This window comes from Zingiber officinale, chromosome 11B (genome assembly GCF_018446385.1).
Source record: "Zingiber officinale cultivar Zhangliang chromosome 11B, Zo_v1.1, whole genome shotgun sequence".
Lineage (NCBI taxonomy): Eukaryota > Viridiplantae > Streptophyta > Magnoliopsida > Zingiberales > Zingiberaceae > Zingiber > Zingiber officinale.
In genome coordinates, this window is record NC_056007.1 from 52,305,056 (window position 1) to 52,377,144 (window position 72,089).

A 72,089-nucleotide genomic window follows, 5' to 3' on the forward strand; every position below is an offset into this window, starting at 1 on the left:
ACTGCACGTGCCCTGGTGGCTAGCGGAACAGTGTTAGATGCAGATCAGATTGAAGCAGTGGAGGCAGCAAATGAAGAGCTAAAAGAGATGCTAAAATCTGTGAATCTTGAGGTGGTGGGTTTGGGCAAGTCGAAATCACCAATAGCACCACCAGGCTTAGAAGAGGAGTTGACGGTGGTTGACAAGTTGGTGAGGAAGGAAATAGAGGCAGCAGTAGAGAAAGCTGGTCTAAGAAGCAAGATAGACGAACTGAAGGCAGAGATCGCAAGTGGTTCTAATGGAGAAAAAATAGAACAATTGGAGAGGGAGATAAAGGAAGAAATTTCTGCCGTGATTGATCTGACTGATTTGAAGAATAAAGTTGCTTCTTCGCTGGGATTGTCTGCCCAAGAACCAGCATACGCTGGTAATGCTTAAATCTTGAGGTTGTTACAAGTTGAACATAATTTGATTTTTCTTTGTAGAACTTATTTCAAGTGACTCCAGAGTTTCTATATTTTCTCTGCACTTGTGGTCCTGGATATCCACATTTGAACTGGTTGGAAATGCTTGAGGAGATGACATGATATATTTTTTTACATAAGGAAAAAATAAAGTAATAAAAAAGATTGGAAAATTGCATCTTGCTTATATAATACTTTTGATTGTTTTTATTTCTGAATATCATGCAATACGAATGCATGAGGATTTCCAAACTGCATTTCACAACATACAGATTGTTGAGGATAGAATAAAATATCTACTAATTTTAGCACTTAATACTGTCACCAAAGTCGATAACTTATGATGAGCTTTGTCTATGAATTGAGATAAAGCCCAATGATAAATTATGATTAGCCCTGCAATGATATTCTTGTTTATAGATTTCAATGCTTGGTCAGTATGCATAAAGTTTTGCGGTCTAGAAGGAAATTAGAGAACATTTTAATATGAAATTGTATCCGGCAAGAACAGTGGTGGCTCAACAATCAAGCTTTTGGTGATTTTAGTATCCTCCATGGTTAGCACTCATAGAACTCTCAAGTATTTCTGTCATTATTCTTGCTCCTGTGGTGAGGCAACTTGAATTGTCCTCCAAACCTTTTATGCTCTGGGTCGAGTAAATTAAGAGTTGCATTCCCGAAAGGAGAATCCCGCTTTCCATTCAGATACTACGAGGATTTCTTTTTTTTTTAATTGATATTGGTATTCAGTATTGACGATAGAATTCATATATTTTATTAATGATAATATGTGGTATATAAATATCATTATAAGTGAAAAATAGAAAAACATATAAAATAAAAAAACAAATAAGTATTTCTTAATAATAATTATTCTCTAATAACTAGTAAACAAATAAGTATTTAATAGTAATAATTATTTTCTAATACACCCCCTCAAGATGGTGTCCTAGAAATGACATCAATTTTGCTGCAAATAGCAAACAACTGAGGTTGAGAAAGTGACTTGGTAAGTACATCAACTAACTGATCCTCAGCAGGAATATGAGTAACTCGTAGTTCGGAGGTTTGCACCAGATCACGAACAAAGTGATAGTCAATAGCCAGATACTTCATCCAAGAGTGAAAAACAGGATTAGCTGAAAAATAGGTGACATCCAAATTATCAGTAAAAAGCACAACAGGCGTCGTAACCGGAAGAAGCAGATCTGTCAAAAGTGATTTAATCCATTGGATCTCAGATGCGGTAGAGGCAATGACACGATATTCAGTCTCAGTTGAAGAATGTGACATTGTGCGTTGTTTGGTAGATTTGTAGGAACCGGATTAGCACCCAGAAAAATAATAAATGCACCCGTAGAACACCGATCATCTGGATCTCCTGCCCGGTCCACATTAGAGAAACTATGAAGAGTAAAAGGTGTATACGTAAGAAGACGAATGCTAAGATCCCTAGTACTATCGAGATACCGAAGTAGACACTTTATAGCACCCCAATGCTTCTCTGAAGGAGTATGCATAAACTATGAGAGCTTGTTGACGACAAAGGAAATATCAGGACGAGTCATACGGAAATGTTGTAAGCTCCCAACCACTTGTCGGAACTTAGTCGCATAAAAAAACGAAGACTTATTATGTAAAATAAGATGAGAGGCGACAACAATAGAAATGGAGACTGGCTTAGAGTCAAGCATGATGTGTTTGGAGAGAAGATCAATGACATACTTTTGTTGAGACAAGAGAAGGCCATTTGAGGTTGGGCAAACCTCAACACCGCAGAAGAGGGAAAGAGCCCCAAAATCCTTAATCGCAAATTTTGCATAAAGTTTACATACTATGACGTCAACAGAAAAAGCATGACTCCCTGTAATGATTAGATCATCAACATATACAAGGAAATAGATAAGAGTGTCATCCCGAAAATAAACAAATAAGGAGGTATCAGCCCGAGATGCGACAAAGCCAAGAGAGACCAAGAAAGTGTGAAACTCCAAATACCAGGCGCGTGGAGCCTGCTTCAGGCCATAAAGCGCCTTATGTAAACGACACACATGATCTGGAAACTTAGCACTGCGCATACCCGTAGATTTTGACATATAAACCTCCTCTTCAAAGTGACCATTAAGAAACATATTTTTGACATCAAGTTGGTGAAGACGCCACCCCCGATTCATAGCTAGACTAAGAACTTTTGGAGCAATCTAGGTGCCCTAAGTTTTGATGTTTGGGCAAAGGTTTAAGTTAGGTTTATTGTTGTACTTGATATGCATTGTGAGTGTGCAGGATACAGGTACAACAAGGAAAGTCCAAGTGTGATCTTGGCAAAGGAGGAAAGTCCAAGGATGAGTCTTGGGGGTGTAAGTCCAAGTATGTAGTCTTGGCAACGTAAATCCAAGTGTGACTTGGCAATGGATGAAGTCCCGGAGGTGAGGAGCCTCTTGGCAAAGGAAGACCCGACAATAATGACAAGGCTGATGGAAGTTCCAGAAGGCAAGACGTGAAGGATGGGGAGGCATCCGAGGGACACAAGACTGATGAAGGAGGCTAGAAGGCTAGGTCTAGGTTGGTCGGGTGAGAACGAGTGCTGAGTGAATGTACGGGAGGTAAAATCTTAGAATTAGGGTTTACTGTAGCAGTACTGCAGCGTACTGTAGCAGTAATGTAGTGTTACTGTAGCAGTACTGTATCAGTCGACTGGTGACTGTAGCAGTCGACTGGTGCACTGTAGAGAGCCGTTGGGCTGACACCAGTCGACTGGTGCAAGGACCAGTCGACTGGTAACGGGCAAATCAGCTTACTGATTTGTTCCAAGCTCTATAAGAAGGAGCTTGGGATGGCCGGCCAAGGTGACGAAATTAGACTTGGTTAAAGCGTAATTAGTAGTCACCAAAGTGCTCAAGGATCTCTTGTGTCCAAGTGTTCTTGGTTGAAGTTGTGGTGAGGTTTCTCCACCCACAAGGAGCGGTTTGAGATAGCCGGAGTTTCCGGGGACTAATCCACCGACGGATTGAGGGATCGTCCACCTTACGGATAGCCGTGGAGTAGGAGCATCATCTCCGAACCACGTTACATCGACGTGCATTGGTTTGCTTTTTCTTTTCTTTATCTTTCGTATTCATAATTTGTATTGTATTATTCTACTTGCGCACTAACGAATACGTAGGAAGCCATCGATTTGGGTGAGACGCTATTCCCCCCCTCTAGCGGCCACCGATCTTTCAACAATTGGTATCAGAGCGAGGTCACTCTTCTACGGACTAACCGCCAAGAGAGCAAGAAGCTAGAGGAAGAAGAAGATGGAGTCCGAAGGACCGCTCGGATGGGATATCCGAATTCCACCTCCGTATGACAAAGAAGACTTCAATTATTGGAGGAAGCGGTTGGAGACATGGTTCCAAATGGATTGGAATCAATGGGTTGTCTTGAGTGACCCATTTGAAGCTCCTACGGACAAGAAGGGTAAACGCCTCTGATCTCGGCATTGAACCGAAGAGCAACGAGAGCAATCGGAGGCGGACAAGGAGGTAACGAGAATTTTGCATAATTTACTACCTTCTAATATTATTGTGAGTGTAGGTGAATGCACAAGTGCATGTGATCTTTGGAAAAAGATCATTGTCTATCATGAAGACCCGTCACAATTCCAAGGAGTAGAGGAGTCCAAGGAGAAGGGCTCATTGGTCCAAGAAGAGAAAGACCAATCCGATGTTGACATAAGATCAACATCCGAGGAGGAGAAGGAAGATGAGGAGGTATCATCCACATCTTCAAGGGAGGAAGAAGTGGAATCATCGACATCTTCAAGTGAAGAGGAAGAAGAGCAATCCAAGGAAGAGGAGATCTTGGAAGCTCAACCCTCCACCTCAACTACCAAGAAGAGCACAAAGGACCACATCAAATGCTTTGAATGTGGTAAGATGGGGCACTACAAGAGTATGTGTCCTTCACTCAAGAAGGTAAAGGAGGTAAACCCTAAACTCACTAAAGTTAATTTAGAAACTAATGTGAGTTGTAGGAAGAAGAAGAAGGAGAAGAAGAAGCACATTAGGTGCTTTACATGTGGTGAGTGGGGTCACTACCACACAAAGTGCCCAAGGAGAGGAGAGCTCAAGAAATTGGTGCACTTGAAGAAGTGGGAGAAGAAGAGAGCTTCAAGGGTAAGGGAGGTAAACCCTAACTTGAATGCTAGTTCAAATTTAAATCGTTATAATGCTATTTATCATGAAAATAGAATGCATGATAAATCTAAGGATAAATATATCCCTCCTCATGCTAGATTTATCACACCTAAGGCTAGGAAGGTAAATAACAATTTAGGCAATAACTCTAAGGATTATATATATATGCCTAGATATAGAAATGCTCATAGGGGTCAAGAAAAATCTAAGTCTATGGATTCAATGACGGAAAACCAAGTCTTGAGGTCAAGACTTGATAATTTAGAAAGAACCCTAGCAAGAATGGAAAATATTCTTAGGGGTCAAAATGAGCATAACCTAGGAAAAGTTAGACAAGAGCCATCCAATGGCTATATAGGTTTGGGATACAAACCTAAAGCCAAGAAGGATGTGACTTCCTTTCATAGGGTTCCATATAGTTATGGGACCAACCCTAGGTTTAGTGGTCAAGCTAAAAGTACAAGGGAAGTTGTCCCTAAGAGTACTTTTGCAAAGACCAATGTGACTAAGACTTCTAAGAAGTCTAATAATGTCACAAAGAAGGTCACAAGGGAGGTCATCCCTAGAGTTGACTTAGTAAAGGTGACTAAGGCTCCAAAAAGGCCAAACAAAGTCACAAATAAGGTTACAAGGGGAGTTAGCCCTAGAAGTGACCTAGTGGAAGTGACCAAGGCTTCTAAGAAGCTTAGAAAGGTCCTTAGGAAGGTATCTATGGAAGTCATCCCTAGTGAGTACCTAGAGCATCCAAGGAGCACCAATAGGTTTTGGGTTCCTAGGAGCATATTCTCTACACCCTAGATAGGTTAGAGAGTGTCAACTCCAATTGGAAAGGTAGTTAACCCAACCTTTGTAAAGTTGACACTTGAGAGCATTTTCAAGGTTATTGTTAACCTTTGAAAAAGAAAAAGGTTATTGGGTTACTCTTTGAGAGAGTAATATATGTGCCAAAATTTGAAGAGTTGAACGTAATCTAACTTGGCACACTTAAGAAAAGTATAAGAAAAATCAAGTTAGAATTTTGATACTTTCTTAAGGAATTAAGAGAAAACCCATGCTTTAATCAAATGTGCTTAAAGCCTTGAAGAGCAAAAATGTGTCAAAATTTGAGGAGTTAAATCTAATTTAAATTGACACATTTGGAAAAGGATAAGAAATGCCAAGTTGGGGGTTTTGGCATTTTCTTAGAAGGTTAAAGGTGAATCTAAGCCTTAATTTGATTTCATATACTCTTTGAAAGAATAAAATGTGTCATACTTTGAGGAATTTGTTTAATTTAAAAATGACACAAATTTAGAAAGGAAAAAAGAAATGTCAAAATTGGGTTTGGCACTTTCTTGATGAAATTGGGCAATCTAGGATTTAATTTTAAGGTATAGCTAAGAATTAAGGATACTTAGATAGATTATCTAGGTACATTTTATTTATGCTAACTTGTCATGATTGTTTGCCCATCATATGCCATGACATCATATTTAGCATTCACATTTTATTATGAAAAATATAAAAATACCATGTCATGTCATGCATATATCATGTAGTTATAGCATGCTTTTCTTATTTTGATGTATGTCATTAATCATCATGCAGTATGTCAATTCCTTGTAATTAAGGACAAAAGACATTTATTATGTATGGAAGTGTTCCAACAAGAGGGATCATATCAAGTGACATCCTAGATGGATGATCATGATTTTTACAATGCCTAGATAGAGATGCATGATCCCTTAGTTTAGGGCAAGACCAAATATACATCTCACAAAGAACTATAAGGTGACTTGTATGTATTTTAATACACGTTAGATACAAGTGAGATGTTAAGATGGTGAATAAAACTCAAGATGCTGATCTAGTGCATCTTGTTGAGTTTTAGGTTCATCAAAACACATAGTTATGTGTCTTCCAATCATTGGGAAAACTAATGTACAAGTCATGTGCATTGAGCCCAAAGAACGTGGTTGGATATTAGTTTTGAAAATGATTTCAAAATACTTTTGAAAAATCTTGGTGAAGACTATCTTTTGATAGTAATCATCATTGAAAAGTTAGATACAAATTAGGAGAAAACATTGAAGTTTTCAAGAGTTTTCAAATTTGTGTCAATCTTTGAAAGTAGGAAGTATTTTCATAAAAAACTATTTTTCCCTGATAAAGTATACCCTAAATAATGTTTACATGAGTTTTCATGATGAAAACAAGTATGGATTGGTTAAGAAAAACCAAAGTGAAGTTTCGGTTGAGGTTTAGTTTCATTATTGAATTTTAAACCTCAAAACTTTGAGTTTTGGTTTTCCTAATTATTTAGGAACCCCAAGTCATTGTTGGTGCAATGATGGAAGTTTACCATATTTTTAGGGGGAGTTACGCTTTGGAAACATAAAAATCTTTTCCAAGACCAAAAGGAGGTCAAGTGTTAAGGTAGCACATGGCATTGGTATGAGAGGTGTTACCAAGGACAAGGGAGAGTCATCCAAAGCCAATAAGAAGGAATATGCTAGGGTAGCATATAATTATAGCAAGGATGAGGTGTCCAAGATTAAGGACAAGAAGAAATTAATCAAAGACAAGGTGTCTAAGGTTAAGAAGGTGAGTTTAGTAGGCAAAGTGTCACCCGAGGTGCATCGAAGTGACCTACCCATAGTGGATGAGTCACCAAGAGAGGTGACTAAGGTTAAGATTTCTAAGGATAGGAAGAGCTTTTTAGGACCCATGATAGATGGATTATCAAATGTGCCAAGTGGTTAAGAGACAGACTTAAGTCTCTAACCTAGTGGGTTGGCACAATTGGGATGTGTTTCATCCATGAAAATATGACATTGGGGGGTCATATTGCATAAAAATTAGTTTTTGATGTATAGATGTCATATAAACCTATGCTAGGGAAGTATTGTGATTTAGTATGGGCAGATACATCAAGAGGAAGTCAAAACTAGGACTTTAGGTCATTGTTCAATTGAACTATTTAGCTAGTTTTGAATTTTATGTAAATCTTGGGATCTGTGATAAATATATTTTTATATATATTTTTCCCAAGTATACAAGGGTACAATAGACCTCTCCACAAAATTTGAGGATTTTTGGAGGTCTAGGGAATTTCTGGTGCATTTCTGAAGTTGGCCTGAAAAGACTGATTTTTGCAGAAATAGGGTGCCAGTCGACTGGTGCAGATACCAGTCGACTGGTAACAGTGTTTTTGAGCACAGAATGTTTCTGTAAGATCATTTTGTCGATACCAGTCGACTGGTGCCGATACCAGTCGACTGGTAACAGTAGATTTCGACCACATAATAGTTTTGTAAGGTACTGTCGAAGGGGGCAGTCGACTGGTACCTAGTTCAATCGACTGATACCAGCCTAAAAGTGTTTTTCAACGTTGTTCTTGACCGTGTCAACTCGTTTAAATGTATGAGATCCATGGGGGATAAATACATGAGTTTAGGGTCAATTTGGATGACATGTTTTCAACAATTGGGATATTGTTGGAGCTCTTTTTGATGTATGGCAAAGGGGGAGAAGTCTAGGTTTAAGTGGGAAACCTATACACCTTTGCAAGAAATCCTAACTCGAGGGAGAGCTTAGGTGAAGGGGGAGCGATTGTTTAGGCAAAGGGGGAGAAGTTTACCTTTGCGGGAAATCCTAGCTCAAGGGGGAGCTTAGGTGAAGGGGGAGCCTAGGGATTTAGGTTCCATTATTTATGCATGAGTTGATTTGCATATTTATTTGCATATGTATTGAATTTATGTTTCCCTAACTTAAACAGGTTGTCAAACATCAAAAAGGGGGAGATTGTTGGAGCAATCTAGGTGCCCTAAGTTTTGATGTTTGGGCAAAGGTTTAAGTTAGGTTTATTGTTGTACTTGATATGCATTGTGAGTGTGCAGGATACAGGTACAACAAGGAAAGTCCAAGTGTGATCTTGGCAAAGGAGGAAAGTCCAAGGATGAGTCTTGGCGGTGTAAGTCCAAGTATGTAGTCTTGGCAACGTAAATCCAAGTGTGACTTGGCAATGGATGAAGTCCCGGAGGTGAGGAGCCTCTTGGCAAAGGAAGACCCGACAATAATGACAAGGCTGATGGAAGTTCCAGAAGGCAAGACGTGAAGGATGGGGAGGTATCCGAGGGACACAAGACTGATGAAGGAGGCTAGAAGGCTAGGTCTAGGTTGGTCGGGTGAAAACGAGTGCTGAGTGAATGTACGCGAGGTAAAATCCTAGAATTAGGGTTTACTGTAGCATTACTGCAGCGTACTGTAGCAGTACTGCAGCGTACTGTAGCAGTATTGTATCAGTCGACTGGTGACTATAGCAGTCGACTGGTGCACTGTAGAGAGCCGTTGAGAGAGCCGTTGGACTGGTGCAAGGACCAGGCGACTGGTAACGGGCAAATTAGCTTACTGATTTGTTCCAAGCTCTATAAGAAGGAGCTTGGGATGGCCGGCCAAGGTGACGAAATTAGACTTGGTTAAAGCGTAATTAGTAGTCACCAAAGTGCTCAAGGATCTCTTGTGTCCAAGTGTTCTTGGTTGAAGTTGTGGTGAGGTTTCTCCACCCACAAGGAGCGGTTTGAGCTATCCGGAGTTTCCGGGGACTAATCCACCGACGGATTGAGGGATCGTCCACCTTACGGACAGCCGTGGAGTAGGAGCATGATCTCCGAACCACGTTACATCGACGTGCATTTGTTTGCTTGTTCTTTTCTTTATCTTTAGCTTTCGTATTCGTAATTTGTATTGTATTATTCCGCTTGCGCACTAACGAATACGTAGGAAGCCATCAATTTGGGTGAGACACTATTCACCCCCCCCTCTAGCGGCCATCGATCCTCCAACAAGAACAATACGTGTTGTTGTTGGATTAATAACAGGGTTAAATGTATCATGAAATCAATACCAGGATGCTGATGAAAACCCTTGGTTACAAAGCGAGTCTTATACCGATCAATTGAGTCATTAGAATTACGCTTAATGTGAAACATCCACTTGTTACACACAAGATTTTGGTCTAGCGAAGGTGGGACAAGAATCTAATTCTGATTACGGAGAAGAGCATCATATTTTTCGTGTATGACTTGTACCTAATTCGGATCTTTGAGCGCCTGCGTGATAGAGGAGGGTTCACAGGATTGTGGAACGCTAGTATGAAGAAGATACTTTGGATTGGGTTTGTAGATGACATTTTTGGAGCAAGTTTACATGGGATGTTGGTTTTGAGAAGCGAGAGGGGAATAGAGAGGCGGTGGGCTAGAGGGTCGGTCGCCACCAGGTAGAGTTGATGGCCCGACAACAAGAGGCGGTGATGGTGGCGACGATGATAGCGGTGAAGAAGTCGGTTGTGGGCGGCTACGGCTAGTGGCAGGTTGCGACACCGGTGCTGGAGGGTCCCACGAGAGGATTGGTGCGGTAGAGAGTTCAGAATCAATGTCTATTACTATAGAATCTAAGAGGGGGTCATGGCAAATGAAAAAACATGCTCGACAAACTTAACATGACTAGATACAAAGACTCTTTGATAGTGATATCATAGCACAGGAAGATACTCTAGGTGAGAGAATAGCTAAGGAAAACACAAGAGGTTGACTTGAAATCAAGCTTGTGGTGAGAGTAGGGGTGCAACCACGAAAAGCATAAACACCTAAAAACTTGAAGCTTAGAAAGTTCAGGAACGGTGGTGAACAATTTTTCAAAAGAGGACATGTGGGAAAAACTGACCTTATGCATGCGGTTAATCAAATAGACTATCGTAGCAAAGGCATGCATAAGGCCAGAAAGTAAGTGGAATAGACGCTTTGTGCAATAAGGTGAGACCAATTTTGATAATATGACGATGACGATGTTCAGGAGTGTATGGAGGAGTAGTAAGGTGACTGATACCATAAGTAGTAAGAAAGGAACGAAGGGCTAAGAATTCACCTCTATTATCAGTGAAGAGTGTTTTGATAGTTATTGAGAATCAATTTTCAACAAGAGTTTTGAATGTAATAAAGTTAGAGTATACCTCCGATTTTTTGCATAAGGGATAAACCCATATATATTTTGTAAAATTATCATCAAAGATAACATAATACTTGAGTCCATCAAATGATGATATAGGAGATGTCCAAACATCAGAAAAGATAATATCCAAAGGATCAAGAGATAAAATATTAGATTTATAAAAGGGCAATTTATGACTCTTATTAATATTGCACGAAGTGCACGAAAAATTAGATAAAGTATCCGTAGGAAATGAAAGACCCAAAGATAACAAAAAAATGTTGCAAAACACCTAATGATGGATGATGCAATATACCATAAGGAAAAGGAGGACCTGGTAAAAGGAGGGGGATTAGATGTAAACACAAATTTTGGCCAGTAATAGGCAAGTAGGTCAAGGTTGACCGGATACTTGACTGGGAAGTCCTAACAGTGAAGCTAGGCAGATGGGAAGTCCTAGTGAGTGAAGCTAGGCAGATGGGAAGTCCTAGTTAGTGAAGCTAGGCAGATGGAAAGTCCTAGTGAGTGAAGCTAGGCAGATGGAAGTCCTAGTGAGTGAAGCTAGGCAGATGGAAAGTCCTAGTGAGTGAAGCTAGGCAGATGGAAAGTCCTAGTGAGTGAAGCTAGGCAGATGGAAGTCCTAGTGAGTGAAGCTAGGCAGATGGAAAGTCCTAGTGAGTGAAGCTAGGCAGATGGAAGTCCTAGTGAGTGAAGCTAGGCAGATTGAAAATCCTGGTGAGTGAAGCCAGGTGAAAGTCCTAGTGAGTGAAGCTAGGCAGATGGAAAACCCTAGTGAGTGAAGCTAGGTGAAAGTCCTGGTGAGTGAAGCCAGGCAAGGGAAATCCAGATGGATCAAGGATGATCGGACATCTGGTGTTGGGAAGTCCAAGTAGGTCAAAGGATTGACTGGATACTTGGCAAGGAAGGAAATCCAGATGGATCAAGGATGATCGGACATCTGGTGTTGGGAAGTCCAAGTAGGTCAAAGGATTGACTGGATACTTGGCAAGGAAGGAAATCCAGATGGATCAAGGATGATCGGACATCTGGTGTTGGGAAGTCCAAGTAGGTCAAAGGATTGACTGGATACTTGGCAAGGAAGGAAATCCAGATGGATCAAGGATGATCGGACATCTGGTGTTGGGAAGTCCAAGTAGGTCAAAGGATTGACTGGATACTTGGCAAGGAAGGAAGTCCAGATGGGTCAAGGTTGACCGGACATCTGGTGGAAGTCCAAGTAGGTCAATGGAGTGACCGGATACTTGGCACGACGAGTAAAAGTCCAAGTGGGTCAAAGGGATTGACCGGACACTTGGTGGGGAGTCCTAGCAGGTCAAGGGAGTGACCAGATGCGAGGCATGATGTACCAACAGGTCAAGGTTGACCGGATGTTGGTTAGGGAGGTTTGGGACTTGGTTTTGGGCAAAATCGTTCGGATCGATCCGTGGATCGATCAGTCGTGGATCGATCGGTGGATCGATCCGATTCTCCAGTGAGAAGCTCGGATCGATCCGTGGATCGATCAGAGGTCCCGATCAGCCGATCGATCGGGACGCGACTGCTTCGCGCGATAAGCGCTGGATCGATCCGTGGATCGATCCAGGCGCGTTTCCTGAGCACAGAGGCGCTCTGGATCGATCCGTGGATCGATCCAAAGCCTCCCCGATCGATTCGGAGCATTCGAATCGATCGGGATCCGACCGTTGCGTCGGGTTTAAAGCCGCAGGCGAGCGTGGTCTTCGGCATCTCTTCACGAGCTCTTCTCAGATTCATTCCAGCTCCTCCACAGCTCTCTACAAGCACGTGATCGCCAGTTCTTGAAGGTTCTTGGAGGCTTTCCAAGTCAAGAGGCGGATCTATTGCAAGAGGAAGAAGTTAGGGTTAGGGTTTTTACTGCACATCTTGTAAGCTTTTGCTTAACTTGTATTTCCCTTTCTTCTTCTTGTATTGAGAGTGTTGTAGGGCTTCTCCGCCTTTGGTAGTTACCATAAAGGAGTGTTATTCATAGTGGAGGGTGTGTGCGTTGGTGTGGATCCTTGGATTAGTCACCTCTTGTGAGGTGGATACCAAGTAAAATCCTAGTGTTAGCGTGCTTGTGTTTGTTTCTGTATTTTCCGCTGCACATCCAAGAAGAAACAAGCAACGCCCAGCAACGAAGCGCACCGAGCGAACGCGACGAGCTATTCACCCCCCCTCTAGCTACTTTTGGTCCTAACAAGTGGTATCAGAGCAAGGCCGCTCTTCACCGGAATCATCGCCGGAAGGGTCAAGCATATCAAGAAAAGCTAGAGGGTGAAGAAGTTGGAGCAAATTCTTCAAGTTCAAGATTTTATCAAACTCAACTTCAAGATGCAATTCCAAGATGGACTTGGATTTGACACAAGGGTGGCTCCACCATACACTTCTACAAGTTTTGATTCTTGGAGATCAAGAATCGAAAACTTTCTTATGATGGAGATAGAGCAATGGTTTGCTCTAATGGAAGGCTTCAAAGCTCCAACGAACTCCAAGGGCAAGCTTCTAAAGAAAAGCAGATGGAGCTCGGAGAAAATTCAAAGGGGCGAGGCAAATGACAAAGTGACCAAGCTTTTGGTCAACTTATTGCCTAGCCACATCTTGGCTCAAGTTGGAGAATTCGAAGATGCCAAGGAGCTTTGGAGCAAATTGGCCAAGCTTCATGAAGAGATCCCCTCCACTGTACGAGATCAAGAAGAATCCAGAGAGGGAGACTCTGTGGAGCAAGACCAAGAGGAGGATTCCGAGGTTGAGAGATGCTCAACCTCCGAAGAAGAGGAAATCCAAGAAGCTTCATCCTCAAGGGAATGCAACGAAGGGAACAAGGAGGGAGCATACTTCTTGTTTCATATTCAAGATGATGAAGCCTCCACCTCTAGGATTGAGGGGGAGCAATTCTTGGTGACACCGGATCAAGAAGAAGGAGAAGCTTCTACATCCGGGTCAAGAGAAGAAGAGGAGGAAGAAGCTTATACCTCCACAAGTCAAGAAAAATCAAATGGAGGAGAATCAAGGTCCGATCAAGAGGAAGCTTCTACCTCCGGATCCAAAGAAAAAGATGCCACCCCTATAAGCAAAGGTATAAATATTTCAATTAATAATAAAAATCATATTATATGCTTTGAATGTAGGGAACATGGGCACTACAAGAGCAAGTGCCCTAAATTAGCCAAGAAGAAGGGCCAAGTGGTACAAAAGGGCAAGGTGAAGCCCAAGGAGACCATCCCCAACACAAAGAAGAGCAAGGAGCATATTATATGCTTCTCTTGCAATCAAAAGGGGCATTACCGGAGTCAATGCCTCAAGGGGAAGAAGATGGTCAAGGCTCAAGGAGGCATTAGTCAAGGGGGAGCCTCCAAGGTAAAGAAGAAGGTAACTTTTATTGAGCCTACTCCTTTAAATTATGGTAAAAAGCATGATAGTTCTAATTTTTATCATTTTAATGCGATTTACCATAAGAATAGGAAGCATGAGGGCTTTAAGGAAAAGCATGTGGCCCTACATGCCAAAACTACTACACCTAAGGCTAGGAATGTAGGTAAAAGTCTAGGCAAGAACTCTAAGGATTGTAGATACAAGCCTAGAAACAAAAATGCTCATGGACTTAATGAAAAACCAAATTCTAAGGATTTAATGATAGAAAATCAAGTCTTGAGATCAAGACTTGATAAAATGGAAAAGACCCTAAAAAGGATGGAAAATATCCTAAAAGGACAAAATGAGCAAAACCTAGGGCTAGGAAAGTCAAAGCCATCAAATAGCCATAGAGGTTTGGGATACAAACCAAAGGCTAAGAAGGATGTGCCTAGTTATCATAGGGTTCCATATAGTTATGGAACAAACCCTAGGTTTAGTGGTCAAGTCAAGAATACTAGGGAAGTCATCCCTAAGAGTATTTTTGCAACCAAAGTGACTAAGACTTCTAAGAAGTCTAAGAAAGTCACTAACAAGGTCACAAGGGAGGCTATCCCTAAGGTTGACCTAGAAAATGTGACCAAGGCTTCTAAGAAGCCCAACAAAGTCACTAGGAAGGTATCTAGGGAAGTTATCCCTAGTGAGTACCTAGAGCATCCAAGGAGCACCAATAGGTGTTGGGTTCCTAGGAGCATCTTCTCTACCCCATAGATGTGTTAGAGAGTGTCAACTCCAATTAGAAGGGTAGTTAACCCAACTTTGAGGAAATTGACACTCAAGGAGCATTTTCAAGGTTTTTGTTAACCTTTGAAAATGAAATGGAACTATTATTTACTCCTTGAAAGAGTAAAATGTGCCTAGTGGTGAAAATTTGATTTTAATCTTAAAAGGCACATATTGGGAAATTCATAAGAGCTACCAAGTTGGGATTTTGGTATGTTCTTAGGAAATTTAAGGCAATCCGGGCCTTAACTTTGAAGTGCTACTCTTGTGGAAAAATGAAATATGCCAACATTTGAGGATATGCTTAATTTCGACTGGCATAAATTAATCAAGGGAATTAGAAATGTCAATTTAGGCTTTGACATTTTCTTGAAGCACTTTAGGGCAATCTAGGTTTAAGTTGTAAGTTTAGCTAAGGTTTTAAGGATACTTAGATAGTTAATCTAGGTATATTTTATTTATGCTAAATCTTGCCATGATTGTTTGCCCATCATATGTCATGACATCATGTCTATTTTTGCGTTCATGTTTTATTATGAAAAATCCAAAAATACCATGTCATGACATTCATACATCATGTAGTTATAGGATATTTTTTTTGAAAATTATTTCTTTTTGATGTATGTCATAACATTATCATGCATTAAGTTTAATTCCTTGTAATTAAGGACAAAAGGCATTTAACAACACTTATTAACAAGTGACATCCTAGGTGGGTGTCTAATATCTCCAAAATGCCTAGATAGATATGCATGATCCCTAGATTAGGGCAAAACCAAAATCTACATCTCACAAAGACCTATAAGATGACTTGTATGTGTTTTAGTGCACATTAGATACAAGTGAGATGTTAGGATGATGAACAAAACTCAAGATGCTGATTTAGTGCATTCTTTTGAGTTTTAGTTTCATCAAAACACATAGATATGTGTTTTCCCATCATTGGGAAAGCTAATGTACAAGTCATGTGCATTAAGCCCAAGGAATATGGTGGGATATTGGTTTGAAAAAGTTTTCAAAATGATTTTGGAAAACCTTGGTGAAGGCTATCTTTTGATAGTAATCACCATTGAATAGTTAGACACAAACTTAAAGAAAACACTAAAGTTTTGCAAGTTTTCAAGTTTGTGTCAATCTTTGAAAATATGATGTATTTTCATAGAAAACTATTTTTCTTGATAATATGCCCTAAACAATGTCTACACGAAATTTCATAATTTTGGATTTTGTAGAATTTTCTAGGGGTTTCTGTGACTGAAATGGAATTTCAGCAACTATCAGAGTTCGATCGATCCATGGATCGATTGAGTGCTGAATCGATCCATGGATCGATTCGGGAACTCCAATCGATCGGTCATGGATCGATCAGCCGATCGATCAGTGTCTGAATCGATCGCTGGATCGATTCGAAAGGTTCAATCGATTGGAACCCAACTCAATCGATCCAAGTTGCTGATTTTGGCCGGGAAAGCCATTTCAGACTTTGAACCTATTTTTAGTCTAGGTACTCATTCCAAACCCTTAAAATACATTTGTATACATAAAAGGGTGTTTTCGTGTTGAAAACAAGGATGGAATGGTAAAGGAAGGCTAAGTTGAAGTTTAGGTTGAGGTTTGTTTCAAATTTTGAACATTTGAACCTCAAAACTTCTAAATCTGGGTTTCCTAAAGGTTTAGGGATTCCAAGTCATTGTTGGTGCAATGACAGAAGTTTCCACCATGTCTTTAGGGGGAGGGACTCTTTAAAGACATGAAAATTATTTTTCATGAACCTTGGAAGGTGGTTAACCTTCTGTTGTAAACTTGCTCAAGGTTGAGCATTTAAACTTGAAATGGGGATAAATGGGGAGTGGATATCCTCATCATTTCAAGTGGCAACTCAAGTGGTTGAAAATGCTCAAGGTTGGGTATTTGTCAACATTGAGGGAGAAGTTAAGGATAATGAAGGGTATGGGACCTTCGATATTAAGTTGATCACAATGAGTGAAATTGTGATCACGATGAGCAACTCTTCAGGGGGAGAGTCTTCAACAAATGGAGTTGTTGAAGTGTGCCCAAAATTGGAGCATAGGTTGATGTGTGTCCAAAGACGGGTTGATGTGTTTTATTAGTAGGAGGTTGATGTGTGCCAATAGGGGGAGAATGAAAGGAAGTAAGTTAGGTTTTCATTACCTAGAGGGAGTCCGCCTTAGGGGAGAATGAAAAGCTTAATTTATGGGTTCATTACCTAGTGGCATGAAGAAGGAGGCTATAGGATTAGCCTAACTTACATGTGGGATTGTAAGTGTTATTGTGGTATTGTCAAACATCAAAAAGGGGGAGATTGTTGGTGCAACATCCCTCAGGTCAAGGTTGACCTGGTTAACCAAGCTGAGTCTTGGTTTGGGTTTAGATGTTTGACAATAAGATATTGATCGAAGAAGAGTCAAGTAGGTCAAGGTTGACCGGATACTTGACTGGGAAGTCCTAACAGTGAAGCTAGGCAGATGGGAAGTCCTAGTGAGTGAAGCTAGGCAGATGGGAAGTCCTAGTGAGTGAAGCTAGGCAGATGGAAGTCCTAGTGAGTGAAGCTAGGCAGATGGAAAGTCCTAGTGAGTGAAGCTAGGCAGATGGAAAGTCCTAGTGAGTGAAGCTAGGTGAAAATCCTGGTGAGTGAAGCCAGGTGAAAGTCCTAGTGAGTGAAGCTAGGCAGATGGAAAATCCTGGTGAGTGAAGCCAGGTGAAAGTCCTAGTGAGTGAAGCTAGGCAGATGGAAAACCCTAGTGAGTGAAGCTAGGTGAAAGTCCTGGTGAGTGAAGCCAGGCAAGGAAGGAAATCCAGATGGATCAAGGATGATCGGACATCTGGTGTTGGGAAGTCCAAGTAGGTCAAAGGATTGACTGGATACTTGGCAAGGAAGGAAATCCAGATGGATCAAGGATGATCGGACATCTGGTGTTGGGAAGTCCAAGTAGGTCAAAGGATTGACTGGATACTTGGCAAGGAAGGAAGTCCAGATGGGTCAAGGTTGACCAGACATCTGGTGGAAGTCCAAGTAGGTCAATGGAGTGACCGGATACTTGGCACGACGAGTAAAAGTCCAAGTGGGTCAAAGGGATTGACCGGACACTTGGTGGGGAGTCCTAGCAGGTCAAGGGAGTGACCAGATGCGAGGCATGATGTACCAACAGGTCAAGGTTGACCGGATGTTGGTTAGGGAGGTTTGGGACTTGGTTTTGGGCAAAAACCAAGTTCTGGATCGATCCGTGGATCGATCCAGGCTGTGGATCGATCAGTGGATCGATCCAGATTCTTCCCAGCGAACAGAAAGCTTCTGGATCGATCCGTGGATCGATCCAGAGGTCCCGATCGATCAGCCGATCGATCGGGACGATGCTGCTTCGCGCGATAAGCGCTGGATCGATCCGTGGATCGATCCAGGCGCGTTTCCAGAGCCTGGATCGATCCGTGGATCGATCCAAAGCCTCCCCGATCGATTCGGAGCATTCGAATCGATCGGGATCCGACCGTTGCGTCGGGTTTAAAGCCGCAGGCGAGCGTGGTCTTCGGCATCTCTTCACGAGCTCTTCTCAGATTCATTCCAGCTCCTCCACAGCTCTCTACAAGCACGTGATCGCCAGTTCTTGAAGGTTCTTGGAGGCTTTCCAAGTCAAGAGGCGGATCTATTGCAAGAGGAAGAAATTAGGGTTAGGGTTTTTACTGCACATCTTGTAAGCTTTTGCTTAACTTGTATTTCCCTTTCTTCTTCTTGTATTGAGAGTGTTGTAGGGCTTCTCCGCCTTTGGTAGTTACCATAAAGGAGTGTTATTCATAGTGGAGGGTGTGTGCGTTGGTGTGGATCCTTGGATTAGTCACCTCTTGTGAGGTGGATACCAAGTAAAATCCTAGTGTTAGCGTGCTTGTGTTTGTTTCTGTATTTTCCGCTGCACATCCAAGAAGAAACAAGCAACGCCCAGCAACGAAGCGCACCGAGCGAACGCGACGAGCTATTCCCCCCCCCCTCTAGCTACTTTTGGTCCTAACAAGGATGACCTACTTGTAGGATCGAAAAGAATTTAGATATCTCCACAATTGCATGATATTGTCCACTTTGGGCCTAAGCCCTCATGGCTTTGCTCTTGGGCTCTCCCCAAAAGGCCTCATGCCAATGGAGATATCTTTTCTCTTATAAACCCATGATCTTTCCCATGTGTTTCCAATATGGGACTATGTTTGCAACATTGCAACCCCAACAATCCCCCCCTCAAACAAAGGACCATAGGCTTCCCACGTCCGATCCTCGACCCACCAGGTCTTCTTGCCCCTCGGTCTACCCGACCTACTAGGACTTCCTTGCCTAGCCGCAACTAGGACTTCCTGCCCCTCGGTCCACCCGACCTACTAGGACTTTCCTTGCCTAGCCGCAACTAGGACTTCCTGCCTGGTGTCTGGTCCTCTTGATCCGAACATAGGAGCCCCCACTTTCTTTGTTCGAGGTCAATATTGTACTCACATGGTTCAATCAGACCATAGCTCTTGTGCACAGTCGGTGGTTAAACCTTCTGGCAGTCCGGGCTCTGATACCACTTGTAGGATCGAAAAGAATTTAGATATCTCCACAATTGCATGATATTGTCCACTTTGGGCCTAAGCCCTCATGGTTTTGCTCTTGGGCTCTCCCCAAAAGGCCTCATGCCAATGGAGATATCTTTTCTCTTATAAACCCATGATCTTTCCCATGTGTTTCCAATATGGGACTATGTTTGCAACATTGCAACCCCAACAATAGGCACCATCTCTATGGACACCGCTGACCAGTGTCGCTCCCGTACGACGATCCAATACCTAAAAATAAGAATCAAAGAAAAGAAATGTAATAGAATTAGTAACACAAAGTGCATCAATAGAAATCAAATTTTTTGACATAGATGACACAAATAAAGCATTAGAGAAAACTAAAGGGAAAGATGGAGTGGAGAAAGAGAAAGAACTAGTGTGTGTAATGGGTAGCCCAGAACCATCACTAATGATGACGCTATCATTCCTAAAGTAAGGCTCATGCAACGAGAGAGTAGTGAGATTAGTGGTGACATGATGAGAGACACCAAAGTCAACCACCTATTCCCGAGAATCAGACGGAGGTGTAAAATAAACAGTAGTGTGCACAAATGGTGCACTATACACTGGACGCAGAGCACGCGGAGGAGCCGACGGAAGCAGAGCAAGCGTCGAGGCAGTCATATGACCGCACTAGCGAGCAGAGTAACCTTGGACACCACAGATTTGACATCATCCAAGATAACGATTGGGACTAGACAGAGCTGGATGTGCAAGAGGATGTGCAGACACCCCAGGAGTGGATAGGCACGGCTGATAGGACATCGATGGAACTTGCTGAAGACCACTATGATAGTTTGAATACCGATTACAAGAATTCTCTGCTGGAGCCACAAGAGCTGTCATTGGAGTCAAAGATGGAGATGGTGTCGAGACTTTCAACTGGGCTTCATAACTGATGAGCTGCTCGAATAGCTCATTAAAGGTAATAGGGGTGTCACGAACTTGCAGAGTATGTGAGATATTGCAGTAATCTTAGCTAAGATCATTCAGGACACGACATCAAAGTCAATTTTGACATTCATAAGCGTAAGAGCATCAATATTTCTTTTGATGTCCTGCATATAATCAGTGATAGATCTGTTACCCTGTTAAGGGTTGGCAAGATTTTGATGATGAGTCATAATCCTGCCACGTGAAGGAGCAGCATAGGTTCTCTCCAGCATCTACCATGCGTCTCTAGATGAAGTTGATGAAGAAATAAACTGCACAAGAGTAGGAGACATCAAACCTATAATAGCATTGAGGAGAAGTTGATCCTGACGGAGCCAAAGAATATGATCAGGATTAGCATGAGGGAGCGTGGCGTCTGTAGGCGTTATCTATGCAAGGGGGCAGAGACGTGAGCCATCAACAAAATCTAGTAAGTCATATTCGAATAGAAGAGATGTGAACTGTAAGCGCCAGGTATAGTAATTGAAGGTGGTGAGTTTCAACGATGCCTGAGGATTGACGTTGAGAACCACAAGGGCGGAAGGTGAATCAGGAGTATTTGTATGAGATAGTCGGCGAGTGATGTCGTTGGCGACAACCATTGTAGAAGGCGACCGGTGGGTATTGTGGAGAAAAGAAAAAAGGATTGTTGTTAAGCTTAGCACTCTGATATTATGTTGACGATAGAATTCGTATATTTTATTAATGATAATATATGATATATAAATATCATTATGAGTGAAAAATGGGAAAACACATAAAATAGAAAAAGATATAAAATACTAGAAAACAAATAAGTATTTCCTAATAATAATTATTTTCTAATAACTAGGAAATAAATAAGTATTTACTAATAATAATTATTTCCTAATATTTAACTTATGTCGACTAATCCTTGGGTGATCAATTCGATTCCACAAAAAATTTTCACCGACCAATGGTGTAAATCGGAAAGCACTCACAACGGGCAACCTATCAGCCTAATTCTCTTACGTCAACTATCCACTAAGAGAAATTTATCCGTTAATTTGCCGAAACTAAGACTCGATACTTAGATGCTTAAGAAACTAAGAAGGTGTTTGTCGCTGCACCTTGTTATCTTCAGGCTAGCTCGAGTGATGTCACTGTTTCATGGCATGTGGTATGATTTGACTATTGAATGTGCAAATTGATGGTCTCACACTCCGCAACGAATCCCTCTCCCTTGGGCAAAGAAAACATCAAATAAGTTCCAACTCACCATGATCCATTGTTGGGGTCTTGATAGAGGTGTAGACGAATTAAACATGTTCATGAGCTTTTCAAGCCGGTTTGAAAAATATTTGATTCGTGTTTGAAATTATCAAATTTGAGCCAAATTTGAACATGTTCGATAATCTTTTCAAGCCAATTTGAATTGATAGTATTTTGTTCAATTGTTCGTGAGCTCTTGTGAGCTGAACTCAAATTGGCTATTTTAATTTAAATATGTTTAAATTAAAGTTCGAATAATTTGAACTCGAATTTAAGTCATTTCTAACTATAGTTCGATTCTATTCGAATCAAAGTTCGAACAATCGAATCGAACTCTAGTTCAAATTTTATTTCGAATTGAGTTCGAGCCAAAATTATTTGTATTTTTGAGTTTTATATCGAATTTGAATATCATATATATTTTTTAAAACTTGAATTCAAATATTAATATTTTTCTATTATTTAATTTGATTTAACTGATTTGCATGCATAGGTCTAGATGGTGATTTCTTGTCTATAGTTGTGGCAAGCTGCACGCATTCTAACTGTCATGCCCATCAATGTTAATAATTGTGACCTCCTACCTGACCTAAAGATCATCCATTGAGTGTACTTGTGTGAATGATTTTGACAAATTCTCATAGGACGGGCAGATAATCATTACATGAGGCATTGCTATCAAAAGATGTAGAGGTCACCTGATAGTAAAATACTTGTCAGGTTTCTATCTCCCAAGTAATGGTCACTATTTAAAAAGACAAAAGAAGGAAAAAAAAAAGCTATCCATAATTTACTTCTCCATTAATGACCGGTGTTAATGATCTTGACAAGGAACTCACTACCAAATCTTGAGATGTGGGCGAGGAATACAAGTAACTTCAAAATATCATATTAAGTTAGACTTCTGCGTCGGCTGACACATGTCAAAAATGGTTGAGGAAGTAGTATAACTTTCGCAGAGACAAGTGTTAGGTTTGTCTGAACCTTATTAACCCAAAATTACTTATCAAACTCAGTTTGAATGCTACATGAAAAACATAAGTCAGATAAAAAAACGGGGATACCTAGGATGTAGAAGCCCATAACATGAATGATTCAGTAGATTGGGAGCAGCCAAGGAAAGCAGCCTAGGAGATGCCTTCCGAGCTAACATTTGGAAGGAAAGGAAGGAGGGAAATGAGGAATGGGACCTTGAGTCAGTGCTTTATGATTTGAGAGTGGATTCTGTTTCGATGGCTTTAGTTCCTCCAGTTGATTCAGCCGTGAATAGAAGATATGAACTTAACTGCATCAAACACTCTTTTCCCTTATATGTGAGTATCCCCAACTCCTTTCAAAAGTCAAAGTACCTTCATGAACTCAGTCTAGGCCTGGGAAGAGGAGCAAGTCAAGGGCTGCAAAAGAACGGTTAGAATATTCACATTAGTTTCCCTATCTCTATATCTAAAATTTAGGGTAAATAATTCACTTTATTAAATTTAGACAATCACTTTTCACTGCACACTACATTAACTACCCTAAAATTTTCATTATCTTTAATTTTTTTTTATTATTTTCTTCTCTTTCTTCTTTTTTTATTATTATATTTATGGAATGAGTGAAAGGAGAGAGATTGAAAAGAATAAGTGGAAGAAGAGAGAATTTTTAGGGTAAAGATTTCATTCCCTAAATTTAGAGAATCACTATTAATCAAATCTAAATTTAGGGAATAGATAGGGTAACTTATGCAAAGATTTTTTAGCTACCTTATCCAAAATTTAGAGTAAACTCTTTGAATAGGGTAGTTGATGTGGATACTTACATTAACAACAGAGGTAATAGTCATGATTATAAATTAACTCTCTTATCATCATCAATTAAAGTTGTTCTAGGTATATCTTGAATGTAATTTTAGTGCTGGTTACATGTATTAAACATAAAATTGGAACATATATTATTGGTTAAGTAAACAAATCTATAAAGTGGAAAAAACTTATATTATGAAAGGAGGAGGAGAAGAATAAGAGAGAAGGAAGACAATTGGAGAAGGAAATGGAAGGAGGGGTCATTGAAGGAAAGGTCACTAGAGAAAGCAAACCAAGAGAAGTACCTAGCTAATAAAATGACGATTAATTAATGCACTTAAGGGATTTAGGGTCAATACGGGTGTACTTTGAGTGAAATATAAGGCTCTTTTTATTCTAAAGCACGGATAAGAAAACAAAAAGAATCTATTGTGAAAAATTATCCTCGGAGGAAGAGAAGAGAAATAGTAAAGAAATCACTTCCTTTATATGCTTGTTTATTGATAGAGGAAGGTGGATATAAGTTACATAATTTTATAAATAAAAAAAGGTATATACATTATTTTTTTGTATATAATATAATTTTGTGATTAAAAAGTGTACATGTGTCATTTTTTTGGTATATGGAGTAATTTTGTGAATGAAAAAGGTATATGCGTCATTTTATTTCATCCACTGCTTTCCATTCGATGTTGAGGTGATTGATTTTGGCTCGAAAAATATCTGTTGATGGATTGTGTTTCTCTTCCATCTAAAAATTTTAATAAAGTAAACATGAAAATATTTCCACTATTAAAACTTTTCCTTAATTTTACTTTTCATTCTTCCAAGTAAATTGACCCTAAAGGCCAAAAGAGAAGGGAGCAAGTTTAGAGAGTTTGGTGAATCGAAGTTACCAAGGTCTACCGTAAGGTGTCACTAGAGTAGCTTGAAGCAAGTTAAAAAAAAATAAATCCAGTTAGGCTCATTGACTAATTCTAGGGTGATTGGTTCGGTCCTAAGTAATTTTTCCACCGACCACTAGGGTAAATCAAGAAACGCGTGCGATGGACAACCCAGAAATCCAACATTCTTTGGTTACACTCCTCATTTGGAGAAAAAAATTATTATAAATACGTCATAGTTAGGGATCGAATCGCGAGTGTCTACGTGACAACCTGAATATTCTACCGTAGCATCATAGCTTCGGCGACATAGCTTCAAGCAAGTTAGACTCATAGGCAAGTGGTGAAGGATGACATGCATGTTGTAGTAAACATGAAAGACTTGATGCATTTGAGGGTTTGACACGCCATGAACTTGAGGGCAACAAAGAGCATCAATATGGTCAAAAACCAAGAGACATGAAAATTGTGAAAGATTGCGAGTGATGTATAATCTTGAACTTTGACCTTTAGGCATCAGCATGAGAGATGATGTGTGTACTTAAGTGTAAATCGGATCTTTTTTGTGTCCCTGTGTCTCTTTGTCGATCGAATGATATGATATCCTCGTGATGTGCACTGCATCCTTGAGATATGATCTAATCTGTATGATCGGCAAGAGGATCGATACGGGGACACACGAAACTCTTGGACAGAAGATTTGATCTCACTTAAGTGGGGAGTAGGCTATATATATCAACTCGATTTAATCAACTAGAGGGTCGATCTCTTTCAATTGAACTATTCAGTTGACTCCATAGTCAACTAAATTAAGGTTTCAGCGTAGGTAATATTTTTATTTGAGTAACAACCGATTAAAGGTTCAATCCAATCGAAGACTGATCAATGTTTATCTAGTCAACTAGAGATGCACATAATAGAGTTGTTGTAGCTGTTTCTATATATATATAAAAGCTCTTTAGGAGCTTTAAGCTTGCACGGTTCCATGGAATTACATTTCTCAAAGATGTTCAAGGGCTGACACAAGGTTGAAAGCTTCAATTGAAGCTGCTATACATTGTCTCTTTTACTTGTATTTGAGAGGAAAGATGGATATATTATAAACATCTCAAGGTTAGGACTACGGAAAATTTGCTCCAACACTTGTGTTGTGAAGGTAAAACTTTTGTTAGGGTGACTCATCATACAAGTCATGGTGGTAGAGTAAGAGTGGAATCTCTAAACCACATTAAATCGTACCGTGTTGTTAGTATTGTCTTATTGTTGCGTGAATAATCGAACATACATGAGCGTACCTCATGTGAATTTTGTATTTTTATTTTTAGGATTCGATTATATTGAGCAGCTCAACTCTAATAGAATTTGTCAACATTCAATCAAAGCCTTTGGCTTGTTCTTTAATTTTTAAGAAAATAAAAAATAGGGTTTACTATTTTTATAAAATTTATTTTAAAAAAAAACACTATAAATATTTAGAATGAAAACTTGACTATTTTATTATCTATTCTTGATTAGAGAGGAGTAAAAATGGGAAAAATAAAAAATAAAAGAACGAAGAAGCTAAGGGCATCACATTAAAACAAGATACGAAGGAAGCCGCAGCAGCAGGTCCACCAGTTCAGATTGATTGCAGGTCCTTTTTGGCACGCCATCCTTGGCAGGACGCGTGTAGGTCACCGCCACCATATGCGACCGGTGGATCCCGTGGACTTTCCTAACGCATGAATAACCAGAGGACGGCAAAGAATCCCAATCCCCACGCCACTTCCTTTTTGTTCCGCCTCCGATCCTCTTCCCGGCGATCCTGTTCCGCCGCTGCCTGATCGCCTCCGGAGCTCCCTGCTTCCTTCTCTTCTTTCCAGGTAATCGTCTCCTCACCTTGGATCTCTCTCTCTCTCTCTCTCGTTTCTCCTCGTCTCTCGATGCGTAAAAAAGAACCTTGCGGGGCGAATTGCTAGGGTTGGTTTCCGCCGTTCGTTTTCATGTTTTCTTTTGATTTATGTTTTTTCCAGTTCTTTTTTCTAGTTTGTTTTTTGATTTAGTCCATGTGTTGGAGGTAGATTGAGCCTGGTGATTTGATAATTCATTGATTTGGGCCGTAAGCAAGATTGGAAATTTGCAGCGTGATTTGGTTTGATAGGATTTGCTTCCTAAAAAGAAGGAAGCGTTACTGTATTGGGAAATCTGTTCCTTTTTCGTTTGATTAATTACTGAAGTTAGCATTTGAAGTGTAAAGTAACTGATTGGCTGGTTGGATTAGGGTTTGTTTCGGCCGCCAACGTCGCTTGGGTTTCTGGATTATTTGCAAGTAAAAAGCTCCTGTTTTTGGAATCTAAATCTACAATGGCTGATACCCTTGGTGCGAGCACATCCCTTGTCGGTCACCACCTGTTTTACCAAAGGCCCTTATCCAATGATATCAACTTTAAACGCCGGGTCAGCTTCTGCCAGCTGCCTGTATCTGAGTTTATGGGATTGCATTTGTCGGTTGGTCCTGCGAATTCCATTCTGACCACCAGGCAGAAATGCACACGGTTTGGGGATTCAGCCATCAAGTCGCAGGCGATGGAGCTGACAAAGCAAAAGAAACCTTCAAAAGAAAACAAATGGAGGATAGCTCAAGATCTGCCTTACACGAGCAATACAGCAGGCACGAGTAGATTGTGGCCTCCTGCAAACAAGACCGACAACCCTATGATTCACAATCCATTGCTCCGTCAAGAAAGGATGGGATGTGGCTGGTTCGCTGTTATCTTTGAATGGGAAGGGGTGATTGTCGAAGATGACCCTGAGTTGGAGAAGCAGGCCTGGCTGGTTCTGTCAGAAGAAGAAGGAAGGTCACCTCCACTGGCCTTCATTTTGAAGAGAATTGAGGGAATGAAGAATGAGCAGGCAATCTCTGAGGTTCTTTGCTGGTCACGAGACCCGACCGAGCTTAGACGGTTGGCCTTCCGGAAGGAGGAAATATATCAAAACCTTAAAAATGGCGGATTCTATCAGCTTCGATCTGGGTCTCAAGAGTTCATGACTACACTCCTAACCCACAAAATTCCACTTGCCTTGGCATCCACAAGGCCACGGAATGTCCTCCGAGAAGGAATTGAGGCTGTCGGCGTGCAGAGCTTCTTCAATGTGATTGTCGCAGCTGAGGACGTGTACAGAGGAAAACCTGATCCAGAGATGTTCCTATATACCGCACAGCTACTCGGTTTCATACCAGAAAGATGCATTGTTTTTGGGAATTCAAATTCGACTGTGGAGGCAGCACATGATGCGCGGATGAAGTGTGTGGCAGTTGCAAGTAAACACCCAGTCTATGAACTCCGTGCGGCTAACCGTGTAGTGAATCATCTGAGCGAATTATCTGTTGTCGACTTAAAGAAGCTCGCTGACATCGATTGGTATGAAGCAGAAGAACCAGAGGTCGAGATGGAAAGGGAATAGCATGGCGCATCTCCATTATCTCCATGATGATTTCTTCGAAATAGAAGAATTTTTAGTTGTACAGCTTATACTGCTTATTGTTTCCCTATTCCTGCAGTCAATCCATAATTCTTGATTCAAGTGGGAAATAGGACCTTAGCTCTTAGAATCATACACCATTCTCATGTGGATCCCTCCTTAAGACACTGTACATATTAAACCTGAATAAGGAGGGCAAATCATCTGCTGGTGCTCTTCATTGATCTTTACAATGTGGTGAAAATATATACTATCTCAATACTTGCAATGCTGGATTCTTCTAAAGTGATGTATCATTTTGTGTCATGAGAATTCCGTTCATGAGCAAGTTTGGTAAGAGTTTAGTTATATTATTCAATACATATAAAGTCAATTAAATGAATAAGTATGAATAATTCATTAAATTAAATAGATAAACCTGAATACATATATCAATTTTCATAAATATGGATTGTGAACCCCAATAGGTAGGTTCAGTGTGTTAGCTAATTCATCATTTTATGGATTGTGGACTTTTATGAATAAAGGGTTTGTGAATTGTTAGTGGGGAATAATATTTATGAATTATATTCATCAAACAAAAAATTTAAAAATAAATAAATAAGTTTAAAACTATAAAATTTTAAAGAAATCAGATAAATTTAAATTGAAAAGTTTAAATTGAGAGTTAGATAATATTTAAATGAATTAAATTTAAGTTTGTAAAAAAAAAAATCAAATTAAATTTAAATAATTATTTCAACAATTTAGTTTATTTTAAATTTGACTTAACTCGTTTATTTTATCAAATAAATCTAAACATCATAAAATTTAAGTTCTTGTAGCTGGTTCACCGGCCTAGTAGCATAGTGTACGTCTTAAAGGCAATTAACTATAGAATGAGTAAAATCTCGGTTAAAGTGGAATAATTGGCTGAATCAAGAAGTTGGGTGGTTCTGTGAATTCAAAAATTTGTTTATTTTTAAATCTAGATTATTTCTATTTATTTGATTTGATCTCGATTTTAAAATTTTGAATTTGGTTAAATTAATTAATTTTATATGGATTTGGTTTGTTAGCAAAGTTCTATCGATATGTCTTTTAAAAAAAACAAGTTAATTCGGTACTTTTCCTTGCAGCATGCAGTAGCAGTCCATATTTCTTCAATAATATTGTTTTTTTAAAAAAAAAAATTATAGTAAGGTTAAACTGTATTCTGGAGGATCGATGGAAGGTAGAATTCTCAGCAACTCTTTGGTGGGAACTTGGAAGAAGCCGGTCAACTTTGTAAATTTTTCATTCCACTGAAACCTAATTAGGAAAAACTTAGAAATTAACGGCTAATTTTACCGACATCATCCAAATGTAACAGTTAGAGAAGTTCAAGATCATGCAAATTTTAAAGCAGGTAACAATACACCTTCGAACCATGGATGCTAAAGAGTACGCTGAACCATCATGTATCTCTATATTTACCTTTGGACCTACGCTGAATGCTGATTAGAAATTAATAGCTAATTTCACCGACATCATCAAAATGTAACTGTAGGAAAGGTCAAGATCATGCAAATTTTGAAGCGTGTATATACTTTTGTTAGATGTGAGTTGTGTATAGATCATGCAAATTGAAATTAAATCTACAACTACCAGTGAATTGTAATAATGAAAGAATTACTTTCCATGGATCATAAACATCTTCCAATCTAATTGCTAAACAAGATATCATTTAAGCCATCCTAATTAATTTATGCAAGAAGAAAGCATTGCTGATATATTAAAATTTCTTAAATAGATCTCAGGTTAAGCATTTCATATGTGTTGCTTTAAAACGAAATTACAAAAGTTTGAAGATATAATAAAGACCTAATTGAAAGGATTTAGGGTTCCATCGAGTGGGATTTCTCATTTGAGACTGAGCAAGCTCCATCCCACAGCTCCCACAATTCATACCTTCTCCAAGAAAGGAAAATAACAGGTCCTAAGGTGGATGGCACCTACAATGATGCAACTTGTGAGAAGAGAATGTGTAAGACCTTGTATAATCTTGTTAGAAAGGGCGTATTTGGCTTGTAATGGAAACCGATGAAGATGAAGATTGAAATACAATAATTCTATCTTGTGAAATTACCAGGTAAAGAAGAGCAGGTTGAGGCGATTGGGTCAGTATTCCAGCAGACAAGGCGATAACCAATCCAATTGCATATCCGGAGAGTGCCCACCAAAAATATGTGCTTTTTGTGGATGTTTTTTCTAATGGAATAGGGATGTCTCTACTCTTTCTATGATCAAAACAGAGAACCAACGCAAGAAGCATACCAGGAATAGCCTATCAAAACAAACACATGATTCACCAGATCAGTTTTAAAATGTCACGAAATGACACAATATCATGTGAACATGCCAATTTAACTTTTCTTCTAACTTCCAAATCATAGAAAAATTCAATGAAAAAAGTACAGTATATTGAAAAATAAGGCCGGGATATAGCTTTTGCTTCTCATGCAAAAGCATAAATTCAGATTCCAGCTTACATTGTATTAAATCAGGCTTAATTTTTTTTTAAGAAAAACAACTACAGAAATTGTACATGTATGTTGTTAAGAAAATGTAAAACGAATTCATTTTTTTTTCTTGAAAATAACATTACTGTTAAGCAAGGGGTGATCACTTCACAAATGCATAGCATCTCTATCCAGCAAAAAGAATTACTTTAAGCCAAGGGGGGTCATGACACAGCATGTATATTACTAAAATATAATTTACAAGGGGAAAAGAAATGGGTGATTTTGCTGGTTCATAAACTTGAAATTAGGCATTACAAATCTTTCTTAGAATTAAGAAAAAACCATCATTAACTAAATCTAGCCATACATGCCAAGATCAAAGATGGAAAGCAATAGTTAATTTCATGCACAGATGGACAAGGACTGAGTTAGTTTACATCTGTTCTGCCAGGTACCATAATGACAACTAAAGAATCTACTGAGCTATGCAATTTTAGTTTACTTTGTTTGGAAGTTCTAAAAGCCAACTGAATCAAAATTAATTAGCACAAAAAAAAACAATTTAAATTTGATTTGGTTCGATTTTCAGTTTGAACAAAATAAGACACCTCAATCAGTTGCCATTGAGATCATATGGATAGTTATTTCAACAGAATGCTTCCTGAACAACGTAATAGCCTGGAACAAATATGTTGATAATGGCATGAATTATCTATAAGATACATCATAGTGACAATGAACGTTTAAAATCTTCCAAGTCAGGGTTTCAACCCTTGGCTGAAATGAGACAGTCGTGTGTCATTTCGACTATGCCAAAATATGGTGTCGGTCACATTGATATGGAAAAGATGGAAAAAAAGAGATGGTGTCAGTCGCACCGTGAAGGGTAGAAATTCTCATAATGCAGGTGGCACTAGCACCAATGAGGAAGATGAAAATGAAGATGAAGAAATGGTGTGAGTTGCACTATGGAGGGAAGTTCTCGTGACATTGATGAAGCCTTGGCATCTCCTATAGTGTCATCTCACATCATGTTTCATGTATTGTGACTTGCAGTCTCAAGTAGAGGAAATATCATGAGGAAGAATCACACTGATGAAGAAATGACATTGATGAAGCCTTGGAATCTCCTATAGTGTCATCTCACATCATGTTTCATGTATTGTGAGCAATCTCGAGTAGAGGAATATCATGAGGAAGAATCACACTGATGAAGAAGAGTGTTAAGGAAGGCTTGCAAAGAAGAATCTCATTGTGCCGATGTAGTTCTACATCAAAATACAAGAGCAGGATGGTAAGTCTTAACAGTGCAAGTTGGCACAGTTTGAAGATTTTAATGCACTATGACAATATAAACAAACATCCACTACCACAATTTTGTGATTTTTCCCCAAATCTCAAATCTTCCACAAAGTCAAGGACAATTATTATTACAGAAATCTAAGGCTAAAATTGACTAGTAAATATGCATACAAACTTAAATATCTATTATCTCTAATTCTATTTATCAACCAAGACCTCAATTACACTTTGTTACTGAAACCAAAATCAGAACCATTCATCATTAATATCTGAATGTTCATCATTATAGAAAGTGCAATTGACTCTGCTTTGTCAAAAATATCTTAGCAGATATTTGAAACGTGTAATGATGGTTTAAAATTTCAAGCCGTGATGAGGATTCAAAACCAGACCGGAATGATACAATTTCGGTATTGTATCGTATCGTGTTGATTTAGTTTCGATATTTTTAAAATATAAAATATTTAAATTAATGAGATAATTTTATTAGGCTTTAATTAAGCCTATTTAAATTATCTTAATCATATGTAGGAATTGATTAAAATTTTTAACCTATGTTATTTATTAAAGCCTAAGAATTCAATTCTAGATTGGAACGATACAATTTCAGTACTGTATCGCGTTGTGCCAATATAGTTTCGATATTTTTTAAATATGAAATATATTAACTAAAAATAAAAAAAATAATTTAAATATTTTAAAATAAAAAATATAAATAAATATATATATATATACATTAAATTAATAAGATAATTTAATTAGACTTTAGTTAAGTCTATTTAAATTATCTTAATCATAGGTAAGAGTTGATTAAAATTTTTAACCTAAGTTATCCTCCTACCTCTGTTCCACTATTCTGTGAAAACCGCGGCATGCGCAGCACATGCGACGCATCTGGACTCGTCACCAATTCCGAGCGACGTGTACAGACGCATTGTCGAGCTCGCACGTAGTTTCAAAATTTTTTAAATATAAAATATATTAACTAAAAAAAATTAAACTAAATATTTTAAAATATAATATATATATATATATATAATTAGTGATAATTTTATTAGGCTTTAATTTAACTTATTTAAATTATCTCAATCATAATTAGGAGTTGATTAAAATTATTAACTTAAGTTTTTATTAAACCCCTAAGTTAAAAATAACCTCTCCTATGTTCGGTTGTCTAATCTCTCCTCCTTTGTTACGCGATGACCGCGGACCCGCGCGACGCATTCGGACTCGTCGCCGAGCTCACGCAACACGTTCGGAAGCGTAGTCGGGCTCACGCGACAATTTCGAACTAGGTGTTAGGCCCGCACAATACACCACGATCCGTGGGCGGAACGAGATGTTTTGCCGATATCAAACAAAATGGCTCGAGATTTTAATCCATGCTTATAATTGCAAGTTAAGTTTATGGGTATGTTTCTATTGAGGAATCATCTTAATCAATGAAACAACCAATTCATGCAATTTCTCAGGATGTTAGGAATCTATGTAGTAGTGCCAAACAACAAGCCGAGATTGATTTAAGAGAATTGTGATTTTCTTATGATGTAGGAATCAAATATCATATGGATAGTCTCTGGAGATTATTACATCTCAGAAATGATGTATCTTTTCAATGGAAAAACATGTCAGCAAAGTCTTTCCGGGGGTCTATTTATTTAATGTCAAGGAATGGAAGAGTACTGATTTGGAATCAACTGTTACACTCAAGCCCGCTTCTCTCAAAGGCTTGATGATAATTTAAGATTTGTTGTTACAAATGTTTATGTTGCTCTTTAAGATAGCCATAGAAACATTTTCTATGATGAACGATTGTTTCTAACTTCTCAAGGCTGGATGGTTTAACCCTGATTGTTGTGTTCCCAAGCATCAAGGAACTCAATTAGAACTGACACATTCATGATTTTCAATCAGTTCTAGAGGGGAAAATTCAATTTGAGAGACTAAATTACCCTAATGCTCAAGAGGTGCCATTTCTCCACAAGACTGCAGGCCAATCTCTTTGCAAAATTGTATTATCAAACTGATTTCTAAAGTACTAGCCACAAGATTGCAAGGTGTCATTAGCAATCTGGTATTCAACTTCCAATTTGCTTTTCTTAATGGAAGAGATACAAGGAATTGTTTTCTTTGGGCATGAAAATCCAAATTTGGCTTTGTTTCAAATAGACAATGAGCTGCCTTTGATACAGTAAATTTGTAAAGTCGAATGAACTCTCTTAGCTTTGAGGTTTTATTCACTGCCAAGGAAATCCACTTTCATCTCAACTTCTCATTTTATTCACTGATTGCATTTATCTCTTTCCTTTCCCAAATCTCAAGGAGTGGTGCATGGAATTTCTACAAGTAACGATCAAGTGTGTGATCCCTTGTTATTGCAATTTGTTGATGATACACTTATCTTTGCCAGAGCTGGAGGATTCAAGGCAATCTAGACTATTTTATCAGTATCCTCCTTATTCAGTGGATTGCAAATTAATCTTGTCAAATCATCAATATCTTACTTGGGCAAGAATGACAACAAAAAGGCATCACTCACTTGATGTAACTACCAGCATTTTAACATCAACTATCTTGGAGACCACTTAGGGACTAAAAGACCTTTGAAATATTTCTAGAACCTAGTGATTCAAATGGTTTCAACTTGCCTCTGCCATGGAGGGAAAAAAGGCTCCTTGTCTATTTGAGGAAGAACCCATATTAATGGTGTGTTGAGCCACCTTACTTGATATCAAGCAGATATTTTTGTCTTTCCGAAATGGGTTCTAAATGAGAAATATAAAATCCATAGGAATTACCCATGGCATTCTGAAGGACGGCATTGTGAGCTCAATGTCTGGTCAAATTGGAGGCCGTGACCAGACATTTTCCTAATGATGGAACTAAAAAAATAAAGCCACGCTCTGGTCACGGTGATGAAGCATATTGATACCATGACAACAGTACCTTCATAGACCTTGATTAAGGAATTCCCTTTCAAAGCATGCCACTAGTCAGAAGCATCTCCGAACCGATCAAGGTCTTATATATGGGAAGGATGTGGTCTACATCAAAGATTTCTTGCAGATCAGATTAAGAGTTGAGCTGAGAAATGGATGTTCTACCAGGTCTTGGATTGATAGGTGGATGGAAAGTTCACTGTTATGTCCAGATTTCAATGTCTATTTGCAATCTTTCATCAAAAGATCACTACGGTGGAGAAACACAATTTGCAAGCTGGGGATTACAACCTTCAGTTGATGAGTCAAATTACATAGATCTCCACAAACTGCAAGGCTTAGTTCCAAATTTATACACCATGGGTGGCAGAAAAATGACAAAAATTTGTTTCACCATTAAATCAGCTTATGCAAGGCTTAGTTCAGCGGAATAGAATGCCTTTTTGCACCCTCTATCTTAAACTTAGCTGATTCCAAAAAGCAGAATCAACACAAGAGATGTATTGAGGAAAATAGACTAGGTTCAACAGTTATGTACCACAAACTAGAAGACCGAGTTCACTTTTTCAAGTTGTGCTCCATGGCCCGTCCAGAATAGAAATACCAGCACATTTCGGGAGTGCCTTTGGCAGACAAGTATTGTATCGTTCTTTGAAGGCATCAAGTCTAAATGCAATAAGAAATGCTCCTCTTTAATGTTCAATGCATTGTGCCAAGTGTGAATTTGGGTTATTTGGAATTAGATGAACCATCATACCTTTGGTCATTTAACTTTTGATGAAAATCTTCTAAACAGATGGTCTAGGTTGCTGAATCGTAAGTCACAGCCGCAGAGCTCTAAGAAATGCACCTCTTTAATGTTCAATGCATTGTGCCAGGTGTGACTTTGGATTATTTGGAATTAAATGAACCATCATACCTTTGGTCATTTAACTTCTGATGAAATTCTTCTAAACAGATGGTCTAGGTTGATGAAATTGTGAAGTCACAGTCACAGAGCTCTAAGAAAAAGGGGGAAGAAGTATTCGCAAGATGCATCTAAGATACAGACAAGTATGGGATTGGAATGAGTATAAAATTTCATGCTAATGGCAGGAGGTCTTGCTTCTCACTCTTTTGACACTATGGAGTTTACCGCGTTGATGTAGAAAGCTGACTAACGTATAATAATTCATACTTAATCATATCCACAGATATAGACGGTGCCTTTTTCAGAGAAAAAAAAAAGCATATGGACTTAAATTCTCTGTCTTCAAGTGAGCACATTATCAAGGTAGGTGTTCTTTGGTTTTTTATTGCACTCGAGCCAATCTAATGATAGTCAATTAGGGTAAACAGTTAATTAATCAATCTGAGCATGATATTTGCCACATGATTCTTTATGCTATCTTAGGCAGCAGTCATTTTGGATGTACATTATTTAGTTTAAACTTTAAACCAGAAAAATGAACCAAATTCAATTTTTTTGGCCAACATAATTTGGTTTGGAAGTCTCCTTACAAGTTTCATTTGATTTGTGATTTTGTGAATTATTTTTCTCATTTTGATACAATAAAAATAAGGATCATCTAGTTAATGTTATTTATATTAATCATATCAGCCTGAAGCAAAGCAAACTGAACTGACAGTTTAGTTTGGTCTCTTTCAGTACATTCAGTTTAGGTCAGTTGATATACAGCCCTTACTGTAATTATAAGGAGCACTTCAAAGATTGTGCTATTTTATCAACCAATTGGGGAATGTCAAACATATGTTCAGTGGTGCAGAAACTTGTTAAACCTAATATGAAGTGGAAGAACATACGAGAACCAATCTATTCTAGTGCAATCCTCAATTGTCTCAACAATTAGAATTAAATCACACCAATATCTAGCATTCTCCAGTTCTTTCTGTTTCCTATTCAGATGTCCAATGTCAAATATCACAAACTTCAGGGCACAAATCATGGTATGTTACAAGATAAAAAATACAACATCCTGATTTGAATGGAATATTATTGTGAAATGGAAAAGATTAAAACATGTAGTAGACTGTTATAACAGAAGGTTTCCAATAACTCAAAGCACTCCAAGTCAAATATCCATCAGAAAAAACAAACTAGAATATTCAGAAACAGTTCTAAAAAGCCAGCAGAGTTGTTAAATTGTGAGTGCTGTAACATACCATGTCTCCTAAACCCAGCATCATGTATTCCCCGCCACCGCTACCAGTGATTACTTGTCCACCCATCAAATTTCTTGGGAACACAAGCTTAACAGGAAGTTCCAACTTCTTTGTAATTAGCTGTAATCCTGGAAGACTCAAGCTCGTTGCCACCTTGTGTACAGGGTTAGAGGCCTTTTGGGTTGCTACTGAGACCATAACATTTGCACCAAAGAACCTCTCAGAGAAGAAGACCCAGAAAATATCATATAGAAATAAGCATACAAGAAGGAGTGCGCAGATTTTAATATTTGGCAGTCGCACATGACTGACAAAAGCAATGCAGATGCAGATCCCCAAAATATTGTTCAGAAGCCAATGCCCTGTAACTAGCCAAGCTGCCACAACCATTATGCATAAGAAAAGCAATAGCCCTTGGCTGCGTGTGAACGACTTGGAACAGCACCTAGAAACCAGAGGATCCATTAACCCAAATTGCGATCTTGCACAAGCCATGCAAGGGGAGAGACAGAAGTAGAGAGCGGATGTCGATGCAACAGCCGTGAAGGCAGTGATAAGTTGGGATACTGATGAGAATAAATAGAACATCAACAACAAGCTGCAAGAACTAGCAAGAGGTATCATAAGAGCCTGAGATCGGTCCAATGTAATTGACGCCTCTGAAAAATCCAAGTTCCTTTCCATCTCTTTCCCATGATCCAGGGCTCTGGAAGCTGAGGCAAAGGTCACAAAGATCGCAGTCGCAAAGAGAGTAAGTGATGCGGGTTCCAGCAAGTAAGCAAGCTTCCATAGAGACTCCATTTCACATAAAGAATCCAAATTTCCCTTCTCTATCCGCTTTCACATTCTAAGAGACATCAATCCAAAGCTCAATTGCATATTTAGGGAAAGCGATCTTCCAAAGTTCTTGGTCTCACCGCTGCAATGACATGAAAGATCCAAAAGTTCTCCAGTAACTTCGGAAGGTCGGATTGAGAACTAATTGGAACAAAAAAAATGTGCACAAATCGATAATGAAATCATCAAGAAAAACAAGATAGCGAGGGCTTGCTTGCTCTAAACGTAAGGGGGGAGAAAAAAAAGGTTTCGAGAGGCATGTACCAGCAGGTCCACAGAAAGCTAAATCGACCACCAGCACCGCGTCGCAAACAAGATGATTCGAGTGGGGGGCGAGAAGAGGACTAAAGATGTGATTTAGATTTTTTGGGTTAGGGTTCGTGAAGGGGAAGGGAGTTAGGGCTCCGGCCGTCGGCCCGCGGGCAGCGAGACGTCAGCAACTGTTCCGATGCCCAATTGATGAAATGTATTATGTACGTATGATGTCCTATAGTGAGGAGATGAGATGAGATGAGGTGCCCGATATTATGGTCATGTCTTCTTCAGCATTAAGGTACATACAGTAAAGGAAAGACGAACAAAAAAAAAAAACATTATTGTCAATTTATCAAAAGCACATTTGAGATTTAGTATTAAACAAAATATCCCTATGCAATTAAGTCATAAAACTCTTAGGGCGCACATCGAATTTTTTTTATTAAAAAACATCACACCTAGGTGTATAAAATGATACAACTTATCCCTTTGAGACAGTCTAATGACTAGCATATGAGATATTATCATTATAAGATTTGAGATTTGAATCTCGGTAAAATCGAGATAAATACCTCCCTTATATGGTAGACATTATTCCAAAGACTAGTAGTCGCCCGTGATTTACCTCCTCTGTGTTGGCCTGACAGGTTGGCGGGGACGCTAGGGGCGAGCGTATTCATCTTTTGTCACCATTATTATTTAATCTAGATCTCCCGTCTATATCTCCCATCTAAGTCGTGAATTGGTCAAGTATGTTATAGAAATTACGACATGTTGTAGCAGCAATTACGACATATTGTAACAGGAATGATTTTGTAGCTAGGACAATTACAACAATTATAATTTCTAGTTATAACAACTATGATTTTCTAGTTGCTACAATTACAAAGTTGTCAGCTACAACATGGAAAATAACATTAATAAAGAGGACTAAAATTTTTCGGATCCTCTAGAAAAACTTTAAGTGATATTTTTGAACCTAAAACTGGATCGTTATAGGTTAAACCAGTAGATCTCTGAATTAACTTCGATTTGATATATTGTGCACCGCGTTGTTAAACCCGAGTCAAAAGCTATCACCTCTCAAAATTTATCTAATATTCACATTGTAGCAGCTACGATTTCGTAACTGCTACAACTGTGTAACAACTACGATACTTGCTACAACTGTGTAACAGTTACGGATTCATAGTTGTTATAACTGTATAGCAACTACAATTGCTACCACACGCCCCATGAACACATCGAACAAATGTATTCTTAAGTTTTTATCTCAAAGCAAATGCATATGAGACATAACTTGAAATAACTTCTTTGTGCTATAGATAATAATAAAAATATAGATCCGCTATATTAACGACTCCCTAATGTCGGCCCCACGGATATGGAAGGAGGTATATGCAGGTACACAGACGTTAGGCGCATGTTGGGATAAACCTCAGGTCGTAAGTTTTTGAAAATCGACTCCTGACCATTACGCCAGAGATGTCATGTGCTCACCATCTATGTTATGCCCTCGGGGCGCTATAGATAATAATAAGCAACTACGATACTTTACTTTACTAATTAACATAGAATGTAGTGGATTCTATCACATACTATATTTACCTTTGAAAAACTCTTGAATTCATCTCACATGAGTCATTTATCTTTGAAAAATAATCTTACTCAATGGGTTTCTATCACATCTTATATTTGTCTAACTGTTACATTCGTCTCATATAAGTCTACCTCTCAAAACTAATCTTTAAGTCACTAATATGGGCATGGTTTAACCTCATTTATTTTATCTTCCACATTATTAGTCCTCTCGGGACGGTATAGTGGCTAGCGCATGAGGTGTTGCCATCATGAGATCTGGGGTTCAAATCTCGACAAAGCCGAGATAAATACCTCCCTTATGTGCTAGTCACTATTCCAAAAGCTAGTAGTCATCCGTGATTTACATCCTCCGTATTGGCCCTGAGACGGATTGACGAGGACACTGAAGACGAGTGTATTCACTTTTTACCATCATGAATACTTCTCTATAAACGTGCCCTTCAAGTTCCTTTGTAACTCTATCCTTATTGATTTTTTATTCTATTATTAAAGTAACGAACTAAGTCTACATGACTACATTCATCGTGACTGGCTCACCAAAATTATAGTTAAAGAGGGCACAATGTCATGATTAAAGAGCATAAACATTATCATAAGACTAGTATCAGTATGACATAATTTTAGTCTTATTTAGCCACCAAGGTGTTATCGCCAAAACACCTTAATGCCCTAAAAGAGTTTAAAGTTATAATTCAAAAACAAGAACACTATCAAGAGACTAGTATAGATGTAACGATGCAGGCGGGCATCCGGACGTACGGACCTATGAGGATCATCTAAAAGTGCACAACATAAAGGTGTCCAGATATCACCTCTCTATATATAAATAAAGAAAATTATATCATTTTTATTTTTAGCTAATCCCTTTTTCATTTAATTATGTAACTCAAGAATTAGAGCTTGATCACTAGGGGATGGGCAACTTCTACCTCAAAGAGAGGAATACTAATGCCTGTTTACTCTGAAGCATGGACCAAAGAAAGGATGGATTGCACATAAATCAAAATAATATCCATCATTTACTTTATTTATAAATGATTTACAGAGGGATTGTAAATCCATTCACAAATCAATTTTTTTGTCCACTTAATTTCAGGCAAAATGGAATTTTTATCCTCACAACAACTCCCCTGTCAACCTTGGGTAACCAGTAACAATCATCAACATATTATCCATCCATGAAGTATCAAATGTCCACAAAGGAAAACCATCCATGAAGTATCATTAAGTTCCCAAGAAAGTGGTATTATCCATCGAGAAGGCTCCTTGATACTTGGAAAATGATTCACTATAGCAAGTTCTTCATGTTTAAGTATAAATGAGACCCCCAAATTGATCTTCTCCATTGGCAAAGCTATTCATATTCAAGCATAAAATTCGCAACAGAAGTACACTCAAAGAGTTCCATATGGCATGCTAAACAATCCACAATTCTCAGTATCTCATTGAGTTGAGCATTTGATCCATCCTCTGCTTTAAACTTATGGACCTTGTCACCAATTTCAATCCAGGCGTACCCGGGGCTTGTTCTCAACCCCCTCTCCTTCATCAGCTTGCGAACTTTTGCTGCCTCATTCCAGTATCCTGCACTTGCATAAAGATTTGCTAACTGAAGATAAGTTGGAGCACATTCTGGTTCTAGCAAAAGCCTTTTTTCAGCAGCATGAATGCCTATCCATACGTTTCTATGGACCCTACATGATGACAACAATGAGCCCCATATAACAGCATTTGGACGGATAGGCATTTTCTTGATTACATCGAATGCTTCTTCCAACAACCCTGCACGACCAAGAAGATCAACCATGCATGAGTAGTGATCTAATTCTGGATTTACCCCATGTTTGAGCATTAGATCAAAGCAAAGGCGCCCTTTCTCCACAAGTCCTGCATGCCGACATGAAGAAAGAACACAGAGATAAGAAATAGCATCAGGAGTTGCATTCTGTGTGTACATCTGATTCAGCAAGTCTATAGCTATATTAGCAAGCCCATACTGTGAGTATCCTGAAAGCATGGAGTTCCATGAGATTCGATCTCTGAGTTGCATCTTCTCAAAAACAAAATGAGCTTCATTGATACTGCCACATTTAGCATACATTGAGATCAATGCATTGGAAACGTGGATATAAAAACCAAAACCCATTTTAAGTTCTAAAGAGTGGACACTCCTGCCGAATCCAAGATATGCACTAGTGGTGCATGAACTCAAGATGCATACAAATGTGATGTCATTTGGTTCTATGAATGCTTGTCTCATTGAAGAAAATAGTTGCAAACATGTCTCGACTTCCCTGTAGTGTGCATAACCTGAAATTACAGCAGTCCAAGATACAACATTTCTGACAGGCATCATGTGAAAAATATAATAAGCATTACTCAACTGCCCCAGCTTGGAATACAAGGTGATCAATGAGCTCCCAGTTAACAAAGATATTTCACAGCCATTTTTGATTGAGAGAGCATGAAGCTGGACTCCTGTGCCAAAAGTCCCAGAGGAAACACAAGAACTAATGGCAGAAGAAATTGTTGGAGGATCCAACTTTATCCCTCTATAATGCAAGTTGCAAAATGACAAAAGAGCATCTTCTTTTACTTTGTTATCAGTTCTAGAGCATAAAAAAGCTTCATTGTGATGACTCTTTTCAAATATATCTTCAATTTTATAGCACAAGTTAGTGCTTGCACTCTTCTTAACAAACTTTAAGAAATTCTGTTGATTAACTTTGAGAAGATCATCCATGCACCCATTTATCAGTCGATGATGGCCTGACTTACCTTTAAGTTTAACATCACTGGTTTTGGGGATAACCAAATCCAAAACTTTCAAGGCCTTGTCAAGATCCTTGTCTTCTAGCTTTCTATATCTACTGGAAGATGCAAAGGTGCTGAATTGCTCTAGAACATGACGTGCTATGTAAAATGGTTTTGAACAAATGAAAGAATGGCTGGAAGAAATATGCAACAACTGAATCCACATAACTAGCATTATCCATCTCAAGTTCCGTCTCAAAAAGCATACTGTCTGTAACCACGAAGCAACTTTACCAACTCCAGTTTGCCAATTAATTTCTGTAGACACACACAAAAGCTTTAGCAAATCAGACAAAGAACAACTAGAGTAAATGCATCTGCAAAAAAGAACTTGTTACTCTAAAGCAAAGGACAAAGCTATCACTGCTGGCTATTATTGATCCTTAGCTTGGTGAAATTTCCCAACCCATTGGATATTTGACAAAGATACGAGATTTTAGTCTATAGGTTGATTTTTTAGAGAGGAAGATCCCAAGAGCTTTAGCGAGCCAGACAAAGAACAACTAGAGTAAATGGACCTGCAAAAAAGAACTTGTTACTGCTGGCTATTATCTTCTTCAAGAGTTGCAGAACTTTTCAGAAGCTTCAATAGCAACTAGGATGTTGCCCGAGAACACTGACTTTCTTTTTCTGCCTTTTAAATAAAAATAGTTCTTTCGGAGTACATGAAGCTCAAATGGGGAGGAAAAAAAATTGTTACAATTGTTTACTAATACTCATCCGATATGTTACTTGGACTTGGTTACCATTATAGAAATAATTTGAACTTAAATTCTACAAGGAAAGTTTTAATATCACAGACTTAATGAATACGTATAAGTCTTCAATTAACCACTCACAAGATGGAGTACGAACAAAGCATTATGAGCATACAATCACATTTATAACCAAAGTTTTCTTCCATTCAACATCACCAAGTATCCTTTCAAACGTGAAATATCAAACATCCAGCAAAGTCGAATGCAATATCAGACAAACCAATAACGAAGAATATTGGTACTCTTAATGCGGATAGCATGAACATGGAAAAAAAAAACAATTAAAATTTTGCTACGGAGTCATTGGGGAATTTCATCAAACAGGTGAAGTACAAATTTGAACATAAGTGAGGAGACCTGAGGAAGTGGAGGCTTCTTCAAGGATCAAGCAGACTTGAAGGCTTCGATCTCCGGCTTGCACTAGTGTTGGCCAATTTGTTCTCTTCTTCAGTACCTTCACATCGCAAGTAGACTTCTCCTCCTACCTTGGCATGTGTGAACGGAACCTCTTCTTAAATAGATTAAAAGTCGGGTCGGGCTAGGCATAGCGGGTTAACGTACCCGGAATGAATTAAGGCTCCCTTTCTCCCCGTTGACGTCGTTCGCACTCCCGCAGCCAGGCCTCGCTACCTCTTCCGCGGCCACCACCGCCTCCGACGCTGTCCTCCTCCAATAACTCGCTCATGCCGCCTCCTTCCGTCGTGGGACTGACTCCGCTTCACCCTCGGAGTGTTGTGTCTTCAAGTTGACTCCCTTCCGCCGTTGGCCTCTGCGCCGGTGAAGTCCTGACTGGAAGCTTGGCAAGCGAAGTCTCCAAGGTAAGCTCCTAGTAGTTGAAGTCTTGACTATAAGTTTGGCAAGTGACCCATCCATGGTGAGCTTCTGATAGGTGAAGAATCGGTGGTGAGGTCCTAAAAGTTGTAGTCCCGATTAGGGGTGAGCAGTCAATCCGTCAAACCGACTAACCCGCTTATACCGACCCGAACCGAACCGAAAAAACAAAATCCGCCGGATATAGGGCCGGATGTAGGGTCATGATATTACATTATCCGATCTAGTAGGGCCGGATAGTTTTTTATCCCAATAACCGAACCAACCCGATCCACGATCACCCCTACATGTAGCAACTACTGTCGATAAGTTGTTACACGTTATAGTAGCTACTGCGGATAAGTTGCTACACGTTGTAGTAGATACTGCCGATAAGTTGTTACACGTTATAGCAGCTATTGACGATTAGCTACTACAACGTGTAATGAGTAATGTCTATTATCATTTTAAAATATTTTATTTTTTATTATTTTATATTTATATTTTATATTTCATTGGATATAGGGTCGGATATCCAAATAACTGACAATCCGTCGGATATTTAATACATAATAACCGCCGGATATAGGGTCGGATGTAGGGTCATGATATTACATTATCCGATCTAGTAAGGCCGGATAGTTTTTTATCCCAATAACTGAACCAACCCGATCCACGATCATCCCTAATCCCGATAAAGTTGATGATCATCTACATGTCTGAAGCAATACAAGCTTAGCGAACTCAGATCCTGGACTTGATGGATGAAAGTTTGTTGAGGTGGACATAAGGGATGGAGCAATACCGACTCGATGACATGCGAGATGAAATGATAGAATGAGTGAACTTTGGGTAGAACTTTTCTACTTAGGCGTGGACTGGACCAAAAGACATGTGGGCTGGTCAAAGTCAACATACTTGCTTGAGGTTAAGCAAGATCAGCGTTAACCATGTTAATGTGGTCAGTCAATAACTAGTTGCTTGAGAATAGTAGTAGTTTATATTTGGCTTAGCTTGAGTTGAGTGGATGATAAAAAGTCAATTAGAATTAGGATTGTGTCGATTGATTGAAACGATTGTGATAAAAGGTGAATATGTTCGCCCCCAACGTCCTCGTCAACCCGTTCTAAAGTCAACACGGAGGAGATAAATTACGGACGGTTACTAGCCTTTGGAATAGTGACTAATACATAAGGGAGGTATTTATTTTGATTTTACCGAGATTCGAATCCCAGATTTTATTATGTAATACCTTATACGTTAACCATTAGATAAATTTTTGAGATTAATTTGATTAGTTGATTGATAGTGGTTGATCAATCAACTGACGATGAATAGCAATATTCTATAAATATCAAGCAAGAAAACTTCTATAGCCATAGTGAAAAAGACAACATTGCCTAGCTATACTCCTAATTGCTATGCCCAAGTGTTTATTTTGTATTGTGCTACACTTCATTCCTATGAATTCTATCTTTATCAAGTCAATTGTTTCACTTATTTTTCCCATGTACTACTCTTATTTGTAAATGAGAAAGGAGGTTTCTTTGCTTTTGAAAAAGAAAGCTGTTTGATATAGTGATTTTAAGGAGTGACTCGCCTAACAAGTTATAGGCCGTGGAATATGAGTATAGGGACCATCAAATCATGTAAATCCTGTATTACTGATGATTTAGGGTTTACTTTATTATGTGTCTAATATTTATGTATCTATATTTATCTTTCTTCATATTCATAAGATCGACATTAGGAGGGCTGCTAAGGTAGTAAATTTACTTTTTTATGCAAATTGATAGAATTGTTTTAGTTTTTTAGTTGCATATTTCTTTATGTTTTAGCTAATTTCATTTGGGGTCTTACATTTGAAGAGCAATATTTTAAAAAGAATTTATTTTACATGAAAGTCTATTTCAACCCCTCAATGCTTATCAATCTTAACAATTAACCCATCCATGAATTCCATAGAAACTTTTGTAATATAGACGGGAAATAACTGATAAAAAATGAAATAATTTTAATGAAAATAAATTGAAAATTTTCAGATTGATGCATGGATGATAAAAAGTATAAAATTAAAAATTATTCAAGATTGACTCATATTGTCATTTAGTAGTTAACATTTTCTATTTTAGCAATAAATAGGAAATAATTATAATCTCTATTAAGATCAACTTATTTTTTATTTAGAACATCTGTTTTCATATTTACTATTAAGTCAAGTGTATAAAAGAAATTCAAAGCCATGTGTTTAATTGTATCTAAATTAATATAATTTTCAATTTAACTCTCTCAAATTTTCTTTTCTAAATGAGGGTATTATTTTATCAACTTAATTTCAAATTTTTGATTGGTTTGACAATTTGATTTTGTGTTGCATAAATCTTACCATATTATTGATGTAACTGATCCTGATTAAGGTTGACCAAACTCGAGTTGACTTGAGTTGGAATTTTAATGTTTGATTAATATATTAGTTAGTCGAATAAGACATCAAGTAAATTAAGATTGACTGAATACTTGATAATTGATCAATATATTAAGTTAGTTGAGCGAAAAGTTAAGTAGCTCAAGGTGGACCAAATACTTGACAAGATATGAAAAGTCCAACTAGGTCATGATCGATCGGGCACTTAGCAATCAGAAGTCCAACATGAAATTGACATGAGACGAAAAGTCCAAATGGATCACGGTCGACTATATGCATTGTTGGATCGAAATAGACCGAGAAGGGGGAGGGGTGAATTTCATTCATTAAAAACTCTTCTTTTCTTTTTCAAAAACCAAAGTCGTAACGAAAATGATAGATATAAAAAAAATACAAATACACAATCTTTTTTACTTGGTTCGTACTACTACTCCGTAGCGAAAATGATAGAGATAAAAAAAATACAAATACATAATTCTTTTTTACTTGGTTCGTAGTATGACGACTACTACTCTAAGGTCCATGATCCTTGATCACTTCGATTGGACAATCAATTATATTTCTCCTCTCTGTAAACCTTCTGGAGAAGAAGGAAAATCCTATAGAATATGAGTTAGATAGAAACATGCTATTATCCCCTTGAATGTAAATGTAATAAAAAGATTATATACGAAGGATTGGAACTTTAGCGTGGGTTGTCGGAAAATCTTTCGGCGTAGTAGTAGCATAATTTGCACAATCTAAGTAGAAGAACAAATTAAAGAGCTAGTAGAATTGTTGTTGAGCATTGGATCACAAGACTTTTTTTATAGCCATGATCCTATCGATTGGAAACTGTTCTATCAGTCAACTGAACCTCTATCAGGTCCTTGTTTGATTTAATCCGATTGATCCCATGAAATTTAGATTTTTTTAATAGACTGAATCCTGTTTAGTAAACTGAACTCTTAAGATTTTATTTCCTGCATGATCTGATCATATTTTCTACACTGTCCATCTTTGTCCGGTCGACTGATCTTGATCAGTAGACCGAACCTCCTGATTCCTTATTTGCTAATCTCAGTCTTATCCATGCCTGCCTATCTAGATCGGTTGATTGAAAAACATTTTAGGCCAACTGAAAAATGTTTTAAGTTAATTGGAAAATCTTTTTAGTTACCTATTTTCCTGCATCACAAAATTAGAAACATATGATTATGCATGAATCAATTTTGATTATAAGGACTATCTAATGTCGTCGACTTGGAAACCCTTATTGGTTTTTTCAATCAGATCAACACTTAAAGTTGTCTCAACTGGGGCACATCCTCATTGCCTTCTAGAATGAAAAATCTCTCCAAAATTTACCTTACTTACGTGCCAAACATCTAGTCTAACCTATTTTGACTTCTTCTGCTCAATATCCCATTGACTTGATCCACTAAAACTTTACCCAGAACACTAAATTAACACAATAACAATAATAATAATGAAAAATAATATTGACAGCACTATACTTAAATTTATCAAAATCTATTAGTCCGATTGACCTCTGATTGATCGAAAACTTAACCTATTGGTCATACTTGCTGGCAGTTCACTTCTTTGAGACTTCTCACTACCTAGGGTTTGATGATGGCCGCAATTGTCACTTGCCTCAAATCAAATTAAATAATTTCTAATCAACTGAAATCCCTTAACCTACACTAATGTAGCATAGTAGAAAGTCTGAGTCGTCTCTCACGAGAAATTAATGACAAGACGTTTATTTTTAGACAAAAGTGAAAAAGGGATTGTTTTGGAATTTTCTAAACCTAATGCAATAATTAAAATCCTAATTAACTAGCAAAAATGAACTCACAACGTAGTGTCACTCTACATTACAAGCACCACCATAAATATATATAAATGAAATTAACTATCAAACCCAGCTAACTATCGAAGACTACCCATGCATCACATTGTTACACTACTACACAAACATGCATAAGGCAAGCAACAGTCAAACAAAGGTAATTGACTAAACAACTTAATATCAATTAAACAAAATATAACTACGCGTAACAGTTAAACTTGTATCACATTATCACACTTTTAGACAAGATTAACAATCATGCATAACGAAGCTAAATAAAGTGCCACTCTAAACAATCAAATATGGATAAGAACATAACACATAAATCAAATAAAAAAATCAACTAAATTAACCAAACCCAATTCCACTGAGGAAGAAAACTGCTATCAGTCGGAACCCTCCTGACTTCGGTGGACGATGATGATGCTGCTGGTTAGAGAAACAATCGACGACGGCGGAAGCGCAACTTCCTTGAAGCAAACCACGCTGAAGGAAATTTGCTATGCAAAGGAATTCTGATCAATCTCATCAACCTTGGCTCTTCTTTCTTCACCGCATTCGACAGAGCTAGGTTGTGCTGCTCCGAGCTTGGAAGAACTCTGGTCGGAACTCCTCCGGCGACGGCGAGGTGGCTGCTGGAATCTCTGAGCTCCTGCCTTCTTCACCGTGTCCAGCAAAGAAACTCAGGATTCCGATGCTGATGGGAGAAATGGAGTGACGCCGGTGAAGAACCCAGAACTCGCCACCGTCGGTAAGTCTCTGCCCTCTTCACCGTTTCGGGCAGATACTCACTCGCAGGAAATGCGAGCGGATGGAGAACCTCGTCGGAGAAACCTCTCCGGTGATGCTCAGTGGTCGCCGCTGTTGCAAATCCGCCAGAAGCTGCCATCACCAGATTCATCATCTTCGATCGGGAGCAGAGGAAAGGGGGTGTCGGGTGTGAAGGCGGAGAAGATGTGAACCCTAGCCACTGTGCACCGAATCGGAGAAGAGCTTTTAACGCTGTAATTGAGCCAGACTGGTTCACTGACTGAACCGGGATACTGAACCAAACCACAAATTGAACTGAACCGGAGCAGAAATTTATTTGATTTTGAAATTGGGTTCCTCAAATTAGACTCTTCTTTCACTTAATTTTCCTCTAACCATTTGACAATTGAATCAAATCATGACTTGATCAAACTCGTATACCTCCTCTCAATTGTTGTCTTCCTCAATTCTTGTAAAACATAATATAATCAAATAAAATCCAAAATACTCATAAAATATACAAGAATTGAAATAGAGACTAACAAAAATTCAAACTTATGGAACACACTAAAAATATATAATTGGATACATAAGAGGATAGAAAGACCAAATTAGAATAATAAAATAAAGTGTCCAAATATTGGTTATCAGGATTGACTCCCCTAGATTACAAAAAAAAAAAAAAAATTATAAGCAGTTTAAAAATGCCTTTAGAAATGTTTATCAATCGTTGCTAAACCTATTAAATTAATTTTTCAACTTTTTCAGATGTTGGTAGTGCTAAGGACAATCAAAATGGTAAAACTGACTAGTGGTTTAAATAATACAGTCGCTTCTAATTCATACCTTCAGAAGGGCAACTTGTAGAAGCAATCCTAAACCAATTCAGAAAGAAAACTTGTAGAAATGATTGTGACTGATCTTATAAATTATTTATGCAATGGTTTAGAAACACTTGTAAACACTAGTTTTCAAAGCGGTTAAAGACCGCTTCTAATATCAAATTTGAATCAATTTAAAAATGATACTATATCATATATATTGTACTGGTGCATTTATCAGAATTTTAAAACCAAATGCAATATCAAATTAAATCAATTAACGATATTCACATTTCACTTCACAAAAATAATTTATATTCACAAAATATTACATTTCTAAATCAACCCATAATATTCATATTTCATTCTAAAATATTAATATATCTCATTAATATTTTACTCCACAATATACTAACATAAAATCTTCTTTAATCAACAAAACATATATAACCTTCAATAACAAATTTTATCAACCAAAAAAGCATCAAAAGGCATTTTCTCCATACGACAACAAACATTTGCTCCCACCTTCGATAACAACCTTCATATTGTGGTGACATTGTATTTGCTCCAAGCGACAAAAAGCAAAATCTTTATATTCCATGCATATCCCAATCAACACTACTCTAATCCTGAAGAACTAGGAAGTTACTGAAGAAAAGATTTGACAAAAAAAATTGCAAGGTTAGTGTTAAACTTGTAGGGTTCAGAAACTATGAATTGATAATTAGATATGAAGCCTTAGTTCATTGAGAATGAGCTCTGCTTTTCGAAAATACATGAATCGGAATTTTGAATTAGTTAGGTTAAGTTATTGAACTGGATTTTGCAATCAAATTCTTATTGTAGAAGTGAGAAAAATTATGTTTAGGAGATGAATGATTTAGCAACTAAATTTGATACAGCTTGAAAAAAAAATCTATACAAGAAGCTAGAGATTCTGCAAAAACAAATGAAATGGTGCCTTACTACCGGAAATGTTCATAGTAGTTCATGTTTCAAAGTTGAAACATCTCAAGAATCTAGTTTAACTTGTGAAACAAATCACAATATAGAAAGTTAATGAGTCTTGTGTATCTCCAATGGTGAATGAGATATTGTGTCTCGTGATTCATTTTCATCATCAACTCCTTTGTTACTTGATTCTTCTCCCTTAGATCGTTTTTGGCTATTTAAGGTTAGCTTTCACAATTTTTTGTTTGTCATTTTTAAAAGTTACCTAAAAAAATCATAATATCAATATTGTACAAGGAATCGGTGATTAGGTCGAGAAATGGAAAATGAACTTGAATTGGGGAGACAAAGGTTCTCCTAGTTGCATACTTGAAAGGAGGTAGAGGCTCATCAGTGACGGGGATGAAGTGAGTGTTTGTGTGTCCAAAGACGAGCTTTCTACAAGGAAATAGAGATACGACCCAATTTCGAGTCATGTAAGCGACGACATAAGCAACGAAGAGAACAATCATTGAGGAAATAAGACAGAAATTTAAGATAAGGTAATGAGGGGAGGAAGATGAATAGTGGGAATGTGAAATTTTGGGGCAGAGTGTGAGGGAGGAAATTGTGAAAATAATATGAGATGTGTGTACCTTTTTCTTAAATTCTTGTATGCAACATTTAGAAGCAGTCTTAACCACTCCAAAAGAAACTTATAGAATCAGTCAAATAAACTATTTCTAAATGTGTCCAACAACAATGGATTTTCAATCACTTTAAAAAAATGTTAGGACTCGAGCAAGCTAGAAGGGGCGAATAGCTTTGATTGCTTTTCTTTGATGCTTTGTGCTTGTCATTGAATGCACAGCGAAAACCTTGCTTCAATCTTGACTCCACATGCACAACTCCGAGATTTACTTGATATCCACTTCCTTGAGGTGACTAATCTAAGGACGACTCCTAGCGATCACATCTACTAAGAAATCCCTCATTCTCAAAAACATTCTAGAGATAGAGAATGTTAGAGTGTATACTAAAAGTCTAGCTTTTTGTAAACATTTATTTTGAAATAAAGAATCACATTGGTCAAATGTCTATATTTATATGCTAAGTGTAGTTGTTCAATTAATTTATATTGTAGATAACATGGTGTGTGGTGTCACACACAGAAGATCATGTTATCAATTCCTTATAAATTATAAACAGTAGCTCATGACTAAGATGGAAAGGAACAAACCATTGGAATAGTCGTAGTGTAATTTGGTATTAGTTTATCTTAACTATAAAATTACACTAGTACACTCTGAGTGTACTAAGCAGGACCATTTAAGGTAAGTTCTTTTTATACTGACTGCATAAAAGAATAAGACTTTTGTTATTATGGAAGTGTGTGCTCTTAATCATGATATAATAACAAACACATATACTCAATATTCATTTCTTTAATTTATCAAAGGGTGTGATTTAGCTCGTTAAATCAATAGGCCTGATAAGTTGAGAAATGATATTATTTATATGGTGTGTTGTTGATTATAGAATGAAACAGTGTCATAGTAATCTAGGTTGATGATGCCCCCTTGGGGAGCTCATAAGGATTGCCATATAAACCCTGCAGGTGGACTTAGTTCGGCATGACAATGAAGATGAGTGGTACTACTCTTGGAGCTAGATATTAATTAAGTTGTCAGTAACTCATTTAATTAGTGGGCATTCTATATCTTAAACACAGGGAGACTATGTAACACCTATAAAAATCTCTAGCAATTTTATATAATTTTTGCAGGGTTAGAATGGGTTTTATGTGAGTTCCTTCTTCAAAAAAAAAAGAAAAAGAAAAAGAGAGAAAATAGAACCAAAAAGAGGCATGACCAAGGTTCGAACCTTGAACCTTTTAGTAAGTGATAAGCTCTCTATGATATGAGATAACCAGTAGCCCCAACAGGGGTGCGCTGTTAGGAAGGAAAGGGAAATTGTAGTTAAGGGTAGGGAAGGTGAAGAGACACCTTTCTCCCTTCACTTAAAATGAAAAGTTTATTTTCCCTTTCTCCCTTCACTTAGAATGAAAAGTTAATTTTCCCTTTCTCCCTTCATTTAGAGTAAATGAAGTAAGGGAACAAAAATGTTGTTTTCCCTTTCTCCCTTCATTTAGAATAAATAGGAGTAAGGGAATGGAAAGTTATCTTCTTCTTCCTCCTCCTTCCTCCCTCCACCGAAACTAGCCTCCTTCTCCCCCATGTTCGGAATCAAGCCTAGGATTTCTTCCTAGGAAGTCTTCACAAGGAGGAGTCCTTAAGGCCTAAGTCTTCTTACAAGCAAGATACGCAAGGGGGAGTCCTAGAAGCGGAAGGTCTTCTATTTCTCTCCACCAAGGGTATTCTCCTTGTGGTAAACCAAGCGAGAGGATGTAAGTATTCCCCTCACCTGCAGTACAAGTGGTTTTCCTCGTTGTTTTTTTTATGTTGCTTAAAAACTAGGACCATGTCCCTTGAAGTTTCGGCCAAGAAGAAATAAAAGGGATTAGGAAAGTTTAAACTCCAACTAAACTTGCTTATGCTTTCTCTCATGATACCTAATATGTTATGTGATGTTATTAAGATGCTATTCATGGTTGATGTTGCTTAAAACCTAGGACCATGTCCCTTGAAGTTTCGTCCAAGAGAACTACTAGAGCTAGAAGAGAGTAAACACTCCAATCATGCTTACTAATGGTTCCCTATGATATACTATGTGTTGGGTGAACCTTATGTTACCATGTTATGCTTATGCAAGGCTTATGTATGATGAAAGGCCTAAGAGATGCTTCCCTATAAATTGGGACTAAGAGCACTTTTTATGATATGACAAGGAACATGATATACTATTTTACTTTTGTATGGATTGTACCAGACCCTAGCAAGGTCCAGGGGATGGGCTCCTACGTCGCCCCTAGGTCGAAGCACGGGCCTAGTTTCCTAGTAGGTTTAGGATTAGCTACCTCTGATTTATTTAGGGATGCGCGCAAATCATATGGTACAATGTCGGGCTCTCATGTTGAGATTTATGTTTAAGTATTTATATAATATATGTTTTCAAAAGAACATTTTGCATATATATTATTTCATGCTATGCGATTATTATGCCTTAAGATGATGTACTCTTGTGATATGCCTATATGTTGTCTAAATGAACAGGTTACTACTCTATGTTTAATTCATGATTTATGACTTTCGTGAGTAGGAAAGGATCTTACTAAGCCTATGTGCTTATAGTTTTATTTTTCCTTGTATTGCAGAAAAGGGTAAAGAATGGTTAAACTAAAGGGAGCAGCAGGAGGGGCAAAGATGTGTGTGGCAGTGGCATGGTGGAAGAGATCTGTTTTGTGTTTCAAGACTTATGCATGTTCTAAGTTTTGCATGTTAACTTGTTTTTTTACTTGATGCTTTTAATGGTTGCTACTTGATGTGAACTATATTATCTTTTGTTTCCATGAAACCTTGAAATGATAAGCACTTGTTTAGTTAAAGAATTGCTAAGAACCTCCTTATCATGCTTGAAGTGTTAAGTGATGGACGACTAGGTACTTAGTTTATGCTTCGAACCCCATATTAATGTTCATACTTGTGTTTAGACTCCTATACTTCCATCAGGTTAGTTATCATGAACTTTCTTTAAAGAAGTACCAATTACCCCTTTAGAGAACAATATACATGCTTAGTAGTTCATCCTCTCTTTATTAGTATGCTTTATGCTCTAGTTTTAAACAATCATGTATCATGTTTCAAGAAAAAGATACTAAACCAAGTTATATGCAAGAATGCTAAGCATGCTCACATGCATTACATGTTTACATGCTTTAAGAGATTTACATGTTTAAATGTTTGTTTCTCCATGTTTAAATTTAAATTCTTCCGCTGAAACAATTGCATATGCATGTATGTATGTTCACGTAGCGCCGCCCTTCTTACCCCCCTTTATAAGTAGGAGGAGGGTGGGCGTTACAGGTTGGTATCAGAGCAGGTCTGCCTTTCCACTACACACACATCAAGCCTCCATCCTGCCGCTCCAAGTAAGAAATTCTTTGCCTATTCTATTTCTTTTATGTATGATAAGGAATGCTTTTGTCTAAGTATGCATGAATGTAAGTAAGAATGGTAATAATCTTATGCTAGCCTTGTTGTCATTCATGAAGATAAGCATGACTAGAAGACGCAATAACAGAGTCGATGAGATAGTACCCCCACCTGATATGATGCATGTAGTTACTGAACTCCAGCGTTAGGTTAGAGAACAGCAACAAGTGATTACTGCTCTAATGAATCAGCAAGGAAACCCTACCACCCCACCAGTGAACCAGAATACGATGCCAGTCGTGCCTACAGCTACACTAGTACCACCGATAGGCCCTACCCCCGTAGTTCGACAAGAGGCTTACCTAATCCAGTGGCAGAGGCTGAAGCCGGAAAATTTCTCCGGTACTTGTGAACCATGGGACGCCCAGGCCTGGTTCAAGACTGTGGAAAGTATAGTAGAGCTACTAGATTGACCCGAACATGAAAATATCAAGTGTGCATCGTTCTACCTTTCTGGAGATGCCAGAATGTGGTGGGACAGGGTTAAAGCAAAGAGGCAAGTGAACCAAATGAGATGGACGGACTTTGAATTTGAATTTTTTGAAGAATTCTTCCATATGTGGGTAACAAACAAGCATTACGATGAGTTCACCGAGTTCCGGCAAGGTGACCTATCAGTTAACGAAGCTGTGAAAAGAGTCAACCGACTCGCGCGCTTATGCCCAGAGTTGGTCAGTACAGAAAGAGAAAGGGTCAGACTCATGCTGAAGATGCTCCGACCTGAAATAGCTCTGAATGTGGCCGACGGGGTTAATAGATCGCAGACCGCAGAAGAGCTGTTCAGTAGTGGCCTGATCACCGAGCACTACCTGAACCATATTAATCAACAAAAGAAGGCGTTGAGCGAGGGCAAGAGTCAAGCCCAGTCAGGAGGACAGAAACCTCAAAGTACCAAAGCTAGCTGGAAAGGAAATCACAATGGTAAGAGAAAGCAATGGAACAACTCTAAGGGCGGTCCAACAAACAAACAACCCACGTACCCTCAGTGTACTACATGTGGAAAGAAGCATCCCGGGGTGTGCCACAAGGGCACAAATAGGTGCTTCAACTGTGGACTGGAAGGGCATAGAGCCAGAGACTGCCCTACCCAGGTTCAGACACCTCCTCAGCTGAATATCCAGAACAGGGGTGCTCCCCCACAGTTACCCCAGATGCAAGCTGCAATAGAAGGTACTCAGATAAGCCAAGGGAGATTGGAAGCTCCACCAGTTACGACAAATGCCAGGATTTTCTCTCTCACCAAGGAAGATGTGGCGAATACTTCTACGATTATCACAGGTCAGATATTTATTTTCTGTCAGCATGCTACTGTATTATTTGATACTAGGGCAACACATTCATTCGTCTCTACGCCTTTCACAAAGAAGATAGACATGCCACCACAAGCGTTGGATTGCAATTTCTTAACGACCCTGCCATTAGGAGAAGTGATGCCATCTACTCATATGTTGCAAGCCTCACCCATCAGAATCACAGACAGAGAACTCTATTATGATCTGATAGTGCTCGACATGTAGGATTATGATCTTATATTGGGCATGGATTTCCTGAGCAAGTACGATGCTTCGATCGAGTGCCGTAAAAGAAAAGTGGTCTTCCGGCCAGAGGCAGAACCGATGTTTGAATTTATTGGAGAATCAAGGAAAGGAACTAAGAAATTCTTATTAGCCTTAAGGGCACGAAAGATGTTAGACAGCGGATGCACTGAGTTTCTAGCACATGTGGTCGATACAAGTCAAGCAGAGGACCAGAAGCTGGAAGATGTCAGAGTTGTATGCAACTATCCAGGGGTATTCCCCGATGAACTACCAGGGTTAGCCCTCGATATAGAAATTGAATTCGAGATCGAATTGATTCCTGGTACTAAACCGATCTCTAAAGCACTTTACCGTATGACGCCGACTGAATTGAAGGGACTTCAGGGACAGCTACGGGAGTTACTCGACAAGGGACTTATCCGCTCTAGTCACTCTCTATGGGGAGCTCCAGTACTGTTTGTGAAGAAGAAAGATGGGTCTATGCGAATGTGCATAGACTACCGAGCGCTAAATAAGGTTACGATCAAGAACAGGTACCCTCTACCACGGATTGATGACCTGCTTGACCAGTTAAAAGGTGTCACCGTCTTCTCTAAGATCGACCTGAGGTCAGGCTATCATCAAGTAAAAGTGAAACAGGATGATATACCGAAGACGGCTTTCCGAAGAAGATACAGACACTATGAGTTCGTAGTTATGCCTTTCGGAGTGACGAATGCTCCTGCGATGCTTATGGTCCTGATGAATCGGGTATTTTCGGCCTTCCTCGACAAATTTTTGATCGTCTTCATCGATGATATCCTCATCTATTCGAGAACCCAAATAGAGCATGCCGAACACCTGAACATGGTATTACAGATTCTTCAGGAAAGGCAGCTGTATGCGAAATTCCCCAAATGCGAGTTCTGGCTCGATCGAATATCACTTTTGGGTCATATCATCTCCAAGGACGGAGTAATGGTAGACCCAGTAAAGATTGAAGCTGTGAGTAACTGGAACAGGCCAAAGAATGCCAGCGAAATTAGAAGTTTTCTCGGGCTAGCAGGCTATTACAGGAAGTTTGTAGAGGGCTTCTCTAGAATTGCAGCCCCTATGACAGTTCTCACTAGGAAGAACAAGAAGTACGAATGGACAGATGACTGCGAGAAGAGTTTCATAGAATTGAAAAGGAGACTGACCAGTGCTCCAATCCTCACTCTTCCGGAAAGTAACAAAAGTTTCGATATGTACAGCGACGCTTCCAGGTTAGGACTCAGAACTGTACTCATACAGAACGACAAGGTCATTGCCTACGCCTCTAGGCAACTCAAGGAACATGAAAGAAATTATCCCACTCATGATCTAGAGGTTGCAACCGTGGTCTTTGCTCTCAAAATATGGATGCATTATCTATATGGAGCTCAGTGTAAGATTTATACAGATCACCAGAGTCTGAAATACTTCTTCACACAGAAAGACCTAAACATGAGACAACGCAGATGACTCGAGTTAGTTAAGGACTATGACTGCGAGATCTTCTACCATCTGGGAAAAGCGAACAAAGTGGCCGATGCACTCAGCAGGAAGTCCTGTGCCACCTTGATGTCGCTATCAGTATTGTCCCAGCCCCTAGAAAGGGAAATTATGTGTTACGGGGTCGAAATAATTTCCGGATAGCTTTCTACCATGACGATAGCACCGACGCTGTTCGACGATATATTAGAAATGCAAGCCCGTGACCCAAGCATCCAAAGGATCAAGCAAGAGGTCGTAGAAGGAAAGAATGATGGGTTTCGTATCGCTGACAGTGTAATACTATACCTTAGAGATCGCTTATGTATTCCCGACGATCCAGAGTTACGAAAGAAGATATTGGAGGAGGCTCATGGAACACCTTATGCGATGCATCCTGGATCCACCAAGATGTACCAAGACCTGAAAGGGAAGTTCTGGTGGTTTGGTTTGAAAAGAGATGTAGCTCGGTATGTCAGTACCTGCCTGACCTGCCAGAGGGTTAAAGCAGAACACCAGAGACCTGGACGGTTACTGCAGCCAATTCAAATTTCAGAATGGAAATGGGTAGATATTTCTATGGATTTCATCTCAGGACTACCCAAAACGACGAACGGATATGATGCTATATGGGTAATCATGGACAGATTGACAAAGTCTACCCACTTCTTAGCAATCAAGATGACTTACTCGACTGAGCAACTGACTCAATTATATGCTAAGGAAATTATCAGATTACATGAGATTCCTAAGACCATCATTTCTGATAGAGATGGTCGCTTTATTTCACATTTCTGGGAATGTGTTCAGAAGGCCCTTGGCACGAAGCTATTATTCAGTACTGCCTTCCATCCTCAGACCGACGGACAAACAGAAAGGGTGAACCAAGTGCTGGAAGATATGTTACGAGCTTGCGCCTTAGATTTCAAGGGGAGCTGGTGCTAATATCTATGCTTAGCGGAATTCACCTACAATAATAGCTACCAAGCTACTATTGGAATGACGCCATATGAGGCTCTGTACGGGAGGAGATGTATGTCTCCTATATGCTGGTACGAAGGTGGTGAAAAGAAGGAGATGGGACTCCAAACAGATTTCATTGACGACACCACCCGAGCTATACAGAACATCCGCCAAAGAATAGAAACTGCTCAGAGCCGGCAAAAGAACTATGCGGATATGCGGCGTAGGCCGTTGGAATTCAGTGTCGGGGATTCAGTATTTCTCAAAGTAGCTCCTATGAAAGGAGTTATGAGATTCGGAAAGAAGGATAAGCTAAGTCCGTGCTATGTGGGACCGTATCAGATCCTGAAAAGAGTCGGCAAGGTAGCTTACGAGCTAGAGCTGCCTTAGGAGATGTCGCCTATCCACAACGTGTTCCATGTTTCAATGCTCAAGAAATGTATTCCCAGTATAGACCAAGTTATCGAGCCACAGACAGTTCAAGTTCAAGAGGACCTGAGTTATGAAAGTCGACCTATTCAGATACTAGATTGAGAAGTCAAAAGACTAAGGAACAAAGAGGTGCCTTTAGTAAAGGTCCTGTGGCAAAGTCAACGGTTCGAAGAAGCCACCTGGGAACACGAGGACGATATGAAACAAAAATACCCAGAGCTATTCTAAGTTCGAGGATGAACTTTTTATAAGGTATGGGGGATTGTAACACCCATAAAAATCTCTAGCAATTTTATATAATTTTTGCATGGTTAGAATGAGTTTTATGTGGGTTCCTTCTTAAAAAAAAAAATGAAGAGAGAAAATATAACCAAAAAGAGGCATGGCCAAGGTTTGAACCTTGAACCTTTTAGTAAGTGACAAGCTCTCTATGATATGGGATAACCAGTAGCCCCAACAGGAGTGCGCTATTAGGAAGGAAAGGGAAATTGTAGTTAAGGGTAGGGAAGGTGAAGGGACACCTTTCTCCCTTCACTTAAAATGAAAAGTTTATTTTCCCTTTCTCCCTTCACTTAGAATGAAAAGTTAATTTTCCCTTTCTCCCTTCATTTAGAGTAAATGAAGTAAGGGAACGAAAAGGTTGTTTTCCCTTTCTCCCTTCATTTAGAATAAATAGGAGTAAGAGAATGGAAAGTTATCTTCTTCTTCCTCCTCCTTCCTCCCTCCACCGAAACTAGCCTCCTTCTCCCCCATGTTCGGAATCAAGCCTAGGATTTCTTCCTAGGAAGTCTTCACAAGGAGGAGTCCTTAAGGCCTAAGTCTTCTTACAAGCAAGATACGCAAGGGGGAGTCCTAGAAGCGGAAGGTCTTCTATTTCTCTCCACCAAGGGTATTCTCCTTGTGGTAAACCAAGCGAGAGGATTTAAGTATTCCCCTCACCTGTAGTACAAGTGGTTTTCCTCGTTGTTTTTTTTATGTTGCTTAAAAACTAGGACCATGTCCCTTGAAGTTCCGGCCAAGAAGAAATAAAAGGGATTATGAAAGTTTAAACTCCAACTAGACTTGCTTATGCTTTCTCTCATGATACCTAATATGTTATGTGATGTTATTAAGATGCTATTCATGGTTGATGTTGCTTAAAACCTAGGACCATGTCCCTTGAAGTTTCGGCCAAGAAGAAATAAAGGGATTAGGAAAGTTTAAATTCCAACTAGACTTGCTTATGCTTTCTCTCATGATACCTAATATGTTATGTGATGTTATTAAGATGCTATTCATGGTTGATGTTGCCTAAAAACTAGGACCATGCCCCTTGAAGTTTCAACCAAGAAGAAATAAAGGGATTAGGAAAGTTTAAAACTCCAACTAGACTTGATTATGCTTTCTCTCATGATACCTAATATGTTATGTGATGTTATTAAGATGCTATTCATGGTTGATGTTGCTTAAAACCTAGGACCATGTCCCTTGAAGTTTCAGCCAAGAAGAAATAAAAGAGATTAGGAAAGTTTAAACTCCAACTAGACTTGCTTATGCTTTCTCTCATGATACTTAATATGTTATGTGATATGGGTTAGGTTTCATGGGTCCCCGATAAGGAAAGGAAAGGAGATAATCAAACCAAGGAGATAGGCTAATATCAGCCGGGATATACCTCGAAGGAGGTAGGCTAATTTCGGCCGGAATATGCCTCGAAGGAGGTAGGCCAATATCGACCGGGATATACCTTCAAAGAAAGTAGGTTTGTATCGACCGAAATACACTTCCCAGGAGGAATATTCACATCAATTGGCAAATACCTCAAAGGAGGTAGGCCAATATCGGCTGGGATATGCCTTCAAAGAAAGTAGGTTAGTATCGACCGAAATACACTTCCCAAGAGGAAGATTCACATCAATTGGTATATACCTCAAAGGAGGTAGGCCAATATCGGCCGGGATATACCTTCAAAGAAGGTATGTTTGTACTGACTAAAATATACTTCACAAGAGGAAGATTCACATCAATTGGCATATACCTCAAAGGAGGTAGGTCAATATCGGCCGGGATATACCTTCAAAGATGGTAGGTTTGTATCGACCAAAATACACTTCCTAGGAGGAAGATTCACATCAATTGGAAAATACCTCAAAGGAGGTATGCCAATATCGATCGGGATATACCTTCAAAGAAAGTAGGTTTGTATCAACCAAAATACACTTCCCAGGAGGAAGATTCACATCAATTGGCATATACCTCAAAGGAGGTAGGTCAATATCGGTCGGGATATACCTTCCAAGAAGGTAGGTTTGTATCGACCGAAATATACTTCCCAGAAGGAAAGTCGAGACCGACCGATTGACTAATGCCTGGGAAAGATACCTGATAAAATATGGTTAGGATCAGTAACAGAGAAAGTTGCCTCATTAACTAAACCTAATCATGGTTAACTTCGATCGATATAAGGAATATTGGTACATTGAGTTATCTGCAGCAGGAGGGGTGAAATGATAATTAATAAAGATACCCACAATATGTAACTATATGATAGGAATTATATATTTTGGCGGGAAATGTGTTTTTAGATTATTTTCCAGGTACTAAACGACAAAGAAGGTACATCTGGGGTACAAGAAAGATTCCTTAAAAAGTCGTTCACTACAAGTACACGGTTGACGTCATCTCATAACAAACTCTAACAAACCGGGGTCCACTTCATGACTACGGAAGTTATATGAAGTGGTATAAAAGGGGGAATCCTCTCCGTTGGCGAGGTAAGTTCACATCATTTGCACACATTCATAACCCTAATTTCCAGCTACTGTTCATCTTCTTCTTCCTTCATCCACACCGAGAGAGATCACTGATTTGAGCGTCGGAGGGCCTAGCCAGGGATTCTTACCCCGGTCTTAGGTCACTGACGATAGTGTTGGCTGATCTCTTGTGCGCAGGAGGTCCTGGAAGTTCTGAAGCTGGGTTGTTCTTCGATTGGATTTCTTTCTCGGCATTGGATCTTTGTAGGAAGGAGGCATTCGGTGACTCTATTCTTCCCGATCCGCTTTGGGTTTCTCGGATCGGTACTCTCTAGGCATTATTCTTCGCTAGCAGCACTATTCTCCATCAGTAGTGAGTTTCTTCTCCCGGCTCTCCGTCTTGTCCAGCTTCTCAGACAGGATCAAATTTGGCGCCGTCTGTGGGAAACTTCACCTGAATCTGAGACTACAAGATGGAAGAGGTCGGAAAATCAAACCTACTCACTATTAGTCGTGAGGATCTGGATTTCCTCATCAATTCTCACGTACAAAAAGCCTTACAACAACAACAACAACAACAACTCAGGCTCACCCAGGAGCTACTCTGTCAACGGCTCATAATCCGGCGATTTCAACTACTGAGCATCGAAAAGGAAAGGAACTGGAAGAAGAGGAACAGGCGTATTTTCCTCCAACTGTTGTTTCTCCAACAAGACGCCCACGAGCCTTTCTTCGCACTCCCATGGAGCAAGGGGGTAGGAGGCCCGTGTTCTAAGAATCCTCCGGCGAAGTACCAGACAAAGAAAAGTGTAAGATCAAAATGATAACTAGTGATAGCTCACCAGAGAAGGTCATTTCCCCATTCTCTCAGAGTGTATTGGATGATCCACTTCCTAAGCGGTATCAAAATCTTCAGATCGGCGAGTACACTGGAACAACAGATCCAGAAGATCATCTGTTGAAATTCGAGAACGTAACATTATTACAACAATTCTCTGACGGGGTAAAGTGTCGGATGTTTCTTACTACCCTCGGAGGAGCCGCACAGCGCTGGTTCAAGAGATTGCCAGAGAAGTCTTTTCGTAAATTTAAAGACTTCAAGAAAGTTTTTCTACACCATTTTTCCAGCAACAAAAGATATCATAAGACTCCTTGGAGTCTATTTTCAATTAAACAAGCCTCCAAAGAATCCATCCGAGCGTATATCAAAAGATTCAATCAGGTAGCCATCCATATACCTAATGCTACCACAGAAATCTTAGTGAGTGCTTTTTCTCAAGGTTTAAATGATAATGATTTCTTTAAGGATTTAGTAAGAAATCCTCCTGTTAATTTTGATTCCTTGATTGAGCGCGCTACTGAATTCATTAATGTGGAGGAGGCTCAAGCCGCTCATAGGAAGGAGGGTACTACCTCTTCTCCTATCCACGTTAAGGAGAAAGCTCCGACCCATGCTCCTCCACCAAGAGGACCTAGAGCAGCTCATCCGCCTCACCGACAGCCAGAATATCGCCCGCAAATCGTACAACACGTGGAGATACAGCCCGAGGCACCAAGGAGATGGTGCACTTATCATAAAACCAGCAGTCATCATACTGAAGACTATTTTATTTTAAGAAATAAACGAGCCAATAGGGAGTGATATCAGAGGCAAAATTACTATCAGCAGTAATACCCCAGGCAGCAAAGCCCACTCAAATTAGAATATCTCCCGGTCGAGCCTCGACAGGATGTATTGCCAGTCCCGGCCGGTACAAGCCAAGTATCAGAGAAAGCACCTTCTGAAGCTGTAACGACTCAGCAGGAAGAAAACAGGAGTAATGCAGCTCGGGGCAATATCAACATGATTGCAGGTGGACCCACTGATGGGGATTCTAATAGGGCCAGAAAAGCGCACGCTCGAAGACTGGAAATTCATGCCGTGGGGTGTAGCATGGAACGAGCGGCCGGCCCCGAGATAAGTTTTGGGCCTAGAGATCTTGAGGGGGTAGAAATACCCCATGATGATGCCCTAATTATCAAAGCCGTGATAGCCAACTACACCATTTCTCGCACCTTCATAGACACGGGCAGTTCTGTCAATATTATATTCAAGAAGGCTTTTGATCAATTATAAATTGATCCAAGTGAACTTCAGCAGATGGTCACACCCCTATATGGATTCATAGGCAATGAAGTACAACCAATGGGTCAAATAAAGTTGGTCATATCTCTAGGAGAGGAGCCTCTGATGAGAACAAGGAGATCTTATTTCATGGTAGTAGACGCCCCATCCTCTTATAATGTCATACTGGGTCGACCTGCCTTGAATGAGTTTAGGGCGGTCGTTTCTACTGTTTGCCAGAAAATTAAATTTCCTATGGACGACCAAGTTGGGGAGGTACGAGGTGATCAGAAGACAGCCCGAAAATGTTATGTAGAGATAGTTCGGGCTGAAGCTAACACTGCCTGAAAGATTCAAAGAATGGAAGTTAATGCCATTTAGGAGAAGCAGCCTGTTCTGGTATATGAAGAAAAGGAAGAAGTTCAGATCCAGACTGGTCGGCCTGAAGCTACTACATATATTGCGGCTGATCTTGATCCCACTCTGAAAGCCGAACTAGTACAGTGCCTGAAAAAGAATAATGATGTATTTGCCTGGACTCCCAAAGAAGTCTCGGGCGTTTCTCCTGCAGTCATGGAGCATTCCTTACATGTCTTCCCAGATGCCTGCCCGGTCATGCAGAGAAAGAGGAATTTTAGCGCGGAACAGAATCAAATCATCAAAGAAGAAATAACTAAACTTATGGAGGCTGGTTACATCAGAGAGGTACAATTCCCTAGCTGGTTAGCTAATGTGGTTTTAGTCTCTAAGCTGGGAAATAAATGGCGAGTATGCATTGATTTCCGGGATCTCAACAAAGCTTGCCCAAAAGATTATTATCCATTACCCAGAATTGATCAATTGGTGGACTCCACTGCTGGATGTGAGTACATCTCTATGCTTGACGCTTATCAAGGCTATCATCAGGTTCCCTTAGCTAGAGAAGACCAATAAAAGGTTAGTTTTATAACATCTGAAGGTACTTATTGTTATAATGTTATGTCCTTCAGACAAAAAAATGTAGGAGCAACTTATCAAAGGCTTATGAATAAGGTCTTCCAGAAGCAGATTGGTAGAAATATGGAAGTATATGTTGATGATATCTTAATTAAATCTCTTCAAGCTGCTGATCTGTGCAGGGATGTAGAGGAGACCTGCCAAACATTGAGACAATATGGTCTCAAGTTAAATCCGAGCAAATGTTTATTCGGCGCGAAGGGAGGAAAATTCTTTGGATATATGGTGTCCGAACGGGGGATAGAAGCCAACCCGAGCAAGGTCAAGGCACTTCAGAACATGGGGCCGCCGCGTAACATGAGAGAAGCCCAGAGATTGACCGACCGAATTACAGCCTTGTCTAGGTTTATTTCCAGATCGGTCGATCGTAGTTTTCATTTCTTTAAAATACTCAGAAAAGCCAATAAATTTCAGTGGAATGAGGAATGTGATAAGGCTTTCCAAGAATTGAAAGATTATTTGTCTACTCTCCCTGTATTAGCTAAGCCTATAGTAGGAGAGACTCTGTGGGTATATTTATCGGCTAATGAAAATGCTGTAGGCTCTGTATTAGTCAGACAAGAAGGAAAAGAGAAACAACCTGTATATTTTTCTAGCCATTTATTAAAAGGAGCTGAGTGTAGATATACTACACTAGAGAAGTTGGCTTATGCACTAGTCTTGACCGCTCGGAGGTTGCGACCATATTTCTTATCGCATGAAATTATTGTATTAACCAACAGTACTCTTGGACGGGTGTTACTCAACCCAGAGCCATCAGGTAGGTTGATCAAATGGACAACTGAACTTGGAGAATATGACATCCAGTATCAACCTCGATCAGCCATCAAAGCACAAGCTCTGGCAGACTTCATTATAGAAGTTCAAGGCCCTGAGGAAGAAAACATTTAGAAAGTTTATGTAGATGGGTCCTCAACTAGACAAGGCAGTGGAATTGGCGTTCTTCTTATATCTCCAAGGGAAGACAGACTTCAACTCTCTGTCAGATTGAATTATAGAGCTACTAATAATGAAGCAGAATATGAAGCCCTGATAGCAGGATTGCAGGCCGCTCGGCATATAGGGGCAGCTCGAGTTCTCATCTATTCTGATTCTTAGTTGGCAGCCCAACAACTATCAGGCAATTTTGAAATTAATAATGACAGACTCCGGTTATATGCTGAAGCATTCGATAAGTTGAAATCTCAATTTCAAGAAGTAAATATACAAAGGTTCCTCGATCTGAAAATCAGGTAGCAGATGAATTGGCTAAGTTGGCATCTGCTATAGTGCCATGGAGTTTAGATCGACCCGTTGAACAAACTCTGTTAATATCTTGTATTGAAAGACAGGCTGAAGCAGAAATTCAAGGCGATTGGAGGGCCCAAATCATATTGTATCTACAACAAGGTATTCTTCCCAGTAATACAGAACAGGCAAGGGTATTTAAGAAGAGAGCTGCTCAATACACTATAGTGGGAGAACAGTTATATAAAAGAGCTTTTTCTAGACCTTTACTCAAATGTATTGGTACAGAAGATATACAGTTTATCCTACAGGAAGTCCATCAAGGTTCATGTGGTAGTCATATAGGGGGAAGATCGTTAGCCCAAAAAATCTTATTAGCAGGATATTTTTAGCCTACTCTACACGCAGACGCCAATAAAATGGTAAGAACTTGTATGTCTTGCCAGAGACATCAAAATATTTCGCATCATCCCACACAATTGTTGAAAACCTCTATAGTCTCATGTCCTTTTGATCAATGGGGCATGGACATAGTAGGTCCCTTTCCTATGGTAGTTGCACAAAAAAGATTTTTATTGGTAGCAATGGATTATTTTTCCAAATGGGTAGAAGCAGAGCCACTTACCCGGATTACTGAAGATGCAGTTATTAAATTTCTGTGGAAAAACATCATATGTAGATTTGACATTCCTCATAAATTAGTCTCTGATAATGGAAGGCAATTTCAAGGGGATAGAATTCTAGCTTGGTGCGAGAGTTATGGTATTACTCAAGCCTTCACCTCTGTAGCTCATCCACAAAGTAATGGTCAAGTGGAAGTAACCAATAGAGAAATTATAAGAGGTTTAAAAACCAAATTGGATCATGTTGGAGGTAGTTGGGTAGATGAGCTACCCAACGTTCTTTGGGCATATCGTACTACACCTCGAGAAGCTATAGGAATCACTCCATTTCAATTAGTTTATGGAGGAGAAGCAATAATTCCCATTGAAATAGGAATAGAATATGATAGAAGACAGTTATATGATGCAGACAATGAAGGACGGCGACTCAAGGAGCTGGACTTGATAGAAGAAATCAGAGATAAAGCTGCTACTCGTCTCGTATCGTATCGACAAAGAATGAGACAAAATTACAACAAAAGGGTCATCCCCAGATTTTTCCAAGTAGGAGATCTAGTGTGGAAACGTATTAAGCCTGTAGGGGATGTTAGTAAGTTGGCACCACAATGGGTGGACCCTATAAAGTGGTGGAAAAGCTTGCATCAGGCTCATATTATCTCCAAGATGCTGAAGGAAGAATTTTGGAACGTCCCTGGAGTGCAAATCATTTACAACCCTACCGGATTTAACAAAGATCGTGCTACTTAAAAATATGTCAAAGAGAACAAACCATAATTATCTGAAGTAAGCTTCCAATGAAAAGAAGATAAGTATTCTCACAGTTTATGTACTCCATTCCTTTCGATAAATGCAATATAAGGCAAATACCGCCACAAAAATAAAGGTGGCTCATATAGATTGACCAGTATTGGCAGAACTTTTATAATCTATGTTCGAGCAATCAACAATGGGGAATCTTAAAGACTTATTCGGCCTTCCCCCTCCCCTGAAAAGGCTAGAAATTTTAATAAGGTCAGTGCAATCATAATTTTTCAACAGAACATAGTCGATCGGGAAATCTCATGAAGTAACTCGGATGGGTCTTCATGGGAAGAACCGGAGACTTTAAACTATCACAGAATATAGTCGACCGGGAAATCTCATGAAGTAACTCGGACGGGTCTTCATGGGAGGAACCGGAGACTTTAAACTATCACAGAACATAGTCGACCGGGAAATCTCATGAAGTAACTCGGACGGGTCTTCATGGGAGGAATCGGAGACTTTAAACTATCACAGAACATAGTTGACCGGGAAATCTCATGAAGTAACTCGGACGGGTCTTCATGGGAGGAACCGGAGACTTTAAACTATCACAGAACATAGTCGATCGGGAAATCTCATGAAGTAGCTCGGACGAGTCTTCATGGGAGGAACCGGAGACTTTAAACTATCATAGAACATAGTCGACCGGGAAATTTCACGAAGTAACTCGGACGAGTCTTCATGGGAGGAACCGGAGACTTTAAACTATCACAGAACATAGTCGACCGGGAAATCTCATGAAGTAACTCAGACGGGTCTTCATGGGAGGAACCAGAGACTTTAAACTATCACAGAACATAATCGACCGGGAAATCTCATGAAGTAACTCGGACGGGTCTTCATGGGAGGAACCAGAGACTTTAAACTATCACAGAACATAGTCGATCGGGAAATCTCATGAAGTAGCTCTGACGGGTCTTCATAGGAGGAACCAGAGACTTTAAACTATCACAGAACATAGTCGATCGGGAAATATCATGAAGTAACTCGGACGGGTCTTCATGGGAGGAACCGGAGACTTTAAACTATCACAGAACATAGTCGACCGGGAAATCTCATGAAGTAACTCAGACGGATCTTCATGGGAGGAACCGGAGACTTTATACTATCACAGAACATAGTCTATCACAGAACATAGTCGATCGGGAAATTTCATGAAGTAACTCGGACGGGTCTTCATGGGAGGAACCGGAGACTTTAAACTATCACAGAACATAGTCAATCGGAAAATTTCATGAAGTAACTCGGACGGGTCTTCATGGGAGGAACCGGAGACTTTAAACTATCACAGAACATAGTCGATCGGGAAATCTCATAAAGTAACTCGGACGGGTCTTCATGGGAGGAACCAGAGACTTTACACTATCACAGAACATAGTCGACCGGTAAATTTCATGAAGTAACTCGGACGGGTCTTCATGGGAGGAACCGGAGACTTTAAACTATCACAGAACATAGTCGATCGGGAAATCTCATGAAGTAACTCGGACGGGTCTTCATGGGAGGAACCGGAGACTTTAAACTATCACAGAACGTAGTCGATCGGGAAATTTCATGAAGTAACTCGGATGGGTCTTCATGGGAGGAACCAGAGACTTTAAACTATCATAGAACATAGTCGACCGGGAAATTTCATGAAGTAACTCGGACGGGTCTTCATGGGAGGAATCGGAGACTTTAAACTATCACAGAATATAGTCGACCGGGAAATTTCATGAAGTAACTCGGACGGGACTTCATGGGAGGAACCGGAGACTTTAAACTATCACAGAACATAGTCGATTGGGAAATCTCATGGAGTATCTTATACAGGTTTTCATGGGAAGAACCAGAGACTTCAGAGCATAACTAATCGGGATTATGTTGGGATGATAAATACAGAACTATATAGATTTATTCACAAGATCGGTTAAAGTTTTATACTAAATTAAAAGGGGAATTCTATGTATATGGCACATTTTCTATCTGGAAGCCCATCCATATGAAAATCTTCATATAAAATCGTCTGGAATATTATATTCAGCCCAGAACTCAGGAGTCACATACAGTTCTTTATCCAGAAACCACTTGAAATTATGCATTCTTTTGGAAATATGAAGCACACCAGATGTTATCTGCAGAATGATTCATCAAGACAAGGCTTAACTTCACAAGATGAGCAGGGAATTCTCGAATAAAGTTTATACTTAATGCTCAAAAGCATTTCAAAAGGGGTATTCTCAAACCAGCATAATAAAGAAGCAGGTAAGTATCAAAAATTTCCTATACATCGCAAGTACTTAATTACCAAGCTTTAATTACACTTATTTGCATTACCAGTTCCTCTATTATAAGTCTTTTATGAACAATCTCTTTAGACATTTGGAAAAGGACCTTTTAAATCTGCGGGCAGTTCTTCGTTAAGCCTGCGGCGATTTATGAAAGAAAGGGGATGTTCCTTGGGTAGATAGTCACCCTCTCTTAATTGTTGAAGAGCTCCTGATACGGAATGATTCAAAGCACCCACTATCCTGCGAACAAATTCCTAGGCAAATGCTGAAGACTTTAAATAAGCCTGACGCCACTCTTCCCACCGACTCTTCTCTTGCTCCTTATAACTTTGGAAATCAGTTTGCAGTTTGGTGTTTTGTTCCTTTAAAGAATCCTTTTCTGATTTAAGCTGTTCCAATTTCTTCTGGAGTAGTGACAATTCAACATCTTGAGCTTTCCTCTGCTCTTGTTCCTGTAGGATAATGAAATCATGAGAAGCTAGGTCTTGAGCTTGGTCAGAAAGACATGCATTATGAAGCTTCTCTACTTTCTCTAAAATAAGACTTTTTTGAGAAGCATCTGAGAGAGCTTTCTCTTTTAGAGCAATTTCCAGTCAGACCAGAATGTAGTCGATCCACTTGTAATTCCAAAGTTCTTCTTGCCAGTTCTTTATCTTTCAATAACTGCTGGCACTCCTCCAATTCTTGTTTCAAGGTCCCCAACTGTTGATTTTGTAAGGCCACTTTCTCTTGCAACTAAGCCAAGTCGTTATTAGGAGATGGTAAGGTATCCTTCAATGTCTCCAGTTGAGTTTTCAATTTATTGTTCTCATGGTCCTTAGCCGTAAGCAGCTGGTCGATATGCAAACTTGAGGCAAGAAACTAATCAAAAGGATGATGTAAGTCAGAGATGAAGGAACCAAGTTGATAACGTACAACTAGAAATACTTACAGCCACTGCCTGACGACTATGGCGATCAGCCCGATGCGGAAGGCTAAGGCCTCTTAGTTGTTCATAACCTTGTAGCCAAGATTCGGCTAATAGACCTTGTAGTTGCAAAGAACCATAGCTAGGTGGATCAGAGAATTGCCCCAATTGAGAAGGTAAACTCGCAGCCTGTTTAAATAAAGGACGAGGAATGGAGGAAGAAGGAGGTAGAGAAGAAGAAGATGCAATAGAAGGAAAAGGAATAGTAGAAACAAGAGAAGCAGAGGGAGAACTAGATGGAATAGAAGGTGACAATGCAGGAGAGGCTGATGTAGTTGTGGGAACATTAACAGTCGAGGGAATGGCACTGGGAGAAGATCTCTGGCAAGGTGTCCGTTTTGCTCGAGGCCCAGAAGACAAGGGAGGCAAGGCCAATGCAAGAGGTGCAGAGGACACAGAAGGGATAACGACCATCTTAGAAACAGAAGCAGAGGAAGCTGAAATAATAGAAGAAGAAGGGATAAGTAGACCAGGTCTCATCATCCTAAGAGAAGGATTAGAAATAATATGGCTAGGAGTTATCGGTGCCTTACCTCTCTCAAGAGAAATGGGCGCCGGGACAAGAGGAGCTTGCACAAAGGTACCAAAGAAATCACTAAAAGGAGAAGCCTCGGTAAGATTTGGCTTTTTAACCAAAGCAACAAAAGGCTCTTCTTCTTCCTCTTCCATGGCTGCAACAGCCTCTGCCCGTCGTTCTTCTTCAGATAGTAAACCCAAGGTGGAAAAATTAGGATCCGATCGGCGGTCGCGTAACCATTCTTCTCCAAGATTATTTACAAAAGACTTAGTCATGGTAGGATTCTTATACATAAAGGCTGGAAGAAGAACATCAGCTGAAACACAGGAATTGAACACTGTTATAAAAGAAATGTATTAATCAGTAAATATGGATCTAGATGTTTTTACATACCAAAGAATCCATCCAAAGGGGTGTCAATCTTGCTTATTCCGAAAGGAAACATTAAACCCTCCACAATTAGATGCGGCAAGCTGAATTTTTCTCCCCTCAGTTTAGGTAGAGCAGAAGCAACAGAGGGATCATCAAGAAGATCATGGGTGCTAGGAAGTGGAGGTAAGTCATGTATCCATTTGATAGGAAACGGAGGGGGAAAAGGGAGACGCATATAGAAAAATTTGTGATACCATTCCCCCTGAGGAGGAATGCGGTTGAACAAAATAGCCTTGGGACGAGATTGGAATTTAGAAACACCAACATTCACTCGACAAGGAATGAAGAAGTGATGAAAAAGACGTGGAGACAAGGGGAAATCTAACAGTTTAGATACCCCAATAAAACCCATAAGAATGGAAAAGGATTGAGGGACAAACTGGTTGAGTGGGATATTAAAATAATGGCTAACATTACAGAAAAAAGGGTGAAGAGGAAAACGACAACCTTGTAGGACTTGGTCTCGGAAGATAGATATACACCCTAGAGAAGGAAGATGCGGACCCTCATGAGGAACGGGACG

At 39.2% G+C, this 72,089-nt stretch overlaps 4 protein-coding genes across 7 annotated transcripts in view; 2 read left to right on the top strand and 2 right to left on the bottom strand.

The window, feature by feature from the left end:
- Positions 1-621, top strand: part of LOC122033687 (acetyl-coenzyme A carboxylase carboxyl transferase subunit alpha, chloroplastic-like) — an 18,925-nt gene extending 18,304 nt beyond the window's left edge. The window contains exon 11 of the mRNA XM_042592805.1: positions 1-621. This exon is cut by the window's left edge and continues 573 nt beyond it. Coding sequence (XP_042448739.1) covers positions 1-417 — 417 coding nt within the window. The 3' untranslated portion in view covers positions 418-621.
- Positions 622-25,878: 25,257 nt separating this feature from the next.
- Positions 25,879-27,878, top strand: LOC122034744 (5-amino-6-(5-phospho-D-ribitylamino)uracil phosphatase, chloroplastic-like). Of its 2 annotated transcripts, none has more exons than XM_042594083.1 (2): positions 25,879-26,032; positions 26,431-27,878. In XM_042594083.1, the coding sequence occupies exon 2, from the start codon at positions 26,514-26,516 to the stop codon at positions 27,612-27,614; it is 1,101 nt and encodes a 366-aa protein (XP_042450017.1). In that variant the 5' UTR covers positions 25,879-26,032; positions 26,431-26,513; the 3' UTR covers positions 27,615-27,878. The 2 variants fall into 2 exon arrangements, with proteins under 2 accessions (XP_042450017.1, XP_042450018.1); XM_042594084.1 differs by having other exon boundaries at positions 25,912-26,032; positions 26,231-27,878.
- A 1,500-nt stretch (positions 27,879-29,378) lies between these two features.
- On the bottom strand, positions 29,379-37,874 carry LOC122034773 (signal peptide peptidase-like 1). 2 transcript variants are annotated; one of them, XM_042594120.1, is made up of 4 exons: positions 37,621-37,874; positions 36,520-37,438; positions 29,740-29,937; positions 29,379-29,605 (listed from the first exon to the last, which is right to left on the bottom strand). In XM_042594120.1, exons 2-4 carry the CDS (start codon positions 37,318-37,320, stop codon positions 29,489-29,491), a joined length of 1,116 nt encoding a protein of 371 aa, XP_042450054.1. In that variant the 5' UTR covers positions 37,321-37,438; positions 37,621-37,874; the 3' UTR covers positions 29,379-29,488. The 2 variants fall into 2 exon arrangements, with proteins under 2 accessions (XP_042450054.1, XP_042450053.1); XM_042594119.1 differs by having other exon boundaries at positions 36,520-37,497.
- Positions 37,875-40,209: 2,335 nt separating this feature from the next.
- On the bottom strand, positions 40,210-43,637 carry LOC122033424 (pentatricopeptide repeat-containing protein At2g37320-like). Of its 2 annotated transcripts, XM_042592442.1 has the most exons (3): positions 43,347-43,637; positions 43,143-43,266; positions 40,210-42,285 (listed from the first exon to the last, which is right to left on the bottom strand). In XM_042592442.1, exon 3 carries the CDS (start codon positions 42,200-42,202, stop codon positions 40,568-40,570), a length of 1,635 nt encoding a protein of 544 aa, XP_042448376.1. In that variant the 5' UTR covers positions 42,203-42,285; positions 43,143-43,266; positions 43,347-43,637; the 3' UTR covers positions 40,210-40,567. The 2 variants fall into 2 exon arrangements, with proteins under 2 accessions (XP_042448376.1, XP_042448375.1); XM_042592441.1 differs by having other exon boundaries at positions 43,143-43,637.
- Between the last annotated feature and the right edge of the window lie 28,452 nt (positions 43,638-72,089).

Bases quoted from the DNA above. Each gene is read 5' to 3' on its own strand.
- LOC122034744 (XM_042594083.1), top strand. From the start codon at position 26,514: ATGGCTGATACCCTTGGTGCGAGCACATCCCTTGTCGGTCACCACCTG.
- LOC122033424 (XM_042592442.1), bottom strand. From the start codon at position 42,202: ATGCTAGTTATGTGGATTCAGTTGTTGCATATTTCTTCCAGCCATTCT.
- LOC122034773 (XM_042594120.1), bottom strand. From the start codon at position 37,320: ATGGAGTCTCTATGGAAGCTTGCTTACTTGCTGGAACCCGCATCACTT. The intron at 29,938-36,519 runs GTATGTTACAGC...TTGTTTTGATAG, and splicing joins TGCTGGGTTTAGGAGACATG to GCTATTCCTGGTATGCTTCT. The intron at 29,606-29,739 runs GTAATTTCACAA...GCATCATTGTAG, and splicing joins AACCTGCTCTTCTTTACCTG to GTGCCATCCACCTTAGGACC.